Here is a 72,089-nt window from a genome sequence, read left to right as displayed (position 1 = left end):
AGAGGCATCCCGGGGAAAGCAGTAAAACGCCTCAGGCCAAGAAAGCCCGTACTGCAGGCCCTCCGGCAGACAGACCCTCAGCAAATGTAACACCACCTCCTTCTCCTCACGAGCACCAAACTCCCCCTGCTCCCGTCGGGTCGACCTTCTCCACCGACCCCAACCGACCAGACTCAGCAGGCTGCTCCTGCTTCCATGGGGGGCGACATATCGAGTCGCGCCTTGAGATCGGTCAAAGACAAGGTGGCCAAAATTTTGAAGCATGAACGTTGCCGAGAGGCGATGGCTTCGACGGATACGATGGACGTCGACCAGATCTTAACCCGCGCATTGAATGAGTTCGCCAGTATAAGTTATCTTTTTCTATAGAGACAGCCCATTTTATATTCTATAGTCAGTCTAACCTTTGCTCTGATCGCAGGCAACGCTAACTCTTACTGCCGGCTGGCTCCGCTCGGGTGCCGTCACCGAGTAGTCCAGGATTTTGGAGCAACGACACATTGAAAAAATCAAAGCTGCCGAAGCGAAATACGCTGAGCAGCTTGAGACTGTGCTTGGGGAGAAGAAAAAACTGGCTGAGGAGCTAAAGGAGAAGCAGACTGCTCTTGATAAGGCCATCGAGAAAAAAGAAAACTTCAAGGAGTCTAACCGTATCAACTATCGTGAGGCTAAAAAGCTCGAGCAGGAATTGGCTGCGAGTAGACAAGAGACTACAACCTTGGAGGGCCGGATCAAGAAGCTTGAACAAGCCAACGCCAGCAATTTGGAAAGGTATAAGAATGCCACGGTTAAGTGTTTCTATGACTTCTGGAAACACAACCAAGAGGATGACTTCAGCTTCCTTCCTGAGCGCGCTAGGCATGCTGAGATAGCCCGCTGCGTTGCTCAACTGGCGGAAGAAGAGAGAGCAAGGGTGCCTCGCCCGAAATCTCCTTGGCAACTAGCATGGACGGGGCGGAGAATGAAGCTACAAATGTTGTCGACCAGGGCACCCCTCAAGATCCTCCAGCCTCGTAGTCTATTATTTTTCTCTTTAATTTTTCAAGTACACGACCTACTAGTCGTGATGTAAAGACATTTATTTTCCAGTTGACTATTTATTGCTGCATGGGCAGCTTTTACTTTTAATTGAACAATTACATCCGAGCAGCAACTGCTCGTGGTGTAAAAGGATACATTTTGATATTATAATATATTTTCATCTTATTATAACATCTGTTCGCATGACTGAACTTAGCATAGTACTTTGGTTTGATTTAACAAAATACAAAATTTTGAAAAATACTCTAAGTACCCTAGCATGCTTTCACTTATTTTGCTCATGTGTTTACATACCTTTCGATATGCTTTGCTTACTAAATACCTTATATGCCCCCCAAGTGATCGAGGAGCTTTAGGTCCTTGGTCACTTGCCTTGACCAAAACCTGTTTGAACAATACTGCTCGTAGCAAAATAATTAAAATTGTAATACAGCAAAACAACACACGTAATGAGCAAATACTTGTATAAAATACAATAATTGGCAAGAATGACTGGCTGTGCATATTCCCTTATATTTCTCGTAAGAAATGGACAAAAGATGTATGTATGAGTGATCAAAAAGATCTTACACTTATAAGCAATTAGTCACATAAAATGACCAACCCTTTTTCATAACTTGTAAAAAGTAAAATTAATACAAGCCAATCCTTTAAGAAGGATTGTTCATTGATAGTACTTGAGCAGGTGTTCTCCATTCCAATAGCGAGGAACGAGATCTCTGTTTAAGCGAGCAAGTTTATAGGTGCCTGGGTGAAGGACTTCTTCAATCTAATATGGCCCTTCCCAATTAGGTCCGAGTACTCCAGTAGCTTGGTCGCAGGTGTTTAGGAAAAATCTTCGAAGTACTAGATCTCCGACATTGAATTTCCTTTCTCGCACTTTAGAATTGAAATACCGAGCAACTTTTTGCTGGTACGCAGCTACTCGAAGTTGGGCTTGCTCACGCTTCTCATCAACCAAATCTAGGGATTCCATCAGTAGTTGTCTGTTCGAGCCTTGATTGTACGTTATTCTGCGATGTGAAGGCGGTTCTAACTCAACAGGCAACATAGCTTCATATCCATAAGCTAATGAGAATGGAGTATGGCCTATTGTTGTTCGATGGGAAGTTCTGTACGACCAAAGGACTTCAGGCAATTGTTCTGGCCACACCCCCTTAGCTTCTTCTAGTCTTTTCTTCAATGTATCCTTTAGCATTTTGTTGACTGCTTCGACTTGTCCATTTGCTTGGGGATGAGCAACTGAAGAAAAGCTCTTGTTAATGCCATGTCGTTCGCAAAAATCTGTGAATAAATCACTATCGAACTGGGTGTCGTTATCCGAGACGATTTTCCTTGGCAATCCATAGCAACAAACGATGTTTTTGATCATGAAATCCAGAACCTTTTGGTCGTTATGGTTGCGAGCGGCTCGGTTTCGGCCCATTTAGTGAAGTAGTCGATGACAACCACAACATACTTGACGCCGCCCTTCCCTGTGGGCAAAGATCCGATTAGATCTATGCCTCAAACTGAAAACGGGTACAGACTTTGCATCTGTTTAAGCTCATTAGAGGTTGCTCATGGGATTTTGGAGAACCTCTGGCACTTGTCGCACCTCCGCACAAACTCCATCGAGTCTTCATTCATCGTGGGCCAGAAGTATCCTTACCTCAGGATCTTTTTTATAAGCTTTGCCCCCCAACGTGGTCTCCACAAAAGCCTTCGTGTACCTCTTTCATTAATTATTTGGCCTTTTCTTTTGGAATACATCTGAGGAGTGGCATTGAGTATCCCCTTCGATACAAGATTCCATCGACCAAGATATACCTAGCAGCTTGCCGCTGAAGGGTCCTGGCTTTGTTTCTGTCTATTGGTAACACGCCTTGCGTCAGATACTCTATATATGATGCCATCCATGTATCCGCCATCTGGATTACCATTGTGGTCTCCTCTGCTTGGATGCTTGGCATAGACAGTCGCTCAACTGGTACTATATTCAGAGTATCAGCATCCTTCGCACTTGCTAACTTGGCCAAAGAATCAGCATTGGAATTCTGGTCGCGAGGTACTTGCTGGAGGGTGTATTTGTCGAACTGAGCCAATAGATCTCTTGTTTTGTTTAAGTAGGCAACCATCTTTAAACCTCACACCTGGTATTCTCCCATGACTTGATTCACCACCAGCTGAGAATCACTGTAGATTTCGAGCACCTTTATATTCATGTCCCTGGCTAAACGCAACCCAACAAGTAATGCTTCATACTCGGCTTCGTTGTTAGAAGCAGTGAAGTCAAACCTGATTGCGCAGTGAAATCGATGCCCTTCTGACGTTATCAATATCACTCCTGCTCCAGTGTGGCACTCGTTAGAAGAACCATCTGTAAATAATTTCCATGAGGGAGCTTGGTTTTGACACTCAGGCTCATTAGGCTCTTCAATCTGCTCGCTATCTGTAAGTTCAGTGAACTCTGTAATGAAGTCAGCCAGGGCTTGCCCTTTTATCGCTGCTAGCGGCAAGTAAGATATATCGAACTACCCATTTTAACAATCTACCCGCAGCCTCTGGTTTTTGCAAGACTTGTCGTAGAGGCTGGTTGGTCAAAACCGTGAATGGGTGAGCTTGAAAGTAAGGCAGCAGCTTCCTGGAGGCCAAAATTAGGCAATAGACTAGCTTCTCGATGGGCGGGTACCGCTGTTGTGCTCCAATTAGCCTTTTGCTTACATAGTAAATAGCCTTCTGCACGCCTTCTTCCTCCTTTACTAAAACGACACTAGCAGCATACTCTGTGATTGCCAAGTAGATGAACAAAGTTTCCTTATCGACCAGCTTTGACAGGATGGGTGGTTGCGCCATGTGAGTTTTTAATGCTTGAAAAGCCTGCTCGCACTCCTCCGTCCATTCAAACTTTTTATTGCCTCTAAGTAGATTAAAAAATGGAACACACTTATCTGTCGACTTCGAAATGAATCTACTGAAAGCGGCAATTCTTCCGGTTAAACTTTGAACATCCTTAATCTTTGCCTGTGATTTCATATTGATCAGGGCTTTAATTTTCTCGGGATTTGATGGACCCAAAACGGGTATGTTTTAAATATTTATACTCACAAGCGCACGAATCGTATATGAAATATAGTGTTCGTGTAAGTATGAGATCGAACCCAAATGAGTTGTCTAAAATAAAAAAGAAAACTATTTTAAATCAAAATTAATAAATTCTAACCTATTTCCAAAGATTGATGGGATTTTTGTATAATAAAAATAAAATAAAAGATAATAATAAAGAAATTAAAGACAATATATAAACATAAATTAATAGAAATCAAGATGGCAAAAGAAAGATTATTAAGATAATAGAATCCACGAAATATAAGTTCAATAATATTTATAAGTACATTGAGTCCCAAGTTTTTGTAATAGTAGAAATTAATCAAACCATCACTTATTCAAAATAGATATTCTATTTAAGCACAAGTTTTTATAAAAATATAGGATCTATCTTCACTTTTAAAAATTATAATTTCAAAGCACTTAGTGTAAATCAATCTAATGAAATAACAAATAAATCAATGAACATTATTTATAAGGCAAAACATAATATTTTTGTTCTAAGAATTGGATGTGTACAATTTAATGACACATCTTACACAAAGAATATTATATTTTTGCACTAATGAAGAACAAAGTGTAAATATGAGCTAACAATAAAAAATACATGATATTTAAAATGAAAGAAAATATTTGAAGAAGAAAATCCATAAACTTTATTGCACAAAATGGGAAATCAACATACAAAATAAACACTATCTAGTTACATATTGTTTCATCATCACCTTAATAATCTTAAAAAGATTAGAAACTCATAACTAGAATAGAAATTACAAACATAAATAGGAAAATTTGGAGGATGAACCCCCAAATTTTTCCCCCAAAAACTCATAGAAAATTAACCAAAAAGAAGAAGAAGATGAAGAGAATAGAGAAGTTTTGAAAGTGTAAAACTTGTGGAGTGTAAAACACTATAAACTAGTACTTAATAAAACATTCACATTTCATTGGTTCATAAAAGAAAAACCACTTATTATAAAGATCTCAGTGGGGACTTTCTTAAAACAATGCAAGTTGGACCCAATAGTGGGGACTTTCTTGAAACAAGGTCTGTCAGTAAACACGACCGGGGTCGTAAAAATACTGGGAATCACAAGAGCCATCCCGACCTGCGCAATCACCTGAATCAGAGCAGGGGAAAGGGAGATCAGACAAACCCGGATCTTAGGAATCATCTGAATGGGCGTAGAGATCCCTCACGGAGACGCGAGCCTGGGATCGCGATTAATGACTATCAATTCCAAACACCGCCTAAGGACCCAGTACAAGAAAGGATCGATCAGCTCGAAAAAGCCTTTAGGCTTTTGAAGAATGAGCGAGGAAACGGTCGATATGAGGACTCTGATGAGGAGCTCGAGCCGTTTGCTCCCAATATTTCTAACACTCAGTTCCCCCAAGGGTTCCGGATTCCTCACGTCCCAGCGTTTGAAGGAAAAACCGACCCATGCAGCCATCTGAGTACATTCAACACTATTATGAGAGCTAGTAACGTGGGTTACGAGCTCAGATGTATGTTGTTTCCAACATCATTGGCCGGGCCTGCCAAGAGTTGGTTCGAGAAGTACAAGAGACATTCTATAACTTCGTGGGATCAATTGTCTAGAGACTTCAAGAAGCAGTTCCGGGCTATGGTGGGAGTCAGACCCGAAGCATCCACTTTGACTAACGTCCGACAACAACCAGGCGAAACACTAAAGAGCTACCTGACAAGATTTAATCTAGAGGTCGCCCGAGCTCGTGACGTGGATGACAGCGGGCACTTGATGGCCATCCGAGCTGGTGTTTTACCCGGGAGTGCACTTTGGGATGACATACAAGGGAAACCGATGAGGTCGATAACCGAGTTTAACAGACGGGCGCAGAAATTTGTTAATGTAGAGGAAGCGAGGTCAACACTCAAAGCGACCTCGCAGACCGAAACTACAACGATAAACATTAACTCCGCCTCAACCTCGGTTGACCCTCTAGTTACACAGCCTGCCTCGGAGAATCCTTCCAAGAGAAAAAAAAGCGAGGGAAATAATCCCGAGGCTGATGGAGGAAAGAAGAAAAAAGGAGAAAGATATTTCTCCGTATATAAAGTGCATACCGAGCTCAACGAGTCCCGAGAAAACATATACCTGGCTAATGAAAACCAGGTCCCCTTCAGGCGACCGGATCCTATGAGGAATCAAAAGTCCAAGAGGGACTCCAGCAAGTATTGTCGATTTCATAGGGACACCGGCCACACAACTGATGAGTGCCGACAGCTCAAGGACGAGATCGAAGGATTGATCTCGAGAGGTTATTTCCGGCAGTATGTCAAAAACCAGAATACTGGACAGGCTACTGCCAGCCAGAGAGTAGCCGCGCTTCCGGCAACACAGAATAATAACTCTCGATCTCGGGATGAGGATAGGCCTCCACCGATAGATGGAGAGGACGTAATAACCATCTCGGGAGGTCCTCATCTCGCAGGAGGGGGAAGAAATGCTCAAAAACGATATGTGAATGAGCTGAAGACAGGGGACGGGTCTCCATATGAACCCGAACCAAGGGCACCAAAAAGCCAAAGGGTTGAGACTCAGCCTATAACCTTCACCGAGGAGGATGCCTCTCACGTCCAGTTCCCTCATCATGATCCACTCGTCATCACCCTACAGCTTGCCAACAAAAGAGTGCGCCGAGTTCTCATAGACAATGGGAGCTCAGTTAACATTCTTTATAAAGCAACCCTAGAGAAAATGGGGCTCTCCCTTCGCGACCTGAGGGCTTGTGCAACCACTTTGTATGGCTTTTCTGGAGAAGGAACCGCCTGTATGGGGTCCATTGAACTCCCTGTGACCTTGGGAGACTATCCAGTCTCGGTGACCAAGATGATGGAGTTCGTGGTAGTAGAGTTACCATCCGCCTACAATGTATTGCTCGGGAGACCCGCCCTGGTCGGGCTGGGGGCAATTTCATCTGTAAGGCATCTAGCCCTTAAGTTCCCGACGCCAAGCGGGGTCGGAACATTGAAAGGAGATCAACTGGCAGGAAGGGAGTGCTACAGCATTTCCTTAAGGGGAAAGAAACAAACAAGCGCGCAAGCACTTGTTGTCATACAGTATAAAGACGAGACAGTTCTGAAAATTGACGAGGAGATCGATCCAAGGATTGAAGAGAAGATTGACCTCCAACCTTTGGAGGAGCTCGAAGAGGTTCAGCTCGATGAATCTAGTCCCTCGAAAAAGGTGAAGGTCGGGAAACACCTCCTAGACGAATCAAAATAGCAATTAATTTGCTTTCTGAAGAAAAACCAGGATGTCTTCGCGTGGTCCCACTCTGACATGGTGGGAATAAGTCCTAATGTAGCGAGCCACGCATTGAATATAGACAAAAGCTTTCCTCCGAAGCAGCAAAAGCGAAGGCAGCTGGATGAAGACAGAAAGAAAGCACTAAAGGAGGAGGTGGACAGGCTGAAAGCAAATAATTTTATAAGGGACGCTTTTTACCCTGATTGGGTGCCCAATCCAGTGTTGGTCCTGAAACCCAATGGGACATGGAGGACGTGCATTGACTACTCAGACCTCAACAAGGCCTGCCCGAAAGACTGTTTTCCCCTACCGAGAATTGATCAGCTCGTGGATGCCACGGCGGGGCATGGTCTGATGTCATTCATGGATGCCTATTCTGGATATAACCAGATTCCCATGCATGCCCCCGACCAAGAGCATACAAGCTTCATTACGGATAAAGGGCTCTACTGCTACAATGTCATGCCATTCGGACTCAAGAATGCCGGAGCCACGTACCAGCGGCTCGTAAACATGATGTTCTCAGAGCAAATAGGGAACAACATGGAAGTTTATGTTGACGACATGCTCGTAAAGTCTCAACTTAACAAGAACCATGTTGATGACCTCGAAGAGTGCTTTGGCGTGCTCAGAAAGTACAACATGAAGTTGAATCCTCAGAAGTGCACTTTTGGGGTGTCTTCGGGGAAATTTCTGGGTTTCATTGTCAACTCTCGTGGAATCGAGGCTAATCCCGATAAAATAAAGGCCCTGATCGATATGCCTTCACCTCGGAAGCATAAAGATGTTCAAAGCTTGACTGGCAGGATGGCAGCTCTGGGCAGGTTCATTTCGAAGTCAACGGACCGCGGTCTCCCGTTCTTCAACTTATTGAAAGGAAGTAAAAAGTTCGAATGGACAGACGAGTGCGAGCTAGCCTTTCAAGAGCTAAAAAGGCACTTAGCCGAACCACCTATCCTATCGAAACCTGAGACGGGAGAAGTACTGTTCTTATATCTCTCAACAACTGAACACGCGATAAGCGCGGTGCTCGTCCGAGAGGAAGAGAGAATACAGAAACCCGTCTACTACATCAGTAAAAGATTACTGGGGGCAGAGTCAAGGTATCCACTGATGGAGAAACTCGCCCTCAGTCTGATCCACTCATCTCGAAAGCTCCGCCCTTACTTTCAGGCACATCCTATCCATGTACTGACAGATCAACCATTAAGGCAAGTCTTGTCCAAACCAGAGGCATCTGGTCGACTCCTTAAGTGGGCTGTTGAGCTCGGACAATTCGAGATCACCTACCATCCGAGAACAACCATTAAGGCACAAGCGTTGGCAGATTTTATAGTAGAGTGCACCAGTACAGCCGACGACGAAGTAACAACCACGGCCCACGAGCTGTGGAAACTTTACGTCGACGGGTCGTCAAATGAAAATGGAGCGGGGGCAGGAGTTATTCTGATCACCCCTGCAGGGAGCAAATTTCACTCTGCATTAAGGTTCGGCTTTAAAGCATCTAATAATGAAGCTGAGTACGAGGCTTTACTGGCGGGACTACGAATAGCAAAGGAACTCAAGGCCAGAGCTATACATTGCTACAGCGACTCTCAGCTCGTAGTTAATCAAATCTTGGGAGAGTATCAGGCTCGTGGCACAAAAATGGCAGCTTATCTGGAGAAGGCAAAGTACGCATTGGAGTTTTTTGAGTTTTATGCAATCGAACAAGTTCCCCGAGAACAAAACTCAAATGCAGATTCCTTAGCTCGGCTTGCCACTTCCACTGAAAATGAGGAGCTGAATGTTGTACCCATAGAACATCTGTCAGCACCCAGCATTACTGAGTCAGACAAGGAAGATGTGTGCATGATCGAGACAGAACCGACCTGGATGAGCCCGATCGTTGAATACCTCGAAAATGGAATTCTTCCCAAAGATCGAAGTCAGGCTCGGAAACTAATGTATCAACTTCCTCGTTACACCATCCTGGATGGAAGGCTATACAGAAGAGGGTATTCCATGCCATTGCTCAGATGCGTGACCCCCCCCGAGGCAAAGAAGATTATTAGAGAAGTTCATGAAGGGTTTTGCGGAGATCATACCGGGGGGCATAGCCTATCCAAGAAAATTATATGCCAAGGATATTTCTGGCCAACCATTAAAACGGATTCTTTCGAGTTCGTGAAAAAATGCGACAAGTGCCAGAGATTCGCCACGATACCCCGAGCTCCACCTTCCGAACTAACCATGTTGACGTCCCCATGGCCTTTTGCGGTATGGGGCATCGACCTCATAGGCTCACTCCCAACTGGCAAAGGAGGAGTAAAGTATGCTGTGGTCGCGGTTGATTACTTCACAAAATGGACGGAGGCTGAACCATTGGCGACCATAACTTCGAAGAAGATCCTGGATTTCGTGGTAAAGAACATCTTATGCCGATATGGAGTGCCAAGAAAGATTGTGTCTGACAACGGAACCCAGTTTGATTGCGACTTATTTTCCAACTTTTGTAACAAGAACGGTATAATAAAGAGCTTTTCGTCAGTGGCTCACCCTCAGGCGAACGGTCAGGTCGAAGCCGTTAATAAAACTCTCAAGAGTTCCTTGAAGAAAAAGTTGGAAGAAGCAAAGGGACGATGGCCTGAGGAATTACCCCAAGTCCTTTGGGGATATAGAACTACAGCTCGGACATCAACTGGGCATACCCCGTTTTCTCTAGCATACGGCTGCGAGGTAATGTTGCCCATTGAGGTCGAAATTCCGACAATTCGAACTCAGATTTACGACCAAAGTTCCAATCATATTCAGCTCGAAGAAACCCTAGACTTGATCGAAGAAAAAAGGGAAGAGGCTCAATTGAAAAATGCTGCTTACCGGCAACGAACCACGAGATATTTCAATAAGAGGGTTCGAGACCGAAAGTTCGGAGTGGGAGACCTGATTTTGAGACGAGTATTCTTAGCAACCCGAGATCCAGCAGCAGGAGTACTCGGGCCAAACTGGGAAGGACCATACCAGATAGAATCAGTCATCCGCCCTGGCGTATACAAACTTGCAAGATTAGATGGGAGCCTCATACCACGAGCATGGAATGGCGAACACCTGAGACCATATTATCAATAGTGAAGGAAGTGTCGCCCGTAACCATGATTTTCTGTACTTAGTTTGTTTTTGAATTTCAAATAAAGGGTCTACTTTGTTTCACATGTAATTTATTTTTATTTTTGCAATCTCTCTTAATTTAATAACCTATGGTCACACTCATAGGATATTAAGGGGGCATCATTGGTATACATACCTCCAGCTTAAAAATTAAAAAAAAAAACAAAAAAGTATTTGGATATAACCAAATACGCGAGCTTAGATAGTTCGGACTTAACCGAGCGAGCTTAGATATTTCGGACTTAACCGAGTTATCAAAAACATAATATTTGGAAATAACCAAGTACACGGGCTTAGATAGTTCGGACATTACCGAACTACCAAAAACCAAAAACGTTTGGAGTTAACCAGATGTGCAAGCATAACAGGTTTGGAACAAACCAGCCAAATTATCGATCAATGATAAATGGGAGCCTAAACCCATCACGAAATATGTCGAGATCGAGGCTGGAACATCTTAAAATAGTTTCGAACTCATAACCTCGGAGCTAAGATACTAAGGATGAGGAAAAGTGACTAAAAGATTAACCAAATCATTCATATTACATGCCATATAAGTACTTTTTAGTTCATGGTTAAAGTAATGTACGACCTTGATAAATAATGAGGTCGGAAACGGATAATTCGAATAAACTATGCATGAATGCATCGAATTTCGAGCCTAAATCTAAACTATGTTTGTATGAATTAAATAAACATAACTCATCAATGCAAGAAAAATGTAAAATATTTCGAGCCAAGAAATGTAAAGCATATAAAGAAATTGTGTCAGCCCTGTGGGCACAAATTTAAATAGTTACAAGAATGAGGGGACGCAGCCCCGATAGCTGATCTCTCCGAGAACGGATTTAAGAAAGAAGAGTATCCTTGGCCTTCTCAGCATCAATATCACCAGACCCTCCAGGACGAATAGCATGACTATCCTGCTGGGTCGCCTCTCGAGCAGCTGTACTTTCCAAAAGACGGGCATTCCACCGCTCAACATATGTGGCTTCGAGAGGACCCAGGAAGCTGGTGTCAAGATCGGCATTGTCGGCCCAAAGTTTGTACATGGCCTGATCGACCGCTTTCTCCCTCAGCTCCTTAGCCTCATCCAGGAGGCGGGTCTTCTCGCTCTCCATGAAATCGAAGGTTGCAGACTTCTCCTCTTCGAGCTTGGCTTTGGCCTTCTCGAGCTCAGCGTTTGACTTTTCAAGCTCCTCGAGACGGGTCTTCAATCTTTCAATTTCAGACTTCTCCTCTTCGAGCTTGGCTTTGGCCTTCTCGAGCTCAGCGTTTGACTTTTCAAGCTCCTCGAGACGGGTCTTCAATCTTTCAATTTCAGACTTCGAGTCTTTGAGCTCGTCAATCATCTTCAGCTCGAGATCCTTCAACTTTTGAGCCAGATTTAAGCTCGTCTGCACCTCGTTGGTCAGCTTGTAGTTGAGTTGCGCTGAAACAACAAGGGCCTGAAACACAAAGAATGAATCAGAAATATAATCAGACATGAATACTCTAAGACATAAAGAGTGTTTGAGAAGGCTACCGCGGCGGAGAGCTCGATACTCTTCTCATAAAGAGTGTTGCAGTCCGAGGCCTTGCGCACGAGGTCCCAGTGGTCGGCACCAAAGCCAGAAAAGCTCTGACCTACCCGAGAAAGGACGTCCGAGCTGAGAAGCGCCCCTTCTACCCCAGCGGTGCCATCAAGTACATATTCCTCAGTATGACTTCGGGCCGTTGGCAGCTGAACCGTCGAGGTAGAAGGTTTCTTCGGAGGCCGAGCAACTATTAACCGGGTATCGGTGGGAAGCTGAGAGATGGATGCAGTTGAGCCTGACCCATCGACCTGGGCAGTCGGCTCCTTGGAGGTGTCCGCAGTGATCTGGGCCGTGGGAGTCGTCTCGTGACGTTTAGGTACCTTGGACTGTCGATCGGGCCTCTTTGGTATCCTCGGGCGTTTGCTTTTCTGGGCGCCAGCTCCCCCATCACTAAAGAGCACGGCGTCGAGGTCGGGATTCATGGCACCTGCATAATGACAGTGAGTTAAACAAAGATAATAACTTTGGAAAAAGGTGTAAACCAGTTGAAGAAAAAACCTAACTGGAACTTTCCCCCGAGCTTGAGCTTGGGGACCATGAAATTCCCCCGTCTTCAGAAGAGGCGGGGGGAGGGCCTTCCCTATAAGTTGGTGATAACCTCGAAAGGTCCCTATAATCATTGGTCCCATACTGCACAGCTATCCCATTCCACATCTCGTCCGTGGTATACATAGTGTCGTATTTCCCGAGCCCACTGTCAAACCTATGGACACAGTCATCTACCCAACTCCATATGTAGAAGTGGTATCTATCCTGTGGGCACGAGACTAGTCTATTGGGCCTGTGTTTTAATAAAGTGGGGGACCACATTCGCGAAGTAGGAAGGGTTTTACCTCCACCGGAGTCCGAGCTCGAGGCTTCATCATTGGCCTCGTTCCCCGACCGCGGACTTCTCGAGCGAATTGGGAGAGATGCTTTCCTTTCCCTCCTCGGGGGAAGGATGCCTGTGGGCAGAGGCACTTCCTCCCAGCGTTCGTATTTTTTACTGGACCAGTCAGAGGTTGACTGGCCCTGTCCCAACAAGCCACAAGCTCGAAGCTTGTCCTCATGTAACAGAAATGAAAGAGACCTCCTGCCATAAGGGAGTCGGAGCAGGCTCCCTCTGTGCTCCTTCATTGTCTCGTCGGGGGTGGGACGCTGAAAGTTAGCTGAAAGGCGAGATACACTTCAACTAAACATGGATACAAGGACTAAAGATTCGAGCTCAAAAATAGAAAGTAACGAGAATATTTACGAATTCGCCTAAACGAACGATGTCGAGACGGGAACAGACCGTCTGTCCAGAAAAAAGCCCTTTTGAAGTCAGGGGGATGGTTCGGAAGGTCTTCAAAGATTTTTGTCTCTTTGGGATAGCTCGAAAGATAGTAAAAACCATCTCCTCCCCGAGCTCGGGAGGGATTACTCTTCAAACAAAAGAGGTATAAAATCTCTTGGGGTGAAGGTCCTATCCACCCCAGCTCGTGGAATAAGGACCTCAGGGCAGACAGCACCCTGTATGAGTTGGTGTTGAGTTGGAATGGAGCCAACCCAACGAAATCGGTGAAATCTCTGAAAAAGGACTTCAGGGGCAGCAAAGCTCCTGCCTTTAGGTGTTCCTGGCTCCAGGCCGCGTACTTCACACTGGAATCACGGCCCCCAGGAGCGAAGCAGCTCCGTTCATGTCTTGTCGGAGCTCGGCAGTTCAGTGTGTCCAACGAGCTAAGGCCATGAAGGGCCAGGATGTCAATTATCTGGTCGGAGGTGGTAACCGAGCTCTGGTAGAACTCGGCTTCAAACATCTCCCTCCTAGGCTGCGAAGACGAAGGCTCCGCCATTAAGGAAAACTAAAGTTCCCCCGGATGGTATGCTACCGTGACTTTTAACGCGAGGTCGAGGGGAACTGGCCTAGGTCCGGGGTTCGGCTCCGGATAGATGGCTTCCCGAAGGACCCTTCTCTTCTTTTCGATGACCTCGTCAATCTGGCGGCGATAGTGGGCTCGAATGTCTTCTTGCTCGCGTGCGATCTCGTACTCTTTAATCCGACGCTGGTTCCGAACAAAGACCGATTCCGGGCTCGGAGATTTGGGCTCGTAAGGGATTGCTCGTAATGACCCCCACCGTCTTTCCAGATTCTGTGACATCTAACGAGAAAGAAAAAATGGTGAGGGCCATGCATGCAAGGATCACGAACTCAATAAGATAAGCTCGGATAACTAAGGGCAAGAAACTAAATATTAAGACCCTCACTAAAGAGTCAGAGCGTGTGTTCCACAGGGAAGAAAAAGAACGTGGATGGTTTTTTGAAAATCCCGAAGTTCAAGGGAAAGAAAGGTGGCGGTTAGCCAGGAAAGGGCTTTTTCGGGTTTCGTGTAATTGTCAAGAATAAGGGTTTTTACCCGAAAACTTGGTGTACAAGAAACATAGCCTAAAATCTTCAAAACCCAGAAAGTTGAAACCACATTCAAACGATTGAATCTGAATATAAACCAGAGACGAACTTCCAGAGTGAAAATCTAGAAAGCCTAAAAACCTATCGGTTCAAACCCTCCTATCGCATCATGCTAATAACGTAAACTAACATACACAGCAAGCACAATATAAAAGGAACAACAAAAATGGCGTACTTACACAGTAATGGGGAGTGCAGCGAAATCGTCGAGTGGAGAAGAGGTTGCAGGAAAGAACTCACTGAGTCGTACAAACCAGGATTCTTTTGTTTCTTCGGCCTGGAAAACATGCAATGAGCATAAACTGTGGTAAGAGGTTTAGGGAGTGTTTCCTTTTTCTGGTCTGTGATGAGAAAATGTGAAGAAGACGAAGAGGGAAAACTGAATTAATCAGGAACGTTGATTGAAATCCTCAACAGATCGAATGGAGGGGAGTCGATGATAAGATAGCGCCGAAAAGCTGTCAGACGAACGATCGTGGGCATGTTCCCAAGGTACTCAAGTACCTAAAGTGAGCAATACCCATCTGGCACGTGTCCGTTTTTAAGAGTGTGACGGTATGGTTCCCGAAAAGAGTAGTTCAAAAGTTTCCTTCTCTTAGGATTCGAACAAATACTTTTGAGGGGGCAAAATGTTATACCCAGATTTCGAGCCGTAGCAAATATGACCTCGAAAGCTGAGTTCGCATTAAATGGTCTCGTGAGGGTTAAGGGTATGCTCTACGATTGTAAATCGGAGCCTGCAAAGTATGGTATAGACCTCGAATATGGTGACCTCGAAATGATCTCGATCTCGAAGGATAGCTCTGTGAGCCCCTCATCTTCAGAAGCAACTTCGGAGCAGGGATCTCGAGCTCGATATGCCATCTCGAAAGAAATGTCAGCTCGGGAAGTGTCAGCGGCTCGCACAATGACGTGAAGCCTTGGAGATACGCAATGACTACCTTGAATATTTACAAGTGTTGTAGATATGGGATATGATCCTCATTTATTGATGTAAATCCCCAAAAATCGTGGGATATTATTTAGTCAGTTATGCGTTTCCTGATCTTTGGGGAACGTTTCCTTCTATATCTGATTATTGGCATTTAAGGCTATTTATTTTTATTCACAAAAGAGTAACTACCCAAAATATGTGGGATAGTATTCTGCATCATTCTCTATAAATAGAGAGGTCATGCACCATTGTAAATGACCGAAATTCTGAACCTTGAGAGAAAACTCTGGAGAATTCATGCTAAAGGATTGTTCAGAGATAATCTTGAGATTAATAACAGAGACTCGTGGACTAGGCAGATTTAACTGCTGAACCACGTAAAAACCGCGTGTCTGACTCGTTTGTTTGTTTTAGCCATTGTCTTTAATTGTTTACGTGCTCTCTTCTTTTATCTGTTGGCGAAAAACGGCGTCAACACTTAGTTTCATAAAATTACTATTTTGTCCTTTCATACAACTCATGTGTGCATGGGTCATGCACACATAATAAGAGTTACACACAACAAGCAAATATACTTAATTACACATAAGGGCATAAAAAGAGTAATGCTCATTTTACCTATTTTGCATGCATGATCCTTCTATAAAAACCACATGGTTGAATAATAGACATAATTTTGGACGTAAAAATGTATTTGCATGTAACATGCATACGTGGGAACGTTGCGTAATTGTGGCGTTTAAAAACGATAATTCTATACGTCTTACTTCTATCGTTTTAAAATTAAGAGACTTGTAACATGCTTTGCTTACCATTATTTATTTTCTTAAAATTTCTAGGTTGATTAAATCTCTCAAAACATTATTTTTATTTTATAAAATAATTTTATTTAGCTTAAAAAATATATGTGATAAATCCATTTATTAATTTCAAATTACAAAGAAATAACAAAAGCTTGGAATTTATTTAAAATACCTATGATTACCATGTCCCCTTAGAAAAATCAATTTTAATATTGGTTAATTGTGTTACATAAATAATATGAGAAAAATATATTTTAAGTGTGGAAAAATATATTTTATTTGAATTATTTTAAGGCTTAGTTTTTATATAACATAAATTCATAAGTGACAATTAAATAATCATTTTTAACATTTTAAACTAAACTTTCAGCCACCATTTAATTTCTTTAAAAATCGCAAATAAATTAAATTCAATATTTTTCTTAATCAAAATAAAGAAAAATCATAATTATCAAAATATACATTCATACCATATTAAAAATACCATTTTTAATATTACCATAATTTATGGTATTAATTTATTTCAAAATACTAATTAAATTCCTCTTATTAAAACACACTTCACATTTTTTTTTACAAAAATTCCAGCAATTGCATTTATTATTAAAAATCACCATATTGAATTTAAAACCTCATATTTTTTTCTAAAAATATATAAAAATTCTATAGGTATTTATTAGAGTAAAAATATCATTTTATTGTCTTAAAATACCCTTTTAATTTCATAAAATCAACATAGCATTAAGGACATTACTTATATATGCAAATCACTTTTTCACCAAACTTATTACCCAATTATTCACAAAAATCAACATGCATAATTACTCATGAAATTCATCTTTTATCTCATGCCTTTCAAAAATTCCATTACAAAATCATACATGTCCAATAAATACAATAAACCACAAATCCTACATGCTCTTATTATACAAATAATTCCAAGAACATCACTAACACATATTCATATACAACCTTATAAAACCCTACAATAATAACAACATGCATTATTACATAAACACCATTATTCATTTATGCCTTTATATTAAACCTAACATGTTTCTATCATCTTTCATGCATACCATAATTTATTTCTTCATAATATCATACACATCCTATCAAAATTTCATGGATCCAATTATCAAGATTCCAAATTATTATTATACCCAAATTACATAGGTCCTAAAACATGGATCTAACATATTGAAAATCACAAAACATAAAACAAAGTATAGAGGGGATCCTTAGATATGCTTAGGCCGAAATCTTCATGTATACAATCATAAATTATCACTAATCATCATACATAGAAAATCAACACCAAAACCCCTTTATGCATTAAACCCTAATACCCTTCATGCAAGATCAAATAACACATCACCAACAAGATAATAAGAACACTAAGTAACCTATTTTCCTACCCAAAACACAAATCCCCTTTCAACCATAGTCCCTCTAATAATATTAGTCATCAAAACCATTAACCACAAAATTGAGGGAGGGATTTTAATACCTCTCTTGATAGAAATCAAGAATCCAATCTAGAAGCACCTCCTTGCTCAAACCCATAGGGGTTGTATTTTTTTTAATATCAAAATGGAGAAGAAGATGAACAAAAGTTAGAGACAATCCAAATCAAAATACTAGATTTAACATAAGGAATCTTAAAACAAACAAGAGCCTTACCCTAGCTTGAGCCCTTCTTCTTCTTTTCTTTCTTCTCCCCCTTCTCTCTAGAAATGGCAGCCCTTTCTCTCTAGCACGCCACTCTCTCTCTCTCTCTATCTTCTCTCTAGGTCACGGCCAAATGGCCTCTTTTCCTTCATGTCTCCTTTTTAATTCCTATTTTCCTCATAAAGCCTCACCCAAAATAGATGGTAATTTCCCTAATCCACTCATCTAATTAAGCCTAAAAATCCTTTATAATAAAGAGTGATTTAATTGAATTAAAATTGTCAAATTTCCCTTACCCAATATTAGCTATAATTCCCCAAAATCATGTCTAATTGATTGAAAAAATAAATAAAGGAAATAAGCCATTTCCTTTTCCTATACCAAACCGTCCAACACCTTCCCTTTTTCCTCTTTTATTTTATTTTATTTTATTTTTTATTTAAATTAAATTACTCAATTATATCAAATAAATGGAAATTATAAAATGTGTAGAAAATCCACACATGTGCATCATATTACCATGCACTTGCACACACTAAATCACTAGGGTGCATCACTATCTATCATTCACCTTAGTGCATTCAACCAAATCTCACATAATCACATTTTTAAAATAAAATAAATACATATTATTTAACAAGTAATTTCATAAAAATATTCTACAAACAATTCTAACAATTAAATAAAATAACAAAAATCAAGTAAAACAAACAGCAACTAAATAAAATAAAATAAACAATATTTAAATAAAACAATTCATCACACTTAACACTTAAATAAAATAAATCACAAAATTTTAATAATCTAAAAAAAAAAAAAATTTGGTGTACTACATGTAGTAGTGTAACCTCTCCCAAAATTAAGCACCTCAAAATGGTCTTGAAAATTCCTTATTTATAGTCAAAATGAAAGTATTAAAATAATAAATTTAAATTAATTAAATTGATTAGATTAATTAAATTAGTAATAATATGGCAAATATGAGTAAATTATAGGGTGTAATGATAATTGTGAGGTAAAATGTGTAGAAAAATTTGGGTAAAAAATTGGCATTTTTGGCAAAAGGGACAAGGAGACAAAATGTATTTGTTGGGCTCAAAAAATGGTGGCTTTGGTGGGTGTTGGCAGCTGGTGGCAAGCTGCTGCTGGGAGTGTTGGGCTTGGCTTCAGGCTGGGCTGAATTGGGCTGTTGGAGGCAGGGATCTGTGGGCTGCTTAGGTGACATGGGGAAGGAAGCAAGTGGTATGCATGGGAACATTGGGAGCAGCTGGCGTGTGGGAGCTGGGTGCTTCGGTGGGCCTTGTGAGGTGCCAGGCGGCCCAATGGGGCGGTCTTGCTGTTGGGCCGAAGCTACATGGGAATCAAGGGCTTCAAAAATGTCATTTTTAGCTCTTTTTTTCAGTTTTGTCATATTCTTTTCTTTATTTTTCTTGGCTTTTCAAGCACCAACAATACACCAATTTCCTAAAAATTAAACATAAATTAAGTCATAATCAAATATTTTTAAGTATAAAATAAATCAAATTAATTCTTTTGAAAATATTAATTATAATTAAAAACTCAAGAACTAAGCAACAATTAGCACATAAAAAGTGGCAAAATAACTCTATTTTGTAGAGTTATCACACCCCAAACTTAATATTTTGCTAGTCCTCAAGCAAAAGAATAATTAAAAACACACACATTTTTTTTAATTGGTGATGTCAAATGTTTTCGTCAAAAATTACATAATGGAAATAGTTCAAAGAAAATCACAAATAAAAATAAAGCTTATGTAATTGATTGAAAAGTTAAAATTATTTTCAAAATAAACATTTAACATGCAAACACAAAAACATCAAATCATCATGTGAATATTAGACAAGCTTATGCAAACAAAAATAAATTAAATCTCAAGAGATAATCAAGAAAATTCTAGGATTTAAAAAAAAAATTTTAGAGATTTAAAAAATTTAATGTTTAAATAAACTTTGTCCAAATATCACAATAATTTAAATAGAATAGAAAAGTGGCATATAATAATAATAATAATAATAATAATAATAATAATAATAATAATAATAATAATAATAAATCTATAATTAAACAAAACTAACTCAAAAATTAAAACACAAAGCTTAAGATTTATTTATATTTTTCTAAGAACTAAGAAATTTTTTAATCATAATTCTTATCATCGGAAAATGAAAATCACCAATATTTTTTCAAACAAAACAAATAATTTTTTTTAACATTTTATAATAAATGAAAAACATGCATAAACACAAAGAAAAATACATACACATTACCCCCAAACTTAAATGAAACATTGTCCTCAATATTTAATCAAATGGAAAAAATTAAGAACTACTTCCTTTGATGAATGCTTCCTTGATTTGACTATTTTGTTTTCTTCTCTTATTTTCTTTTTGGGCAAGAAGTTTCCTTCAAGCTTTTTGGAATTTGAAAAATATGAAACAAAAACACACAACAAAAGTGAAATATAAAATTAAACATTAAAGTATGGGTTGCCTCCCACAAAGCGCTTTAGTTTATAGTTTTTAGCTCGACTATAATTTTTTTTTTCTTTTAACCTACACCCAATCGATGGTGTAGAATTTCATTAGTAGGGTGAGTTATGACTTTGATGCAAATACCATATATAATTGTTGATAACATCACACCTACAAGAAAGTTTGAAATATGCAATTTTAAGGGAGTATCAATAAAATAAGAAAATTGCATATCTATATTAGACTCCTTTTCATTTTGAGTAAATATACAAATTTGTTCAATTATGGGCTCGTGAGATACAATAATATCTATTTCATTTTCCTCATGAGCCTCAAAAATTATTTCATCCAACTCTTTTGTTTCATTAGGGGGTTGAATGCATATTACAAGTTCTTCAACAACTTCATTCTCCTTTTCATTTTCAATTTGACTATTTGGATTAGGAATGGGTTGGTTGGGATAAACTTGTTTTTCCGACTCTATAACAGTTGCAAGTTGTCCTACTATTGTCTAAATTTTTGAGATTGACTGAGATTGGGCTAGTAAGATTTGGTAGGTTGATTGCATGAACTGTTGTAGGGTATCCTCTAAATATGGGCTCGTTTCTTGTTGAATGGGATATGATAGGTCGGATTGGGCATGACTTAGATTAGGCATGTTGAATTCACGCCCTTGATTCATTTGAGATTGGGTATGACTCCATGAAAATTTTGGATTATAGGTGGGGGCAAATGAGATATCAAAGGATTCATGCATATCATACATATTATTAGTTTCTCTATAATTTAAATATGATTGCTCATAATAGTTGTACTCAGAATTCCAACTATAATTAAAATTATCTATTTCAAGAGATTTTTTTTAAAATTATAATAGAAATTAAGAAGAGTACTAAACACAAAAAAAAAAAAAAAAAAATTAAGATAACATAAACAATATTAAGAAATGATAACAAGAGCTAGGACAAGATTTAAGTTTTTTTTTTCAAGTATTTTTTTATCCACAATAATATGATAAAAGACAACGAAGAATAAGGTAAAATTAAATAAGACTATAAAAAAATTAGGCAAGAGTAGGGAGACATAGCATGCCATCAACCATAACAAAATTAAAGTAAAAATTAGGAGGCACAAGTGCCATCAACTAAAACATAAAATAAAAAACTAAGAGGAAAAATTGCCATCAACTAGCTAGGAGGCAAAATTTGCCATCAACTAGTAACTTGCAAAAATAAAATAAAATAAAAACTACAACAAGATAAATAAAGAAAATTACAACAAATATTAGGAGGCACAAGTGCCGTCAACTAACAAAGAAATACAAGGAATAAAACTATAACAAAATTAGGAGGCACAAGTGTCATCAACTATAAAAATTAAAAAGATAGATAGGAGACACAAGTATAGTCAACTAAAAAAAACAACAAATATAAAAATATAAGTAATTTTTTTATGGGTGGTAGAACCGTCCCAAATTTTCTTTTTATCTTTTTTTTTTGTTTTTATATAAATATATATTTTTATTTTTGTATATATAGTTTTTTTGTGCAAAAATTAAAATAACTAGTAGAAGAATTTACTAATCTTAAGATAAATTTCGTTTCCTTTCTTGCAACTCCCCGACAACGGCGCCAAAAACTTGATGGACCCAAAACGGGTATGTTTTAAATATTTATATCGCAAGCGCACGAATCGTTCATATATAATAGTGATCGTGTAAGCAAGGATGTCGAACCCAAATGAGTTGTCTAAAATCGAAAAGAAAACTATTTTAAATCAAAATTAATAAATTCTAACCTAGTTCCAAAGATTGATGAGATTTTTGTATAATAAAAATAAAATAAAAGATAATAATAAAGAAATTAAAGACAATATATAAACATAAGTTAATAGAAATCAATATGGTAAAAGAAAGATTATTAAGATAATAGAATCCACAAAATATAAGTTCAATAATATTTATAAGTACATTGATTCCCAAGTTTTAGTAATAGTAGAAATTAATCAAACCATCACTTATTCAAAATAGATATTCTATTTAAGCACAAGTTTTTATAAAATATATAGGATCTATTTTCACTTTTAAAAATTATAATTTCAAAGCACTTAGTGTAAATCAATCTAATGAAATAACAAATAAATCAATGAACATTATTTATAAGGCACAACATAATATTTTTGTTTTAAGCATTGGATGTGTACAATTTAATGACACATCTTACACAAAGAATATTATGTTTTTGCATTAATGAAGAACAAAGTGTAAATATGAGCTAACAATAAAAAATACACGATATTTAAAATGAAATAAAATATCTGAAGAAGAAAATCTATAAACTTTATTGCACAAAATGGGAAATCAACATACAAAATAAACAATATCTAGTTACATATTGTTTCATCATCACCTTAATAATCTTAAAAAGATTAGAAACTCATAACTAGAATAGAAATTACAAACATAAATAGGAAATTTTGGAGGATGAACCCCCAAATTTTTCCTCTAAAAACTCATAGAAAATTAACCAAAAAGAAGATGAAGATGAAGAGAATAGAGAAGTTTTGAAAGTGTAAAACTTGTGCAGTATAACCTCTCCCAAAATTAAGCACCCCAAAATGGTCTTGAAAATTCTCTATTTATAGCCAAAATGAGAGTATTAAAATAATCAATTTAAATTAATTAAATTGATTATATTAATTAAATTAGTAATAATATGGCAAATATGGGTAAATTATAGGGTGTAATGATGATTGTGGGGTAAAATGTGTAGAAAAATTTAGGTAAAAAATTGACATTTTTGGCAAAAGGGACAAGGAGACAAAATGTATTTGTTGGGCTCAAAAAATGGTGGCTTTGGTGGGTGTTTGCAGCTGGTGGGAAGCTGTTGTTGGGATGTTGGGAGTGTTGGGCTTGGCTTCAGGCTGGGCCGAATTGGGCTGTTGGAGGCAGGGATCCGTGGGCTACTTGGGTGACGTGGGGAAGGAAGCAAGTGGTAGGGAATGTTGGGAGTAACTGGCGTGTGGGAGCTGGGTGCTTCGGTGGGCCTTGTGAGGTGCCAGGCAACTCAATGGGGCTGTCTTGCTGTTGGGTCGAAGCTACATGGGAATCAAGGGCTTCAAAAATGTCATTTTTAGCTCTTTTTTTTTTTTTTCCAGTTTTGCCATATTCTTTTCTTTATTTTTCTTGGCTTTTCAAGCACCAACAATACACCAATTTCCTACAAAATAAATATAAATTAAGTCATAATCAAATATTTTTAAGTATAAAATAAATCAAATTAATTCTTTTGAAAATATTAATTATAACTTAATTTATATTTAACATTTAAGTTCAAAATTGCATCTTTTTACTTCTAACTTAACAACAATAATTCAAATAATTAAACTACAACAAAATAACTATAAAAACACACAAAAATATATAAAATTATTATAAACCCAATAAATTCAAAATTACTTTAAAACTTAATAAATCAATTAAAAACTCAAGAACTAAGCAACAATTAGCACATAAAAAGTGGTAAAATAACTCTATTTTGTAGAGTTATCAGGATTGGCTTCAATTCCTCTCGAGTTAACTATAAATCCCAAGAACTTCCTTGATCCTACTCCAAAGGAGCATTTAAGGAGATTCAACTTCATCTGAAATTTGTTCAAGTCGTTGAAGCATTCCTGCAAATCCTTTATATGCCCTTCTGCCTTTTTCGACTTGACCAGTATGTCGTCAACGTAGACCTCCATGTTCGTGCCGATCAGCTCTTTAAACATGTGGTTGACTAGTCGCTGGTAAGTCGCACCAACGTTTTTCAAACTGAAAGGCATTACTTTGTAACAGTAAAGCTCGATATTAGTCCGAAAGCTAGAGTGATCCTCATCAGGGGGATGCATACTAATCTGATTGTACCCGGAGTATGCATCTATGAATGAGAGAATCTCATGTCCTGCAGTGGCATCGACCAGCTGGTCGATTCTTGGGAGTGGGAAACAGTCTTTGGGGCAGGCTTTATTAAGATCTGTGAAATCCACGCACGTGTGCCACTTGCCATTCGACTTGAGAACTAACACAGGATTAGAGACCCATGATGGATAAAACGCCACCTTGATGAACCCATTCTCCTTCAACTTTTTGACTTCTTCTTTTAAGGCCTTTGATCTATCTTTGTCGAGCAGCCTTCTTTTTTGTTGCACCGTTGGAAAACTCTTGTCGATGTTCAGGACATGGTTGATGACTGTAGGATCTATCCCGACCATGTCTTTGTGCGACCAGGCAAAGACTTCCTGGTTCCTCCATAAAAATTCCACTAATGCTTGTTTTGTTGTTGTCTCTAAGTTTTTATCGACTTTCACAACCCTGGTCGGATTTTCTTCATCAAGTTGGACCTCTTCAAGGTCCTCGATGGGTCCAATTTCTTCCTCAAAATCCCCAAAGCGAGGATCCAAATCTCTATCCTCACTTTGGGCAACGCCCTATTTGGTGACATTATCACCTGAGTGGGCCTGAGCATCAGTCGCCACTTGCAACTCCTTTCCGGGAACATCTCTCGATACACCCTTCTTCGCCTTGGTGATAAAGGCGTTGTAGCACTCCCTTGCTTCCCTCTGATTCCCCAAGATGCATCCTACCCCTGCGTCTGTCGGGAATTTCATGGCAAGGTGCCATATTGAAGTGACGGCCCGTAGGTCGACCAGAATTGGTCTCCCAATTACAACATTGTATGTTGAAGGACAATCAACTACTATGAAAGTAGTGAGTAATGTCTTATTAGCAGGTACAGTATGTAACACCCCAAGTTGCTAATAAGGTTTAGGACTTTGATTAGCGTGCCTGGAGGGCAATAAGTGAATTAATATGATAGTATATGAATTTAAATGAATATGTGATTAGAATGCATGTTTAGGTGGTATAAATATGCATGTGGGCCCCGTTTGCATGATAGGGGTAAATTGTTAATTTTAGCCCGTTGAGGGCATAAATGTGATAATTATACTATGTGGTTTGTACCATGTGGGTGTGGTGATATTAATGTGATGCACGTGCCGAGACGGTCTTAGAGAGCTAGATAACTCGAAAGTCACAACGGGATTAAATACCCGGCTCGGGAGGAGCCTAGGGGTATTTTGGGAATGTTATAAATTGGGTTTGAAAATTAATGAGTTATGGTTAATGGTAATTGAGTAACTTGAGTGACCATTGGTAACTGTTGATAGTAACAATTTTAGATAAGAAAGATGGTAGATTTGTAAGAAAGGTGAATGGCAAGAATGCCCTTGAGGTTTAGTTAGGATGGGGTTTTGATGAGGGGTAGAATAGTCTTTTGGCAGGGGCTTAGATATCTTCAGCTGAGTAATAACTTTACAAAATAGAGTTATTTTACCATATTTTATATGATAATTGTTGCTTAGTTCTTGAGTTTTTAATTAACTTATTAAGTTTTTATGTAATTTTTAATTTATTAGTCTTATTGTAGTTTTCTAGATTTTTATATGTTTTTATAGATATTTTATTATAATATGTTGTAATTTAATTATATGAAATTTGTAGTGTTAAGATAGAAGTTAAAAATGTAATTCTTTTGAACTTAAATGCTATATTAAATTATGTTATAATCAATATTTTCAAATAATTAATATGATTTATTTATAATTGAAAATATTTGATTGTTATTTAATTTATTTTTATCTTGTAGGAATTATATTGTATTTTTGGAAAAAAAAAGTAAAGAAATCAAAAGTGGTATTTGTGAAGAAAGAAAAAAATGGCATTGGCATTTTCCCAATTGGGCCTGCCACCTTAGGCCCACGTGCATCTCCAAGCAGCTGCCTTCATCACATATCACATGAAGCTCAATTATGCTCACCATTTCCTTGCCTTCTCCACGCCCATCAATTCTTCTCAGCATCACCAATTGATGCCATCAAGTCTCTGCTGCCACGTGGCTTTCTCTCCAGCCTTCACTCCAAGCTTCCTTCAGCAAGCCAAGTCAAGCACTTCTCCACGCCTGCCTTCATTCGGCCAGCAACTTCAACCAGCCGCTTGCATGAAGCCAAGGACCAAGTCAAGGCCAGCCCATCGTGGGCCTGTACCAATCATTTCGGCCAATCACCAGGCCCAAGGCCGAATAGCCTCTTGCCCAGCCACCACATTGCTGCCATTTCCCTTCTTGAGCCCACAAATTACTCAAGTGTACCACTTGTCCCCTATGACAAAAAAATGCCAACTTTTTACCCTTTTGTCTACACATTTTCACCACAACATCATCATTACACCCTATATTTTACCTCTACATACCATATTTATTTTATTTAATTAATCTAATCAATTTAATTAATTTAAATTGATTATTTTAACAAATCTCATTTTGGCTATAAATATGGAATTTCAAGACCATTTTAGGGTGCTTAATGTTTTTGGTTACCATCTTTTTCTCCCATTTTCTCTCTACCATTCTCTCTTCCATTTGGGTTTTTCAAGAGCATTTTGCAAGTATGTATGTCATTTATTTTGTAATTTCTACTCTAGTTATGTGCTTCTAATCTTTTTCATAAGATTATTAAGATCATGATGAAGCAACTTGTAACTAGGTAATATTTATGTTGTATGTTGATTTCCCTTGTAATACAACAAAGTCTATGGATTTTTCTTCTTCATATATTTCTTTCATCTTAAATATCTTGTATTTTAGATTATTAGAACATATTTACACTTTGTTTTTCATTAGTGCATAAACATAATATTCTTTGTGTAATGTGTGTCATTAAATTGTACACATCTATGCTTAGAACAAAAATATTATGTTTTGCCTTATAAATAATGTTCATTGATTTATTTGTTATTTCATTAGTTTGATTTACACTAAATGCTTTGAAATTATAATTTTGAAAAGTGAAGAAAAATCCTATCTTTTTATAAGAAATTTGTGTTTAAAATTATAAATCTTTTTGGAAAATGATAGTTTAAATTATTTTAACTATCACTAAAACTTGGGAATCAATATACTAATAAATATTATTAAACTTACATTTTGTGGATTCTAGTATCTTAATAATCTTTTCTTTTAACACTTATTGTCAACTCATTATTGCTTTATTTTTATTCTCTTAAATAGCTTTATTTTTCAATATTTTATGTTATGTTCATAATATTAAAACTCATCAATCTTTGGAGCTAGGTTAGAATTTATTACTTTTGATTTAAAATAGTTTTCTTTTTTATTTTAGACAACTCCTTTGGGTTCGATCTCGTGCTTACACGAAAACTATTCTATAAATACGATTCGTGCGCTTGCGAGTATAAATTTTTAAACATACCCGTTTTGGGTCCAACAAGTTTTTGGCACCGTTGCCGGGGAGTTGCAAGAAAAAAGAAACGAAAATTATCTCAAGGTTAGTAAATTCTTCTACTAGTTATTTTAATTTTTGCACTTAAAATAAAAAACAAAAAAAAAATTATATCTATAAAAACTAAAAAAAAAAAAGATAAAAAGAAAATTTGGGACGGTTCAACCACCCATAAAAAATATATATACTTATATATTTATATTTATTGTTTTTTTTTTAGTTGACGGCACTTGTGCCTCCTATCTATCCTTTTAATTTTTATAGTCGATGGCACTTGTGCCTCATAATTTTGTTATAATATTGTTGTAAGTTCATTTCTTTTATATCTTTGTTAGTTGACGGCACTTGTGCCTCCTAACATTTGTTGTAATTTTCTTTATTTATATTGTTGTAATTTTTATCTTATTTAATTTCCGTAAATTACTAGTTGATGGCAATTTTGCCTCCTAGTCCTCTATCTTATGTTTGAGTTGATGGCACTTGTGCCTCCTAGTTTTTACTTTAATTTTGTTATGGTTGATGGCATTCTATGCCTCCCTACTCTTGCCTAAATTTTAGTCTTATTTAATTTTGCCTTATTTTTCTTTACCTTTTATCATATTATTCTATAATTGTGAAAAATACTTGAAAAAAAAAAAGAGAAATCTAAATCTTGTCCTTTCACCATAAGCAATTTTTGCTTAAAGGAAATTTGAACAAAATTCTCAATCCGCCTCTACTAATTAACCTCGGGGAGTTGTTAGTAGTGCGCGAGTAAGTGGAATCAAATAGGCCTGGGGACAAGTAAACCATAAGAATTATATTGTTGTGAAATCTCTAAAAATTCTAAGTATGCTCTGTGGTTGCGGTTTTAACTGATCTTCCACATCAGAAAATTGCTTGTTTGAGATTATCCTTGTTGCCTTGTTTGTGAAAATTGTATGCATTATTGGGAATGTAACTCTAAAAAACGATTAGTAAAAAGACGTTTATCTTTGTTTGAAATTGAAAGTGTTAGTAAAAATTTGAGCATCATGGAACCTGCTAATCCTGTTGATGAAAATGTTGTGCCTGAAAAAACTTTGCTTGAATATTTTGCACCTATTTCATCTAATGCTCCTTCATGCATTGTTTTACCTACTACTTCTGCTACTCATTTTGAGCTTAAACCCGCAATCATTCAATTATTGCCATCATTTTATGGGTTAGATAGAGAGGATCCTTACATGCATGTCAAAGATTTCTTAGAAATTTGCTCAACATTTAAATTTCAAAATTTTTCTGATGAGTCGGTCAAACTAAGATTGTTTCCTTTTTCATTAAAAGACAAATCAAAAGCTTGGTTAAATTCCCTTCCCACGGGGTCTATAACTACATGGGATCAACTTTATAATAAATTTTTACTGAAATTTTTTCCTATGTCTAAAACTGATAGTCTAAGGAGAGAAATCTCCGAGTTTTTTCAAAAAGATAATGAAGAGTTTTATGAATGTTGGGAAAGATTTAAAGATTTATTATTAAAATGTCCTCATCATGGTTTTGAAAAATAGAGACTTGTAAAATATTTTTATGATGGTTTGACTCCCTCTAATCGTCAAATGATTCAATCTATGCATACTGGAAAAATTTTAAAATTTCAAGGACAAGAGGCGTGGGACGCCCTTGAAGATTTATCTGTCAATTCACAACAATGGAATTATTTTGATCCTAGGTCTAGGTCAACTAATTCACCAAAAAGAGGAGGAAGGTATGAAGTAAAAGAAGAAGTAGACTTAAGAACATCTTTAGATAAATTAGCGAGAAAAGTAGAAGCTTTAGCCATAAGCCAAACTATAAACTCTCCAATACAACCAAGAAAAGATGTCTGTTCTATATGTTCTAGTCCGTGCCATAATGCCCAATCCTGTCCTTCCTACGAAGAAGCCTTTTATGAGGAGGCCAATGCTCTTCATTCTTATGGGAAACCAAATGATAGCCCATTTTCGTCCACCTACAATCCAAATTGGAGAAACCATCCGAACTTTTCATGGAGACAAAACCAACCCCAAATGAATCAAGGGCACCAATACAACACACAAAACCAAGCTCATGCCCCACAAAATCAACCATATCCGCAACAAAGAAAACCTTCCTTAGAAGATACTTTACAACAATTTATGCAATCCACCCAACAAATCCTACAAAATCAATCTCAATCTATTACCAAACTCGAGACACAAGTAGGACAACTCGCCACTGCTTTAGCTGATAGAGAAAAAGGAACATTCCCTAGTCAACCTATCCCTAACCCAAAAGGTCAATATGAGATAGGAAAGTCTAGTCATAATGGAGATGTCAAATCAATTTCAACTCTTAGGTCCGGAAAGAACATTGTCAAACCCGATTACATACCCGAGGTTGAAAACGAAAAAGAAAAAGAAAAGAGTCAACCTTCTAGTTCTAATCTCAATGACTCATCAAACAAAGAAATTCCAATCCATCCTTTCATTCCAAAAGCCCCATTCCCACAAAGATTACTTCCAATTAAAAAAGGCGGCCAATATAATGACATCTTAGAAGTTTTTAAACAAGTTAGTATCAATATCCCTTTCTTAGATGCCATTAAACAAATTCCTGCCTACTCCAAATTTTTAAAGGATCTTTGTACTGTTAAAAGAAACACTAATGTTCCTAAAAAGACGTTTTTAACTGAACAAGCTAGTTCCATTATCCAATATAAGAGTCTTGTTAAATATAAAGATCCTGGGTGTCCCACAATTTCATGCATTATTGGTGATCATTTTATTAACAAAGCTTTACTTGATTTGGGTGCTAGTGTAAATTTATTGCCTTATTCTGTTTATAAGCAACTTGGTCTTGGTGAGCTAAAACCTACCTCTATAACTCTTCAATTAGCCGATCGTTCTGTGAAAATTCCTAGAGGCATTATAGAGGATGTTTTGATAAAAGTTGATAAATTTTATTTTCCTGTTGACTTCATTGTTCTTGATACTCAACCTGTGGAAAATATGCATGCTCAAATTCCTATCATTTTAGGTAGACCATTCTTAGCTACATCTAATGCAATCATAAATTGTCGTAATGGTGTTTTGAAATTATCTTTTGGAAATATGACTGTTGAATTGAATGTATTTAATGTGGTTAAATCTGTTGAGTGTGAAGAAGTGCATGAAGTTAACATGATAGATAGTATTTGTGAAGATGATGGAAATGACTTATTTGATTTTTGTGAAAAATACTTTGGTATGAACTTGCATGTTAATGACTTTAATGATGATGTGAATACTTTGCTAGAGCCTATACCCTTAAATGAAACCAAAGTTGAACCATTTTCACCCTTAGATCATGTTCAATCAATTTCTGAGTCTCCAAAGTTAGACCTTAAACCTTTACCAGAAAATTTAAAATATGCTTTTCTAGGAGAGTCTGAAACTTTACCTGTTATCATAGCATCCGCTTTAGATAAAGAACAAGAAGGTAAATTGTTAGATGTCCTTAGAAAACATAAAGAAGCCATAGGTTGGACCATTGGAGACATTAAAGGAATTTGCCCATCCATATGTATGCATAGAATCCATCTAGAAGAGAATGCTAAAACCTCTCGGGAATGTCAAAGAAGATTAAATCCAAATATGAAAGAAGTAGTTAGAGAAGAGGTCATAAAATTGTTAGACGCAGGTATCATTTACCCTATTTCTGATAGTCAATGGGTTAGTCCAGTTCAAGTTGTGCCTAAGAAGTCTGGGATCACAGTTGTTGAAAATGAGAAAAATGAATTAATCCCTACTAGAGTACAAACGGGGTGGAGAGTGTGCATAGATTATAGAAAGTTGAATAATGTTACTAGAAAAGATCATTTTCCATTGCCTTTTATTGATCAAATGCTTGAACGATTAGCTGGCCATGCATATTATTGTTTTCTTGATGGGTATTCGGGGTATAACCAAATCCCCATCGCCCTAGAAGATCAAGAAAAGACTACTTTTACATGCCCTTTTGGAACTTTTGCATATCGTCGCATGCCCTTTGGATTATGTAATGCACCTGCGACTTTTCAAAGGTGTATGATTTCGATTTTTTCTGACATGGTTGAAAGATTTCTTGAAGTATTTATGGATGATTTTTCTGTGTTTGGTTCTTCCTTTGATGAATGTCTGCATCATCTTTCACTTGTTTTAATTCGTTGAAAAGAGAAAAACCTTGTGCTTAACTGGGAAAAATGTCATTTTATGGTTAAAAAAGGAATTGTTTTAGGTCATGTAATCTCATCTGATGGAATAGAAGTTGATAAAGCTAAAGTTGATCTTATTTCAAAACTTCCCCCACCTAAAACTGTGAAAGAAATTAGATCATTTTTAGGCCATGCCGGTTTTTATAGAAGATTTATAAAAGACTTTAGCAAAATTTCTCGGCCTTTATGCCATTTACTTGGAAAAGAAAATGCTTTTGTCTTTGATAATAATTGCCATGTTGCCTTTAAAAAATTAAAAAATTTGTTGACTACGGCACCCATTATTTGACCTCCTGATTGGAAAATACCTTTTGAAATAATGTGTGATGCTTCTGATTATGCTATAGGTGCTGTCTTAGGGCAAAGACTTGAAAAAATACCTCATGTAATTTACTATGCTAGCAAAACTTTGAATGATGCTCAATTAAATTACTCCACAACCGAAAAAGAATTACTTGCTGTTGTTTTTGCATTAGAGAAATTTAGATCTTATCTGTTAGGGTCTAAAATTATTGTCTACTCTGATCATGCTGCATTAAAATATCTCTTATCAAAAAAAGATGCTAAGTCTCGTTTGATCCGTTGGATCCTGCTTTTACAAGAATTCGACTTAGAAATACGTGATAAAAAATGATCTGAAAATGTTGTTGCTGATCATTTATCTAGACTAGTTGTTGAAACTATACATGATCCCACTCCTATCACTGAAACTTTTCCTGATGAACAATTGATGTATGTTTCTTCATTGCCTTGGTATGCTGATATTGTTAATTATTTGGTCACTAAAGAAATACCATCTCATTGGTCTAAGCATGATAAATCTAAATTTTATTCTGAGGTGAAAAACTTTATTTGGGATGATCCTTACTTGTTTAAATACTGCCCTGATCAAATAATTAGAAGATGCATTCCAAACTGTGATCAATCTAAAATCATATCTTTTTGTCATGATCATGCATGTGGAGGACATTTTAGTGGTAAGAAAACAGCTGCTAAAGTTTTACAATGTGGTTTTTATTGGCCTACTATCTTTCATGATACATATGTTTATTGTAAATCTTTTGAACGTTGCCAAAAGTTAGGAAGTTTAACTAAAAGAAACATGATGCCTTTAAATCCTATTCTTATTATTGACATATTTGATGTTTGGGGCATTGATTTTATGGGACCATTTCCTAACTCTTTTGGTAATCTTTATATTCTTATAGTGATTGTATATTATGCATATGTTATGTACTGTTTGAGTTTTCTTGCTGGGCTTCGGCTAACGGATGCTCTGTGTTGCAGGTAAGGGCAAAGAGAAATGATGAGTCCGTTTTTAGCATAGTTTTAACATGTGTTTAGGGTAAGTTTGAGTCATTTTGGTGGAGTGTTATGCGGTATTATGCTTGTTTTGGTATGTTTGCAGGAAATAGGAGAAGAAATCGTGAAGTTTGGGAAATGACTGAAAAATCAGCTGAAATTGGGAAATTTGTGCTAAAAGTCGACAAGAAGAAAATTGAAGACTCATTTGTGGAGATAATTGGTAGATTTGGAGTTTGGAATCAAGATTTTGGAAGAATTAGAGGGGTCGCGGCGCTTGAATGGAGAGCTGCGGCGCAAGGGCGAAATAGAGAAGGCAAATTCTGGAATTTTTGAAGGGCCGCGGCGCCTAACGGAAGCGCCGTCACACTTGATGAAGTCAGAGAAGGGGTGCGCTGGGCATAGATGCGCGCCGTGGCGCCCGGATGCTAGAGCCGCGGCGCGTGTGGCTGAGCGTGACTTTTAGAATTGTCGAATTTGTTAGATTTTTTTAGGGTTTTGATTTAAATACGTTTTGAGAGTTAATTATTCTAGGCTATTCATAATTAGAAGTGTCATTAGAGGCAGAAGAAAAACATTGAAGACCTAGAGTTTGAATTCTTCTTTTCTTCTGTAATTTCTTACTGGATTTCATGTTTATATTTAATTTGATTGATTTCATTATGTCTGCTTTGAACTAATCTTGTTATTAGGGTTTTAGTGGATTCTTCTTGAAACTTTTGATATCTTAATGAAATTTTCCTGAATTTCTTTCTTCTGCTGTGGATTATTTATCATATGCTTAATGCTTGTGAATGTTTGATCATCATTTACATGTTTATATGATTTTAACCTAACCTCTGAAAAGAGAAGGATAATTATGCTATAGATAAATAATCACAATTCTATATTAGACGAAAGTACTTTTATGAATTGTGTAGTTTAGGGATTATGTGTTTAAAGCCTACAATATATTGATTTACCACATAGACGTAGGAAATAGTATATTGTAGAGAATTATAGATCCTAACAAGACTATAATTTATAATTGTAATCTGCTACCACAATAGACTTAAGAAATCTTGAGAATTGGTTAGAAATCATAAGTGGATGGTTGATGAAACTAAAGCCCTAACTTTTGCATATATTGAATTAAATCAAATTTCATCTCTGCATTCCTTTTAGTGCTTGGTAGGTTTCTTAATTTTAGTAATAATTATTTTATTTATCAATCTGAAATTATTATTCAAATCAATTAGAGTTAGAGGTTAATTATTGGTAATTAATAGCAGTCTTCGTGGGATCGACACTTTACTTATCATATATTACTTGATTAGACCGCGTATACTTGCGTGTTACATTTTGGTGATCAAGAAAGTCAACCAGCCATGAGTACGGAGAGCGTGGGGGCGGCGCGTACATGTTTGGCCTGCCCGACTGCTTTGGTTGGGGATATTTTTGAGAAATGGCTGTACAAACCCTAGTTTTGATGGTTAACTACTTATAAACTTGTTTTGAGTTGTAAATATTTTATAAACCAAGTTTTGGGATCCCGAATGTTAAACTCTTGAACTTTTAATGAAATAGAGTACTTTTAAAGGTTACAGCCTTGTCTTTTTGTTTAAATCACACTTTTGTTCTAAAAACCTCGCTTAACGAGTTAATTGCACATTTTAAACTCACTTAGTAACGGCTCTAAGGTAGTAGGGCGTTACACAATACTTGCTGTAACTGGAAGCCTAATCGACCCTATTGGGGCGAGCCCTTCACTGGAAAAACCATAAATTGTTTGGTTGCATGGCTCCAGGTCCTTGACGGACAGCTTCATTCTTTCCAGCGAAGACTTGTACAGTATGTTGACCAAACTTCCTGTGTCGACCAACACCCTCTTTACCATCATGCTGGCAATTTGTACGTCTACGACAAGCGGATCAGAGTGTGGGAATCGCACATGCTGGGCATCATCTTCAGAGAAGGTTATCAATTCCTCCTCTTTTCGAGCCTTTTTCGGTGCTCAAAACTCCACACTCATCATCTCGATGTCCTGGTCGTGGCGTAGGGTTCAAGCGTATCGTTCCCTTGCCTTCCCACTGTCTCCTGCAAGATGTGGGCCTCCACAGATGGTGAGTAAAGTGCCTGCCACAGGAGCTGGCTGTAGAGGTGGCGAGCGTTGGCGTGCAGGCGCCTGCTCGTTGCCACCTTGAGCCTTTCGCTCCTGTGGCTCACACATATCTTCTTAAATGTCCTTGCCTGATCAGGAACTCAATCTCGTCTTTCAACTGGTTACATTCATTGGTGTCATGCTCGTAGTCGTTGTGAAAACGACAGAATTTTGTCGTATCTCTCTTGGAGATATCTTTCCTTATAGTTGTGGGTCATTTGTAAGGCACGCTTGAGCTGGTCGCCTGGTAGACTTCAGCTCAGCTTTCGACAAGGGCCGTGTAGTTGGTGAATCTTGGCTCGTATCGATTGCCTTTGGGGTGTTTACTCTCAGAAGTTGAGGGTTCATTGTTCGCCTGTTTTCCACCGTTCCCACCGTTTCCATTCCCGTTGCCATTGGGATTTTCCGACCCGTTGGCGGCTTTGGCGGGTTCTTCCTTGGGCCCCTTGTCTTTTGTTGGTGATTTCCCTTTGTTGGCAATTGCGTCTTCGAGCTTGATGTATTGATCAGCCCGATCCAAAAACTCTTGGGTACTTCTTACCCCATTCTTTCTGAGGCTACTCCAGAGGGGTGAATGGCGCCTAACCCCAGCAGTTGAGCCATCAACTTACCCTTATTGCCCACAGTCTTGGCTTCAGCTGCTGCTCGCATGAAGCGTTGGACATATTCTTTCAAGGGCTCTCCCTTTTTCTGGCATATCTCGACCAGCTAGTTGGTCTCTGTGGGGTGTACGCGACTCGCGTAGAACTGTCCGTAAAATTCCTTTACGAACATCTCCCAAGATACTATACTAGCAGGAGGGAATTTAAAAAACCACTTCTGGGTGGTGTCAGACAGTGTCGCAGGGAAGATCCGGCAGCGGGCATCTTCCGACAGTTTTTGTATGTCCATCTGTATCTTAAACTTATTAACGTGAGATACTGGGTCTCCGTACCCATCGAAGTTCGGCAATGTAGGCATCTTGAACTTCCTGGGGGTTTCGGCCGCAACAATCCTATGTACAAAGGGGGTGCCCCTCCTCCTATCGTACTCAATATGGGACGTTTGTCCCCCGACCAGTTGCTGTACCACCTGGTTTAGGGCATTAATCTGAGCCTGAACAACTTCTGGGACTGCTGGGGCCACCGGTGCCGGGGGAGCGTACTCGTCGTGCCTCTCATGACGGTTGTTAAGTACGTCCCTTAGATCATCGTCTCTACGTCTCTGCTCGCTAGCTCCTAGCCGACTGAAGACGTTCTGCTGCCTGGGTTGCCCCCCAACGTTGTGGCTAGCTGGCCTATTTTCTGTAGGTGGGGGGCTTCTGCCTCCACCTCTTTCTTCATTTCTTCGCCAGAATTTCCTCTGCTGGAATCAACTTCATTATAGCCATGACCATCTCTGAATTGTGGCTGACTACGACGTGACCAGCTGTTCACGCTATTTCCTCCTCGGGCTGGCATTTCCCGAGCGTCAGGGGGAGGCCTGCGCTGGTCGTTGGGTCCCCGTGCATTGTTATGCCGTGGGGGGCCCCTGACCGCATAGCCTGACTCGATGTTCCTCCTGTTGGCAGAAGGACGCTGCCCCCTGCTCGGTGGGTTTGGCTCTTCATCCCCTGGGCATCTAGGGCTACGGGGCGGCTGCCCTGCCCTATTCTGCCTCGGGCACTGGGGATTGCCTCGACCAGCCTGGGATGGAGGCTGTTGCTCAGGATCCCTAGGTGGGACATCATCCTGAGCCATAGGTGGCTGCTCCAGCCTTTGAGGGCTTGCTGGCTGGAGCGGAGGGCTTGGATTGGGACCTCTTTGAGGTGGTGCATTTGGTGGCTGATCTAGCTGGGAGGTTGGCACAACCTAACTCCTAGCCAGTTGAATGGCTGCTTCAAGGGCGGCCATGGCATCCCTCTGCTGACAATCCATTTTCGCCTGCCGCTCACTCAGCTCTTGGCCCTGGGGTTCTATTTCTCTTTGCTGCAGCGCCATTGTCTCCGCACATTCTCCTGATTGGCCCTCAAATTAGCCAACTCATCTTGCAACACTCCTAGCGTTGCTCTCAGTGTTTCGGAATCTAATTCCTCCTCATCGAACTCCAAATGTGGTTCATTCTCAGCCACATTTGGGGGAGGAGGTTGGGATGGTGTAGTGTCAGCAGCCTGTCCAGTCTTCTTGGATGTTTTCGCCATTAGATTTTTTCACAGTTTTTTTGTCAAACTCTCAATGAAAGCACCAGAATATTGACCCACGATTTGGCCAACGACACGGAGTCAAATATACGACAAAAGATAAAACGGCAAGTAAGAAAGATGATCTAATGGAAGAGAAGAAAACACCAAGGATTTATAGTGGTTCGGCCCCAAAAGATGGTAATGACCTACTTCCACTTAGTGCTATTATTATGATTGAATCTCAAAGTAGTGATCAAAGAACTAGGGTTCTTGAGTTTCACAAGCTTTGAAAGAAATATAATAAAACGATGGATAATTGCACTATAGCTCTTTTTTCTTCTATCTTAATAAAAAGATTTAGGAATCAAAAATCCATTCCTTGAGCTATTTCATGCATATTTATAGGCTCAAGGAGGGTTACATGGGCCAACGAGCCATATCTTTCCTTAATAACCGCGTATCAAGGTCATAATGAGGAAATATTCAACGTATTAATTGTAAGATTACAGTTTAAGAAGGAAATAAATCAGGTTATACGACCAGCCTGGTCGTATCTAAAAGTTAACCGCTGGCGAAGAGATGTGCCTCTGGTCGATTTTCGAGCAGTACTTCTGCCACGTGTCAACTACGTAGGAGAAATCCTTGCCACGTCATCAGTAGCCGTTTTTAGGGTAAACAGAAGGCATTGATCTTCTCCGAAGAATGAGTTAGACGAAACCACTAGACAAGGAGGAGGTTGACTGGAATGACAAGCTCGAAGTCTAAATCGTTCTCGAAAAGCGCATCAGCCTTACAATCGAGCTCAGTGACGCATTTTGCACGCAACAATTGTTAGGAAATTCCTACTTCTTAGGGATTTGTTGTTAACACTTATTAAATCCCAATTATTATGAGATATTATGTAATTAATGTATTTATTTGCATTTATTTCAAATTTGAATGATTGATTGTAACTTTCCAAAATAAGGGGAAGATACTCTGTCAACTAGGTCTATAAATAACCTGATGAATTTCATTTGTACTTATGCACAAATTGTATTAAGAATACTCTGCTAAATTGCCTTTTGAAAAAGTTTTGAGAGAGTATTAAGATCAATAATATTGACTCGAATACTAGACAGATTTTAACTGTGGAACTATGTAAGAAGTCTGTGATTTCTTCTGTTTTTTTTGTAACGTTGTTTAGTATTCTTCATAATTAAATTGACGAAAAATGACGTGAACAATTTGTTTTAATTTTAATTTTAATTTTAAGCTCAACTATTTCATTAATTGATTCTTTAAGGATTATAATCTTGTTGTAAATAGTTTGTGATCCTGACAAATTAATGTAATCATGTAAGGAAATCTAATATCTTATTTATGTCTATAAGGATAATAAGAATGATAGAAAACATACAAAAGCATGAAAACTTTATTTTAATCTTTTTAATACTACAAAGTAAGGATAATCGCTTTTTAGTTTCACAAAATGTATAATTGCGTTCTGCTCAGTCTAACCCTCATTTATTACCCAAACGATACCAACTTTTTTTATTATTATTATTATCTAGTTTTTAAGAAATGCTTGCTTTGTGATAGAATATACTGAATAATATATTTGTTAAAAGGATTCCACTTCACACCCTACTTTTTTAAATACCATTTTACATTAATAATCTATGGTCCAGCAATTAAAACGGTACAAGTTAGTATAAAAATAGCAGCATATCAAAGTATTTAACTTAATTATAAATCTGCGAGCAATAATTTGTAATAAAAACTTTGTCAAAATTTGAAGCTAAATTCTTAACAAAAAGAAAATTAAATTTGAGGCTAAATTATTATTAATTAGCAAAATTAATATGTAAATAAAACCAAGGTATTAATTTACTCGATTCGCTCAAATTACTAATTTTATTTAGTTTAGGCGGTCACTTCAACACTCCCTCTCTCTCTCACACTTAACCAGAAAAACATCCTTCTCAATCTTAATTCGATTCATTCTCGATAGCAAACATCACGCGTTCTTTCCGAGATTGAATCACACGCTCCATCAGCAATAACATCAATCCCGCAATCCAATGAAATTATCACCGGTATAGCGCATGTACTTTTGTCAAAGCGTAGACGGTACGCACGCTAGTCGTTACAACACATTTATTTCAAAAATAAAAAAGATAAAAAAACCTAAAGTGATCTGGTTGGGTATTGGAATTCAAAGTTTTCGTATATAGAAGAAAATCAGTTTCTCTTCTTCACCCTCGTTAACCTGTCATTTCCTTTTTCTGAGTTTTTCCTTTTATACATATGTATATTTTTGTTTAGTCCTTAAACTTATTTATATTAACAAAGTTTCACACTTGTAGACCAAAAACATTGAAAAAAACATAGAAAGAAAAACTAAAAACCTAATACCACCCTACCTTTCACTCCAATGGCGGCTCCGGCGGCGGCAATGCACGCCAAGTCGGACTCTGAAGTGACGAGTTTCGACCAGTCTACTCCGCCGAGGTCCCCACGGCGGCCGCTCTACTACGTCCAGAGCCCCTCTAACCACGACGTGGAGAAAATGTCGTACGGGTCAAGCCCAATAGGGTCACCTCACCACCACAACTACTACCACTGCTCCCCAATCCACCACTCCCGCGAGTCCTCCACCTCCAGATTCTCCGCCTCACTCAAAAACCCTAGGACTGTCTCCGCCTGGAAGAAGATTCAGCCCGGACAGGAGTCCGACGAAGACGACGACGACCAAAACAGCTTCGTTTCGCGAGACAAGGGCCGAAATGTCAGACTCTACTTCTGTTTCGCCTTGCTCTTTGTGGTTCTTTTTACTCTGTTTTCAGTGATCCTTTGGGGTGCTAGCAAATCTTACAAGCCCGAAGTTATCGTTGAGGTAACTTTTTTTTCTTTTCTTCTTTCTTTTGTGAAACTGAGTCAACTCGGTTGCGAGCTGAAGTGAGAATTTTGTTTAAATGAGTGAACTCGTTCGTATGAAAACTATTTTTTATTTTTACAGCATATTGTTATTAGGCGATTCGATATTCAGGCAGGAAATGATCGAACAGGGGTACCCACAGATATGTTGTCATTGAATTCGACGGTCAGGATCTTATACAGAAATCCAGCCACATTCTTCGGCGTCCACGTCACCTCTACTCCTCTCGAGCTTCACTACTACCAGCTCAAAGTGGCCTCTGGAGAGGTGTGTATGCTGTTGTCGTTTAAATAGCCTTAAATGTATAATTTTAATAGTTATTTGCAAAATGTCAGGCTAATCGAAAATTTAAAAAATTTAGATACGTGGCAGTCCAATTTTAGGCCGCTGCGGAAAATTTAGACAACTAACACAAGTCATTTTATAATAACAAACTGGTTACATACATGCGGGTAATATGGTCATTTAGGTCTCTCACGGTGGTGGTGTCTAGTGTAAGCGGCGATTCAACGTTATAAAGCATAAGTTTTTATTTTTTTTTATATTCGTTGTGAGTTCTTGGGGTGGGGTCAAATGTTTGTCGTTTTGGGAGTTAGGAATAATGCGACATATGCACGAGGAACAGTCCCATGTCTCTTTATTAATGGCTGCCTAAAAACTGAAAAGCCTGTTTTCTTTGCCTGCACCAACAATTATCTCAAGCTTCTTCTCATTGGGAAGCGTGATGGGCCTCTATTACAAATTAGTCTCTTTCATATTAGGACCCCTCCAGCCTTTAAGTTTTTGTGTTCCATTTCCAAACAAGGCCGAAGCATTTGTTGGGTAATTCCTCTGTTCTTTTAATTGAAAATGAAAACGTTACGAAATTGGGTCTCAAAAGACATTGACAAAACTTGGTTGGTAGCTCAAATTACAGTCAATAAGCAGTGACCAGTGTTTAAGGGAATTGGCATTGTACCATCATATTTTTTGAATTAATGCTATCGAGTTTTAGTCTCTTAATAAGGAACAATATGATGACTAGAGCCGTGGATAACTTTTTCAACAATAATACTAACTACTAACTTTTTGAGGATATGTACTTTGGCTATAATATTTATATTTGTTTTCGGTTTGTAGATTGTCACTTCGAAGTAATTTTTGCTTAGCAATAATAATAATAAAAAAAACCTTGAACTTGATTTGTACGCAAAATTTTTACTTTCGAGTTTTATCTTTCTGCATGTGATTGTTTGTCATTATGCTAAGGAGATGACTGTCAAGCGGGACCAAACACATCTTGATGAAAATCTAGACAGGTTGGCGAAATTAGTTTCTGAAAAGTAGTCCTTTGATGGCCATTGTGGGGTTTAAGGTTGTTTGTATGGGCTGGTTTGAAAAAAGAAAAAGTTGTGAAGTTATCTTATTGTACGTTCTTAGAAGAAAAGTTAAAAAAAAAATTGTGCATTATCTACCCTTTGGTTTATGGTTGATCTATATAGGAATGCTACTGAGTTCATTTAGTTTTCTAAAATTTTGTTAGCTTTTATAGTTTACTTGTGTTTTTTTTTTTAATTAAGAATGTATTTTAAACCCTTATCTTTTTGTCTTGTAATGCAATCAAATAATAGATGAAGAAGTTTCATCAAAGGAGGCAAAGTCATCGGAAAGTAGTGACTGTTGTGCTGGGACACCAAATTCCTCTTTACGGTGGAATCTCAGTCGTCGGAGGTGCTAAAGATAATATCGAAAACGTTGTCATTCCCCTGAAACTGACATTCAAGATGCGGTCGCGGGCCTACATTTTGGGCAAGCTGGTAAAGTCTAAGTTTTATACAAAAGTCCAATGCTCTGTTATGCTTAAGGGCAGCAAACTTGGCAAACCCTTAAAAATGACCAATTCATGTACCTATAAATGAATTATTTGTTCTCGTACCATTTTGGCTTTTGTAAAAACAATTTTGGTTGTCCAACCATTTTTGTTGAAATTTCATCTGTAAAAGTTATAACCTGGCTTTGTCCTCATGGATGGCAAGGCTTGAAAAAAAAATGTAATTATAGGTGCCAGTGATCTAGTTGACTTTCTAGGTTTTGTTTTGCTTGGAAAATCCGAAGATTTTTAATTTAAAATGCCTGAAACATCTGTTGTGACTGGTAAAATTGTCTTCTGACTTTTTACTCTGGTTTTACATTGCATGTTTAAGTATCTTGTTCAACATAGAATCTTGCCAAGAAACCAGTGGCAACCAGTAGTGCTGGATCTTAGAAAATGGCTTCATGAATAAAATGTGACCAATTAAATTAAACAACCAACAATAATAGCTGTTACAAATAACATTTTGTTGTTTTATCGAAACATATAAATGTTGATTAATCTGACTAACATGTATAAAGCAGAGTAGAAATACATTACCAGATTAGTAATGAGAAAAAAACTAACTTAGAGGTTTAATACAAGCACATGAAGCATTTTTCTTCCTAGAACATAAAATAGTTCTATGAACACAAAAGAAACATGCATCAGTAGCCTAGACAAAGATACTCATGGATGACATTAATCTAGTTTAGTAGTTTTCCTTGGTCTTCTCCTCTTCCTTGTGGCCAACAGGCACCTTCTCCTTAATCTTTTCAAATATTCCCTTTTATCCTTGGAGTCATCTTCATGGCACTTGTGGCCTTCTGCACCACAGTCAGCAGATGCGCCATGATTCTGGGCCTTCTTATGCTGTCCCGGAAGCTTATCCTTGATCTTCTCTAAAAATCCCTTCTCCTCCGAATTCGCTGCTTCTGTATTTGCAGTGTGATTGTCAGTTTTCTTCTCTGTAGCATGAACATCGTCAGTATGTTCCCCTTCCTTTTTGCCTGAAATCTTGTCCTTGATCTTATCCTTGAGCCCCTTCTTCTTTCTCTTCTCTCCATTCCCTTCTTCCTCGTCACTACTAGACAGCAAAAATCTCAAAACAGTCACATATTTGGCTGACTAGAAGAAAAACGTTATAATTAATCAGTGATGTTGTGGCTTACCGAGCTAGAGTCAGCATCGTGAGATTGGTGATGATGATCTTTCTTGGCAACATCCTCTTGAGGCTGCTGGGACTTGTCGTTTTCTTTCTTTTTCAAGAAATCAAACATCCCGCATCCGGTATCGGCAGTCTCACTTTCATGCTCTTTCTGGTGCTTCTCGGCCATTGTATAGTGCCAATTCTAGCGAATGAAAAATATAGAGAAAACCTACATAGTAACAAAAAGCTTTGAACAATATAAGTGATAGTGATTAGTACTTTCAGATTTGATCATGGATACGATTCAAGGGAGAGGTACGTTGGTATTTATAGGGAGAAATCAAGGTTGATCGAAATCAAATATGAGGGAGCACGTGCATCTGACATGGCATATGAGTTAGTAATATAGTGAAGGAAACCAAGATTGGTCGGTGGGGGACGGTAGTTGCACTAATCAAGAGGTAATTTATGGTTTGTTAATGTACTTAGTTTTCGAGATCGTGAGGAGTTTTGTTACTGTTAAATGTTATGACTGTACGACCTCATGTGCATACAAGGATTCTTCAGAATTGCCGTATTTATATTATTTCAGTAGCTTATATGTTCTTGATCAATAACTTGAAACCATGCACAGTTGTCTTGAAATGAGGTCGATGTCTAATAAGAAAACCAAAACACCAGATACTAGATTTAGGGACTAGACCAAATCTTAGATATGTGGGCTTTCTTCAGTTTGGACGGTGGTAGTAAGTGCATGAAAGATTAATAGTTTCATGTATAAATGCACTTGATTAGCTTCATCATTTCCACAACCATTTCTTACAATTGAGAATCCATCATCTTAATAATATTTTACCAAAAAGAACAAGTTTATTTATCAATGAACCTGTACAAACTTGCCAACTGAACACACTTGATGTATTATAAAGTAGTCCTAGTTAAACTTTGTGGCAAATAAAAATGTGACGTTAAGGTCTGAAAAAGTTTGCATTGAGGCCGTTGTCGACCAAGTTATATATTGCAGCAACAACTAAAACGACACTTAAGATCACTCCCAAGCAACCGAGTACCATATTGAGCAACCACATTGGGCGAATAGGGTGAGGTTTCTTGATAGATATCCACATGAAACATGGATAAGAATATGTCAAAGGCATTGTTAGGCCCCCAACCAGAGGTGCCAAGCTACCCAAGAATGGAAAAGCCACAGATATAAAGAACACAAGGCCTCCAAAACAGAGACGAAAAACTGTTCGGAGCAACCTCGAGCATCGTTGCTTCTTGATGGAGGTGTATCTAAATTCCAAATTGTCGAAAACTATCATGGAATAGACTTGGAAAGTGCATAAGCAGTTTATTATTATTAAGAGGTAGATTAGGCCCATCACAAACTTAGAGAAGTCTTGTCCATGGAATTGAGAGAGTGCCTTTACCATTCCACCATTCGCTGATATCTGCCATTTTGATTAGAAACATGTACTATTTCAATATGTGAATTTAATATGGTAGTCTACGAAATTTAATGGGATGAAAAGATTTCATAGTTAGAAATTGTTTTACTGACCATATTTCCATAAGCCCAAAATCCAGCTATGGCGATGGGAAACAAAATCATGGCTATTTGTATGTATGCGATTTTGATTCCTGTCCACATTATCTTACGGGATGGGTTTTTGGGACTTGATGGTAACGTCGCCTGCATCAATAGATGCAATAACAAAGTTAATAATTTTCTCTTGAATGTGAAAATTAAAACTGAATCCACACAAAAATATAAAGCGGAAATTAGACTCGGTACCTATTTTAAATGATTCACTTTAATTCTTACCTACTATTTTTAACTCTTATTTTAGTATCCAAATTTTTAATTAATGTACCCATTATACCCCTTCAATTACATTTTTTTTTCTCCTTACACACGCTACAATTAGAATGCATTTCCAATTTCACTATAATATGACACATATACTACACATTACAACAACAATTAGAACCATGTGTTCAAATAAGAATAATTTAGAAAGTCTCATGATAATAATGGGTAAAGTTCAACTAAATATATTTAATGTCTAATTTTAGTTAACTACTCCTAAAAATTGGTAATTGTCAACTTTTCTCAAAAATAAAATAAGAATACAATATTAAAATTTCCTTAATAAAAAATTGTTAATTTTTAATAAATGATAATGGTGCAATCTTTTATTATGCACCTTGCGCAAATAAGGTCCCTTTTTAAAAGTCATCATTAAATTTAATATTTCTTTGTTTCTTTAATATGCTGATATGTCTGATATATTAGTTAGAATAATAAGAAGAGTAATATAGTATCAATTTGCCTTTTTTTTCAGTATTATTTGATATAAAAGCAACACAACATAAACATATAAAAAAGTTAGTCATCATAAAATATAATTATGTGAGTGTTAATTCACTTTGACATGTAACATTAGATGATACATCAAGTGGTATTGAAAAGGTGTATGAAAGGTTTAAATCAAATATTATCCTACTTCCTGGAATCACTTGATATTCCAAAAGTCTAATACTGGTAACCTCATATGTCTATTTAATTAAGTTACATCCGTGACAATCTAGTATACAATTAAAAGAAAATAATATAGTTAAATCAAACGTCCACTAACAATAATATATATTGACAAAATAAATAAATAAATAAAAGAACAATGGTTGAGTTCTTATCTTACCTGTATTTCAAGGATAACGTTATGGCCTCTGAAAGCAAGAATGATAAGTCCGATACCATTAAGAAGATCACCATATTTGTCAAATTTCGAGTTTGTTGGGAGTGGATCATACGATACGTCTATGGGCCTATCCATACTGAGGGGAAGAGCCCAAAGAATAGTACAGTACACAATTGCCGCGACAGCACCGAGGAATGAAATAATGGTGACGGAATTCAAGTTGGGAAGTTGAGCCAGAAGAATAGCCATGCAAGTGAACACCAAGAACCATTCTACTCCACTCAGTGATTGGGCCTTGCACGAAAGCCCAGGCCCATCGCCACAAATGTTCTTGAAGAACAGTTGCATGGTCCCACCTCCTGTGATAATCATCATTGCACACGTTCCTCCCGATAGGTACATCACCGGAAATATGCTCATTATTTTCCCAAACTTTGGACCTACAAAATATGTTGGTAATAATATTTCATTATTTTTTTTTTCTTGTTACTCGTTATTCACAAATTTTATAACATTTCATTAAAAAAATATAAGAGTGATGAGAAGCACGCAAATATTAAGTTATTTAATTCGCATCTTTTTTTTAAACGGTATAATTCAATTATTTATCAATAAAAATAAATATCTTATATACATACAATATATTTAAAATATATCTCTATTTATCTTCTCATTTTTTATTTTATTTTTCTAATTTATAATTATTAATTACTTCTTAGGAAAAAAATATCTATAATAAATATTAATTAAAAATATCAAATTTATGGTTAATTAAAGAAAAATATCTATAATAAAACTGATTATAAATATTAACTAAAATATCTAGAATAATAATTATAACATGTAACAATTACTTAAATTATTATTATTTTGATCATTTACGATTTTTATAAGGAATTGCGCAAACCCAAACTATTTACAAGTTATATATTAATATATATATATATATATATCTCTCTTCTATATAAAATGTGTCTAGATAACAAATTTTTTTAGTTTTAACCGTTTTTTTTGCTATTAACTTTAACGAAATAATTTAAATATTTAACGGAATAAACTTTTAATATAAATTAAAAAAATATATTTATTAATTATATTAATATAAATTCATATATTATAAAATATCATTATTATAACTAGATATTTATTAATTATATTAATATAAATTCAAATATTATAAAAATATCATTATTATAATAATATATAAACAAAACTAGATATTTAATAATTATACTAATATAAATTTAAATATTATAAATATAATTATTATAATAATATATAATATTTAATATATTATCATAATTTTTATAAATTTTTGCTATAATAAATATCTAGTAATTATAATAATATAAATTCAAATATTATAAAATATCATTATTATAATAATATTTAATACAAAACTAGATATTTAATAATTATATTAATATAAATTCACATGTTATAAAATATTATTATTACAATAATATATAATATAAAATAAATATATTATATATAAGTGTCATATGTGTACAAATAATATGATGGTGTAACTAAATAAGAAATTATAATAATATTTATCTTCTATCAATAATAAACAAGTTTTTTCTCCACTCATCGAGGTGTGATGTGTATAATATCATGCATGTTTTATACCTTAGATAAGGTAGTTTGTGATATAAAATGTTATCGTATTATTTTAAAAAAATCCATAAACAATGTTTTGGTTTAATTTTTCTTTTAATATGTTTATGTCATTATTTTTGGATGTATGTGACAATCATAAAAACTTAATAAAAATAATTAGTAAATTTTTTAAATAAAACTAAACAAACGTGCATTGTTGCTTGCACCTAATAGTTAGAAAAATATGTTTATATTATTAAGTGTACTATTTGAAAGTTTTTTTTTGAGTTCATACATTAAATTCATTTTGTAATAACTGACTTTTTAGGAATTTAGTTTCAATTTGATTGTACATTAAAAATAATTGAATAAATTATAAAAATTGATAACATAGTTCGTTGAACTCAAAATTTTATAAGTAAAATTTACACAATAATATTAGAGATTTTTACTTAAATACATATATATTTTTTTAATGTTCCTAATTTAAAAAAAAACGCATACTCAAGTTTTTAAAAATACGATTTTCAATATTTCATAATTAAAAAAAGACAATAAGAAAAACAACTAAAAAAAACTTAAAAACAGCTAGATTCATCAATCCAAAATAAGCTATAAAAAAAAAAAAAAAAAAAATAATATATATCAAAACAACTAAATATCAAATAAAAAAAAAAACCTAAAAACAATTTGAAAACAACATAAAAAAAAACACACAAAACCTTAAAAATATAAAAATTTGCTTAAAGCCGTAAAATTGAAAAAAAAAAATATTTGACCATAAAAGTATAATTTTTTTAGCAAAATTAAGTAATTTCTGTAAAAATCTCATAGTATTATGTATTTGTTATAACACAATATTCATGATTAGTTGTAAGTATATGGCATCACTTCTTCATTTAAATTTCTCAAATTTTTAAATACATACATAAAATAGAACAAATAAGACTGGAATGGTGACGTGTACTAACCAAAGGCAGCGATTGAGAGATGGAGAAATCTACTGTAACGAAGTCCAGAGTCAGATTCGTGAAGATTGACCAGAAGCCATATTGTATAGAGTTGCCACGAAAAAGCCAACGACAAGCATATGATTCCCCATACCCTGCAAACCATTACAAATAAATGGCTATTATATTTAAATCAATATAAAGAACCATATCACGATAATAAAATTATTTCTTTTCCCATGTATGGAGACCCATTTTGAAAGATTTTTATTTTTTATTTTTAACTATTATATATATATATATATAAATATACGTACCAATCATATAATGGAGACAGGTAGATACTTATTGGATATTAATTTTTGAAAGACAATCACCAGTCGTTACGAGATTTTGGAAGATATAGGACCATGTGGATATGCCCTTGCGGCTCATACCATATATTTAATACAACTGAATAAATAAAGGTACACAATTCTTCAAGAATATTCCGCTGAATATTTATTTGATCTAATAGACTCCTACTCTCTCTACAATTATTTATAAACTTATAAAAGGTTTTTTTTTTTGTAGTTGAAATCATTGTCAGCCGGAAAATGAAATATAATTTACCCAGATTATCATTCATCAATGATTTTGACCAGTATTAATTAGTCATTTCGCCTTAAGAAGATTCCATTTCCTTTGCTTGAAAGAAAAAAAAAAACTCACTTCTCCTACCTAAAATAAGAGAGTTTGGCACTCGTTTCTTGACGAAAAATCGAAGATGGCTATGCAAATAATATTGTTGAGTATACGTTACAAAGGCTTAAATTGTTTTAGGTTTTCAAATTATGCACAAAAATATTAAACGGCTGTTTTTTTAGCCAATTATATTTATTTTAAAAACAATATTTAAGTACATAATTTAATTCCACATATTATTATTGTTTCACATGATGTACGTGGTGAGTTTCCTAGAAATTAAAGGAGGGAATCAAATATAAACGAAAAGAAAAAGAAAGAAGATTGACTCGTAAGTTACTTTTTTTTAACCAAAACTATTGATTAATAAGCTGTTCAAAACCTGGAAAAAAATAATAAAAGTATAGAGATGTCAACACTACCAAATTAAATATTACTTAAAAAGTTGGAAAAAAAAACTCACCATCCAAGAGATGCAAATGCGAGGGGTAATAGGATGGCTTGGAATCCAATCCCAGAGCACAACACATGAAAAACAGAAGAGTATATAGTCCCATTTCTGGACTCTGTGATGGGGAGCCATGCGTCCTGAGGGTTCAACTCCTTCGCTGGCCATTGCCCGGAGACGGCCGCCGCCGCCTCCGCCGCCGACGAAAAACTAATCCCGTCAATGACAGTTGGATTCTCCTCATCAAAACTGTGGACTCTAAAAGAATCAAAACTTTTCTTTGAAAAAGTTTTTAAGGAAGTGCTTCGATATGGTTGCTCTGTCATTGAATCAACCACAATTATACCATTGTTACTATTGCATTTCCCTACTATTTCTCCCATCTGCCTAGCTTTTTTCCAATCCCCTCGCTCGCTCTCTCTCTTCCTAATTTTAAGCCGCTCCACTCAGTCTATTTATATATAATATTAGATGGGAATCGAAGTAGTGAGCCAATTGCGTTGAAAGTTTATGGAGAATTTTGATGATTTTCTTTTCGAGTATATGCTAGTATTGACGGAAGCTACCACTCTTAAGAGTAGCACAAACACGTATTTATATTATTGAGAGAGAGAGAGAATGGTTGATGCTGAGGCGTGCGTGATTTGGATTAGCAAAACAAGTGACGTCATCCATGATTCCATGACATAACGTCATTACTATGGTGGATGATTACTTTTTAAGTAAAGGTTTGGCAGGTGTAGAAACAAGAAAGGTTGTCAACCTTTTCTTTGTTTCCGTGTATTTAAACTGTCTATAGCTCACCGCGTTCGTAATTCGTATGATATTAATACTTACCCAACAAAAAAATTGAGAAATACTAAATTTATATTTTCTGCTGTCCTAAATCAATGAATCATAAGTAGATTCTACTACTAATTTAAAAAAATATTAAAATATAAAATATTAAATAATATTTACACATGTGATACATCATGGATGAAAAAAAGTGTAAAATAGAGTGCAGTAAAAAAAAAATTTAGAACTCCTCAAAAAAATATTATTCCTATGGTTTCTAATTTGTGATTATTATTTAATTTTAATTTAGGTATAAATAAGAAATTGTATGAGTATTTCTAAAAATTAGTTATATATATTGTCACACTCAGACTCTCAAAGATGATGAGTCACTGAAAATAAGAAAAATTTTCCAGCTAGAATTAAATACTATTACAGTTCGACCATTACTATTTTAAAAAAACCATATATTCGTTAGGACCCTGAATTTAGCTTATAATCGGATAAAAATATCCTTTGGCCTGTTTTGGTTGTCATACTTTCTTTTTTGTTAAAAAACAAATTATCCTATGTTACCCATTTACTTTCATAATAATAATTAAGGGTTAATTGATTACTAAAAAATCAATTATTAAAAGGAAAAGACTAATTAACCGCTTCTCTGACCCAAAATGCCTTCGTCGAACGCTATAATCCAAGCCAAACACCCAGATTTTGCAACAAAATTAAAAGATTTCTTCAACACCCATTTGCTCAAAAGGCTTCAATTGTAGTCTTATTAGAGAGTTTTATGTTCTAATGGTCTAATTATGGAAAGGATCTTATATTGGCGACCTTTCAATTTATATAGCTAAATTTGATCTCTTTACAAAATATAAAGTTTTCCAATTTTTATTTATAGCTCTTCCAATTATATATATGGGATAAAAATCTTCATATTTTCAATTAATTTTAAATTATTTAGGGTATTTTTTAAAAAATTAATAATTTTTAAAACATATAATAAATTAATAAATATGATTTGGACTAATGAACTGGTGAGACAACAGAAATTCTTAACTTAGTTTTAAAGACAGAAATTAATAGCTACAACAAAATTAACTAGTTAGGTATAGTACTAGTACTAGTACTGTTGTCAAAGTTTTAACAAAAATATTTAAGTGTTACAAAAACAATAATTTAGAAAGTTTCAACGCAAATACTCGTACATTTAATAATAAAATTTAAAGAAAAATAAGATTTAGATGTAGAACATTTATAATGCGGTTCTTAATTAAAAAGTGTATATTCATAAGTTGAATTAAACAATTGAAAAAGGTATATTTTGTTCGTTTACTTGAACATAGACTGGTAATAATTTTTTTTTAAGGAAAAGTAGGTTTTGGGCCAGTTTGGTACAACTATGCTGTGGGAAAAAACAACTGTAGCTATTCTGTGAGGAAAAACAGCTGTAATTGTGCTGTGGGGAAAAATTGCTGAGTATTTGGTAAATTATAAATCTTAAAATGCTATGAGTTGGAAAAACTGTAGCAAGAGTGTTTGGTAAACTATATGATTAAAGTATTGTTAAATATTAAAAGAATAAAATAAAAGTTATATTTATTATATTTTATAAAAATAAATTCACACCTACTAAATAGATTTCAATATAAATATTGTATTTTTTTTTAAAACATATTACAATTAAAATATGTTTTGATTAGACACACTAACAAAGTTATCATCAATAAAAATGTTATATTATATAATATACACATATAATTGTACATATATATTATAATTAGTTGGTGTAGCTAAAATTCTAATTATGACGATCGTAGTATAATAATCTCGTCATAATATAATCACAAATATATAAAATTTAAATTATGAAAAACTCTCACTTTTTATGTTTTTAATTACATATTTGATAAATTGTAAATTAAAAATATTATGAGATGCAAAAATAATATTATAATGTATAATAAAATCTATATTAAATATTTTAAAAAAATATATCTATATTAATGTAATTTGTTAATATAAAATTACTAAAATAAAAAAATATTTAAAAATGAATAAAATAAAAATATTTAAATTTAAATATTGTTTATGTTATTATCATATTAATTTATTTTAAATATTTTAATTTGGATTAATATATAATAAATAAGTAAATATATTTAGATAAAAAACACATTTATTGTGAAGTATTTTCAAAATACATTTTTAGAAAAAACTAAAAGTTGGGTTGTGCGAGCTGTAGCTTCTGCATAAATTATTCACTAAACTATTTTATGACTGCTTACCAAATATTTTTATTACACAACTTTTTCAGAAAACAGTAACTAGTTTTTCTAAAAGTTGTACAAGTCAGGCCCATTACATAAATTGAGGTTATAAAATATATATATTATTAATTCAACTTCAAATACTTTATTTTAAATAAATGCAAGCTATTTTTCTTTAGAAGCACAAATAAAAATAATATTGAAGAATACTCTAAAAAATTGAAATATGAAAAGAAGATTGCATTGAAAATGCAAAAAAAAAATAGTTTTATCAAGTACATATATCAATTACAATGTCTCAAGGGCATACTTTGGTTATCTAAGAGCAATAATATTTACTTCACTATTGATGCAAGAGAAACGAGACCAGTGGTAGAAAAGGAATAAGAAGATTTACAAGACAAAGAGGTTAAAGTTTATGATGCATGGCTGAACCTACAGGATAACACATTTGTTATCTTTGGCATGAAGAAGTATTGACCATAAACGTCGTCTCTAATGAGTCGCCCCTAATAAAGTGTTTCTAATAGTGTACACATATCGCTCCTAAAATTTGACATGTTGCTCCAAAAATTTTCACATGTGGCAATTTTTTTTATCGATGTGTCATCCATAATACTATTTTATTTATAAAAAATAATTAATTAAATATTAAATTATTAAAAATAGATATATTTAAAAATAAAAATATTATATTAAATATTCAAATTAGTTCATTAAAATAGCAAATACCCATATTGTTAATATAATGTAACAATTAACTAATAATAATATAAATGTAATCTCCTAAATCAACTGCGTCGCCCTCCATATTATCTTCATGTTGCGGTTGTGGTGGCTGCGGCGACATTAGCCATGGATATTGGGGAGATAATGTGGAAGATCCTGCTCCATACATGTAGGGATATGATGGCTGCGGCGACGGTGGAATCGGTCACGAATAAGGTGATGGTGTTGCTCCGTACATGTAAGGTTGAGATGGCAATGCCTCGTACATGGAAGGATAGGCTGGAGCTAGAGGTTGAGAAGATGAAGCTCTAGAAATATTGTCGCTTTCAGGCATAGACGACATCTGAATGTTTGGTGCACGAAATGAAGGTGGAAGAAATTGGGACAAGAAATTGACTTAGTCAGTCAAATTCTTTACCTTATTCTCCAAATTTTCTATCTGTTTTGATGAATGTTGAGGAGGGGCTTTAGATTTGCTGAAGTGAGTGTGCTGGGTAGATGATGACCCCAACCTCTTCAATTTGCGACCCACTCCTCACTCGTGTCCACACCTTTGACCCAATACTTTTTGTAGCACCTCCACCTGATCAATAGTTGTCGAACCATCATCATTGGAAACGACACCAGATGCTTGCTGATTTTGTAACTCAAAATCAGCCTTCAGCTTTTCCTGTTTTCAAAAAACGTTAAAGATAGTAACAATAAATATAACTCTATGAATATTAAAAAACATAATTTAAACTTACATAATCTTGGCAAGCATCATTGTTGACAGAATCATTTATTGTTTTCTTCTAGTGGTATTCCTTCCATGACTCAATAAGGTCCAGGTTCACCTAAAAAATATAACCCAAATGTTAGAGAACATATAATTTAAAAGAAAATAATTTTGATAACATTTTAACTTTCACTTACTCTTTCGTGACAGATGGTCGCCAACGATTTTGTACACAGTGTTATAGAATATTTCTATTTCTTCTGATTTTCCTTGTTCTTTAGGGAGTGCGCAACAAATTTCGGACTTATAAATAACATAAAAATCTGCTTCGACTCCTCCTTGTTAACATCCTTGGTTGGGCTATCTAGAACCTTGTCCCAATTCTTTGGTCCTTTATAGTATTTCTCAAAGTGTTCGTGTCTTATTGTTTTCCTATGACAGTATCGATCTTTCATCTCTCGATCGATACCATCTATACACTTTAAGAAGTCATCACGACCATCTATTTGATAATGCCAATAAATTGAAAAATAATCGTATTAATAATATATACATACTATGTTAAAGACATTTTTTAAAAAATAATTTAATAATTTTTTTACCTTGACCATGCAAATGACTTGGTCCTTGTAAAGTTGAGGCAATGATTCCCATGAATCGTAATATCCGGGAACCTTCGTTTTAATTTGGGTGCCCACGAGGTGGGCAAAAGCAGCGTGTTCCGACCCAAAATCCTTGTACGTTCGCATGCAAAACATTATTTCTAGTGGTCTTCTAATTTTACGTCGTCTGTCATCTAGATCTTTTCAAATAGCAGCGCCATGACCCTTCCTCTTAGTTGGGATTGCTGTATTTATTTTGAATAACAATATAGAGAATATTAGTATATATAGGATAAGCATATTTAATGGAATAAAAGAAAAAAAAATAAATTGCTTGACTCGCATGAAGTCGGGATCCTAGTACGATCCGTTGGAGGATCACCGGCAGGGTCTCCATCGTGGGCTCTAGCCACATTCGTTGACATATGCTAACACTAAAGTAATTTAACTTATCTATTTTAAAATTTAATAATTATTTTATAGTGAGTATTATTTTAATTGATTAGTTACTTTGAAATATGCTATTTGGAAACAAACTTTTTGTAACCTACTTCCTTAGAGCCATTACTAAGTGAGTTTAAAACGTGCTAATCACTCGCTAATTGATGTTTTAGGTTAAAAGTGTAGCTAAACTGTGTTAAAGGTCGTTTTAAAGCATTAAATATAAAAATGTAGTCATTTATTGAAAACACTAACAGTTAAACATTTGGGATCTCAAAATACTGTTTAGAAAATATTTACAACTCAAATTACTTTTAGGGTCGACTAGGTGATAAAATTCAGGTTAATACATAACATTTCCCAAAAATACCCCTGGCCGTGGCAGCCAGATAGGCCGAATATGTACTCGTCACTTCACGCTCTCCGTACTCATGGTTGTTCGACCTTTCCTTTGCCCTTACCTGCACCATAGAGAACCCGTGAGCCAAAGCCCAGCAAGAAAACTCAACACAAAACAATTAACATATGCATATCTATCAGCAGCATATAACAACAGCCAACAAGATAAACATATAGCGACCATGCCCTCCCAGTGCTTTACCAGGCCTTGGGTTTGCAGTCTTCACCGTGAGGATGACTTCAGCATCCTAAGAGGGTCTCACCCTAACGACTCGCACTACGTGTGCTCAACGTCGTTCCTAGCCCCTTGCTGTACTCAGCTTTGCACTCCGCATGCTAGTGTCGCTCCTGGCCCCTTGCCGTACTCGGCTTTGCACTCCACGTGCTCAACGCCGTTCTCGGCCTTCGTCGTTCCCGACCTTCGCCGTTCCCAGCCTTTGTCGTTCATTCACACATATGCAATACATAGCATATAATCAACAAATACTTAAACATATACTAAACACAAACAATAGGGCTATGCCCTGCAATTCAATCACATAGGGCCGCACCTTGCATTACAACAATACAATCAATAGGGTTACGCCCTACTCTACGGGTACAACAATTTTCTTACCTGTGTCCCAAGCTTCCTGAGCACCGCAATCCTGAGCACAGTCATCTAACTCAAGCCTTGCTGAAAACCTAGTCACAACGCATTAACAATAACCATCAGTCAAGCTCTAATCCAATAAATAATTTTGGGATATAATTCTAGCCTCTGGGACCTTGGATTCTACCAAACTGGGTGGTAAAATCCTTCCTGAGCCAAAAACCTTCAAACATCCAACATTACGAACTTGAGCCACGACCCAACCCCTTAAGGGTCGTGGCACGCTCAAGTTAGAGGAAAAAGCCTCATTGGTTGAGGGACACAGGCCGCGGCGCTCCCATCCTTGGGCCGTGGCGCGCCTGGGCAGACAGAGGCCTCCAGCCTCTTCGACACACACGGGCCGCGACGCCTGAAGAACAGGGCCGCGGCTTGAGCCTCCAAACCCAGAAAACACCATTTTCCCTGCGTTTTCCTCAAGCCTAAACCCTCTGAAATCAACCCAATTCAAGGCCTATACCCAGAATCCTTGTTCCCACAGTCTAAAAACCCTAATCATCTCATAATCAACCCCAAACTTCTCCAAATAACCAAGGGTAAAACACAATTCAGCTCACATGCATAACAATTCCCAGCAAAAATCAACAGAGTAAGTTGAGTTAAAAAGCTTACCCTTGAACTTAACTAAGTCTCTGAATTAGGTCCTAGTGTTCCAAGCTGCTAGACTTCCAAACTCCAGCCTTAAATCCCTTGAACTTCTGGCCTAAACTCCTTCAAAAACTAAGCACCACAGAGAGAGTAGGTGATTCGAATGAGAGAGGGAAAGAGAGAGTTGTGTGTTCTGTTGATTCTTCCTTCCTTCTGTTTTCTTCCAGTGATTTCCCAAGACTACATTGAGCTATGTAATACCCCTGCCAAAAGACCAAACTGCCCCACAATCTTATCCTCAATCCTTAAGTAACCCAATGGAAATTTAGTCATTTGCCAAATCCCATTAAGTCCCCGAGTATTCCTATAAATCCCCATTTAATCCCGACATTCCAAATAACTACCAAACTACAACCCGTTACTCAATAAATTCCAAACACATATAATATCCCCAAAATACCCCTAGGCTCCTCCCGAGCTGGGTATTCGACCCTGTTGTGAGTTTCCAGCTAAAATTCTCCCTAGAACTGTCTCGGATCGTACATCACAAGCGTATCACCACTCACACGTGGTATCAATCACAATATACAAAAATATTGCATCTATGCCCTCAACGGGCTAAAATTACAAATATGCCCCTAACAACCAAATGGGGCCCACATGCATATTTAATTCACCTAAACATGCATTTCTAATCACATACTCATCAAATTCACATATTATCATAATTAAATCAATTATTGCCCTCCAGGAACACTAATCAAGGCCCTAAGCCCTATTAGCAAATTTGGGACGCTACAACTATCCCCTTCTTACAGAAATTTCATCCTCGAAATTACTTGAATGACTCGAGATACTGATCCCGCATATCTGACTCAAGTTCCCACGTCACCTCTTCTACCTTGCTGTTTCTCCACATAAATTTTACTAAGGTAATGGTCTTGCTCCGCAAGACTTTATCCTTTTGGTCGAGAATATGAATCGACTTCTCCTCATACGATAAATCCTGATCCAGCTCCAAGTTCTCATAACTCAGCATGTGCGTAGAATCTGATACATATTTACGGAGCATGGATACATGAAACACATTGTGAACCCCTGATAGAGCTGGAGGCATCGCCAATCTGTAAGCTACCTCTCCAACCCGTTCCAGAATCTCAAAGGGGCAAACAAAACTAGGGCTCAGCTTGCCCCGCACATCGAACCGTTTCACTCCTCTCAAGGGAGAAACTCTGAGAAACACGTGGTCACCGACTTGAAACTCTACGCTCTTGCGTTTCAAGTCTAAGTAACTCTTCTGGCGACTCTGGGAGGCGAGCATTCGAGCTCTAATATTTTCAATTGCCTCATTGGTTCTCTGAACAACCTCAGGACCCAAGTATCTCCTCTCATCCATCTCATACCAATGGATAGGCGATCTGCACTTCCTCCCATATAACGTCTCATACGGAGCTACTCCGATAGTCGCATGATAATAGTTGTTGTACGAAAACTCAATCAAAGGAAGATACTTACTCCAAGATCCCCCAAAATCTAGCACACACACTCGTAACATATCCTCCAGTATCTGAATCGTCCTCTCAGACTGTCCGTCTGCCCGAGGATGATAAGCGGTACTAAACCGCAACTGCGTGCCCATAGTCTTCTGCAGGCTCTCCCAAAACTTGGAGGTGGGGTCCCTGTCGGATACTATCGACCTCGGAGCCCCATGAAGTCAGACAATTTCCTTCACATACAACTCTGCATACTCCTCCACAGTCTAAGTTGTCCTAACAGACAAAAAGTGGGCGGACTTGGTATACCTATCCATAATCACCCACACGGGATCATGTTGTCCCATAGTCTTCGACAATCCAACCACGAAGTCCATGGTGATATCCTCCCATTTCCACTCTGGAATCCCTAGAGGCTGCAATAACCCTGCAGGCCTCTGATGTTCAGCCTTTACCTGCTGACAAGTTAATCACTTGGCCACATAATCCACCACATCTGTAACGCCCTCCTAATCCAGGACCGTTACACTGTGTACTTAAAATTTTGTCAGACCTGCTAATCAAGTCATTTAGCTTAAATCGTGTAACTAAGGTTAGTGACAAGGGTTAGAGTTAAAATTTTTGGTCAAGAACCATTGAATTTTATTCCAAAAGTGTTATATAACATGGGATCCCAAAATATTACAACTCAACGATTAAAAAGGGTAAATACATATCAAAAGTTACATCAGCTGGCCTAAACGGCAAAACAGGCCTATAACCCTAGTTCCTTTGAGATAACCTCGGTCATGATGGTTGAGCAGTCGCATATGTACACACCGCCACCGAAGCTCTCCAATTCATGGTTGGTCAAGCTTTCCCTTTCATTTTCCCTTACCTGCGCCACAAAGCACCCGTGAGCCAAGACTCAGCAAGAAAACATAACGTACAACAACAGAGAATAACTTTAAAATAACCATTCAACAATAATCAGCAACATTAATTCATAGCCAATGTAATTTAGTTCAATTACACGATCATTGGATCAACCTGGGGCCGTTGCCCGATTTAGTTGGCTTTTAAGCCAACTCTCGGACCTATGCCCAAGCTGGGGCCTCGCCCTTAGCTTTTTCTCACTAGCCGTAGAGCTATCCCAACCCCCGTGGTTCACCTTCGACCTTAGAGTCGATCAACGTAATATTACGTTGCTGGTTTAGGCCAATGCCTCTCGACCAGTGCACAACCCGCTATTGCTGTCCTTGACTCATAAATCAAGCCCTGATCCAGGATTACATACCTTACTTATAAGGAACATATGTGGATAGGCACATCCAGAAAAATTAAGCACATATTCATGCTAGTCATATAATCCCATTGGATAACTATTTTCATAATACTAAGCATATTCATATAACAGGGCCACATGCCCTAACCATAGAATTCACGTAATGAATATAAGTACTTAGGCATCTAACAACAAGCATTTAAAACAATAACCTAACATAACAAATCCTGGTCCCCAAGCCCTAATCATATTAATATACAACAGAAGCCCTAATCACATACAACACGTTCTGGGTGAATTTTTCTTACCTTAGGTCCAAGCGATCGTAAATAAGAGCGACCCTTAGGCATGATCTTGGTTCCGAGCCCCTAGCGATACCCTTAGTCACAACCACGATAAAGAATTCCATCAACCACGAGGGAATAAAGGCTTTCGGACCGAGTCTTAGCCTCCAGAACATCGAATTCCACTAAGCTCGGTAGTGGAATCGATCCCGAGCACATAAGGTTGAGTTCCCGCACTCAAAACCTCCTCGAAGACCAAAAATCCCTTAAGAGCCACGACCCACCTCCAACCAGAGGCTCAGCCTCCCCAAACATCAAACACGCACCACGACCCAACCATAGTGGTGCTGCGGCCCACCCTCATCCCTGGCTCTCATCTGTTCTAGAGGGCCGCGACACAACAAGAACAGAGTCGCGACCCGACCCCTTCGAACCAAGAAAAACTTCCATTTTAAGCAACCAAATCTCAACCAAATTAACCCAAAATCATCCCAGTAACATAATTCAACCAACACAACAACTCTAATATGTTCCCAGCAACAAAACCCAACAGAAAACCAAACTCAAAACTCATCAAAACTCCAACTCAATTCACAAACTTAAAGAGTTTGAGAACACTAGGAACCAGCCAAGAAAATACAGAATTAAATGGTCAAAACTCATAATTCATAGCTTACCTTAATAAAAGTTAAATCTCCCAAATTACTACTGAGTTAATCCCCAAGACTTTAGCTCAAATCCTTGTGTTTCTAACCCAATTCCTCTTTTTCGCTTCAATGGTTCACTTGGAAAGTGTCTAGAGAAAACAAGAGTGAGAGAGAAGGAAGATAGGGTAGGTTTTGGGCAGAGTTCTAAGTGTTTCTTCCCTTTTATCTTATCTAACTTAAGTTAATCCCAAGGCTCGAGGTAACAAAAACGTCCCCGAGGGAAAAATGGTAAATTTCCCCAATATTCCCTCCTAAACACTCTAACTCCAAATATATCTCCAAATATTTATTTTCATAACCCAAATAAATATCTAATACTCAAAATACCCCTTGACTCGCCCCGAGTCGGGTATCGGGTCCCGTTGTGACTTTCCTGCTAACTTGCTCCCTAGGATCGCCTCGTGCCGAATAATCCAAATAAACCCACATAATAATGTGGTCTCTCACATATATCACATATATGCACACAAATACACATTTATGCCCGCAACAGGCCAAATTACCAAATCGCCATTCTAATAAGAAGTGGGCCCACATGCATATTTAATATCCCTAATATGCGCATTTAATCATATTATCACATATTAATAATTACTATAGCAATTAAACACGTAATTCCATATATTTCCATCCCGGCCCCCTAACCAAGGCCTTAAGCCTTATTAGGTAATTTTTGGACGTTACAACATCCCTCATCATCCCCGGCCACCAATACAGAGTTCTCAAATCTTGGTACATCTTCGTCGTACCCAGATGTAAAGAATAGGGAGTGGTATGAGATTCATCCAAGATCTCTCGCCAGATATCATAATCCATTGGAATGCAAATCCGACCCTTGCACTTCAGTAGTCCCATCTCTGAAATAGAGAAGTTCTTAGCTGCTCCGGATAAGATGCTCTCTTTGTGCCCTCTGAACTAGGGATCCTCCCCCTCGTCTCCTTGATCCTCTCAAGGAGCGTAGACTGAAGAGTGATGTTGGCTAATTGACCAACCACCAACTCTATACCCGCTCTAGTCATCTCCTCAGCTAACTTATCGGATATCTGCCTCGAACTGAACAACTATCCTAGGCCCTTCCGACTCAGTGCGTCGACCACTACATTGGCCTTTACCAATCGTAATCCTTTACCAATTCTAGTCAACATCTCTGGCGCATATTCATATCCTTCCGAGTAAAGAAGTACTTCAAACTCTTATGGTCATTTTATATTTCGTACTTCTCTCCATATAAATAATTTCTCCAAACCTTAAGTGCAAATACCACCGCTACCAATTCTAGATCATGTGTGGGATATCTCTACTCATACTCCTTCAGCTGTCTCGATGCGTAGGCTATCACCTTTCCGGCTTGCATCAGTACACATCCCAAACCCTGTTTGGAAGCATCACAATAAACCACAAACTTCTCATTGTTTGATGGCAGACTCAATTCTGGAGCAGTGATCAGTCGCTGTTTCAATTCCTTGAAACTGTTCTCACACCTGTCTGTCCACACATACTTAGTCTTCTTCCTCGTCAATTCGGTCAATGGTGTGGCTATTCTGGATAACCCCTCGACGAACCGCTGGTAGTACCCTGCCAATCCCAAAAAGTTCCTAACTTTTGGTACACTTCTCGACCTCAATCTTGCTTGGGTCAACCAGAATCCCCTTCTTACTGACAATATGACCCAAAAATGTTACTTGCGGTAGCCAAAACTCACACTTGCTGAACATAGCATACAGCCTATGCTCTCTCAACCGTTATAATACCAGGCATAAATGCTGCTCGTGCTTTGTCTCTGACTGTGAGTACACCAGTATGTCATCAATAAACACAATCACAAACTTGTCCAAATAGTCCTTGAAGACCCTATTCATCAAATCCATAAAAGCTGCTGGGGCGTTGATAAACGAGTTTTAGGCTCGTTTATGGTCTAGTTTTTAGGGTGTTTTTCGTTAGTTTAGGATTATTTTATTTCGGAATTATGTTTGTTTTTTCATGTTTCAAGTTTTTAATGCCAAAATGGTAAAAATAGTGAAAAGGAGTGAAAGTGGAACAAAATCGGGATGGATATGTTCAATTTTGGGTGCTGTTAATATTGCTACCAAGGGAGCGTCGTAGCGCTATGAAGGACTTCGAAGCAAGAATGAATCTGACTTTAGCGCTACGACACTAGTGCACCAGATTTTGAAGCATTTTGCCACTGACAATAGCGCTACAGCGCTAAGAATGCATCGCTATTGCGCTGGTGACGCGATTTTCAGATTTCATACGACTTTTTGAAGGGTGTTTTGGTCTTTTCACTTGGGAACCTTGGAGGGCTATTTAAGGGACATTATTATGCGATTATAGGAGGACTGGAAGTTTTATAAACCCTAGATAAAAAGAGGCTGCTGTAATTATTTTCTCTGTTTTTCATCTGAATTCTTAGGTTAATTTTATGAACAATTATTTGTAGTTTATTTTCATCATGGAATTTATGAACTAATTTCTTTTATCTAGAAATTAATGTAGTCACTGAGATTCTATATAATTTTATTATGATATTCTATTGATACTTCTTTTCTATTCTAATCTATATGATGTGTGTTTAATGCTAGTAAATAATTGATCACTATTTGCTTGATTTAATGTTTTTGATTCAAAATTCAAAAGATGAGAATTGAATATGCTATAATTATATAGATATAGGGTGCATATTGGACGAAAGTACCTATATGACTTGTGTAGTAATTAGGTTTCCATGTTTAATGCCTTTTATATGTTCAAGTTTATCACAGAAATGTAGAAAACTTGCATATAGATTGAGATCTTATATCTTGAAAAAGAATAGGAATCGATTATATTAACCTGCTATTAGAATAGAAAGAAGAGATTTAGAATTGATTATTAAAATTAATAGAATGAACAGTTGATGAAATTAATTCCTAGGTTGTTTTTATTATTGATTCTTAAGTAGTGATTCATTGTTTTGTTTCCAGTTCTTTAATTTTGGTTCATAGTTAATAGGATTTCTTTTATTTTTAATCGTTCAATTAAATTTTAATTAACCAAATAGAATTTGAAAATCAATTAGTGGTACTTGGGAGATAGTCTCTGTGGGACGATACCCGTTCTTACGGAATTTACTACTTGACACGACTGCGTATAGAAAAATTCGCAACAGGCGTTGGTTAATCCAAAGGACATAACCAGGAATTCATAGTGTCCATATCTCGTGCGGAAAGTGGTCTTTGGTATATCATCCTTTTTAATCCTTAATTGGTGGTAGCTTGACCGAAGGTCAATCTTAGAGAACACTGTCTTCCATTGTAGCTGGTCAAACAAGTCATCAATCCTAGGTAGTGGGTATTTGTTCTTAATGGTCAACTTGTTCAAATCCCTATAGTCAATACCCATTCTTAAAGATCCATCTTCCTTCTTGACGAACAACACTGGAGCACCCCATGGCGAGAAGCTCAGTCTGATGAACCCCAAATCCAGTAACTCCTGCAACTGAATCTTTAGTTCCTTCAACTCTGCCAGAGCCATTCTATAAGGTATCCTAGATATTGGCTCCGCCCTTGATGCCAACTGCAATGCCCCAAATTTCCTAATAAGGTTTAGGACCTTGATTAGGAGGCCGGGAGGGCCATAATTGATTTATTATGGTATTTAATGATTATATGCATGTTTACGTGAATTATATTATTATATGATGGTGAATGCATGCATATGAAAGTATTTATTATTATGAGGGTAATTTGGTAATTTGGCCACTGTGGGCGTAATTGTATATTTTGGGTGCATGGTAGTGATTAATTAATATAGCCACATTATAGGGTGGATTGGTTCGAGCTTTTCGGCATGAGACGATCATGAGATGTAAGTGTTCGGTCTAGTCATAACGGGTTTAAGTTCGAGGCTCGAGGTGAGTCTCGGGGTGAATTTAATGATTAGAGCATTACCGTGAATTAAAGGGTAATGGGATAAGATTTATTGGTATTTGAGAATATTGAGAATAGCGGGAATTGGAGAGCGTTAATTATAATTAACGAGATAGGTGGGAAAGGACGGTTTTACCCTCGGAAGCTTTTAGAGGGATTTATTTGGCTTAAGGGCATCAAGGTCTTTTGACCTTAAGGATTTATATCAGCCTTAGGAATTTTAGAAGGCTGTGGATTGATATTAAAACAGAGCCTATCCTCTCTTTCTCCCTTCCTTCCCGTACAAGTCCTCCTTCACCCTCTTCTTTAAGTTTTGAGAGCCTATCTTGAGGAAGCAAGCTAGGGAGTCAAGCTTGGGGAGGTTTAGCTTGAGTTCAGCCATTGGGAAGGATTCAGATCGTGTTTGAGGTAAGTTTCAACCATTAGTTTCTGGTTCATACTCTGTTTTGAGTTTTATTTTTTAACTTGTGAATCTCTTGTAGAAAGTTTGAATCAATGGAAGTTTGAGTGATGTTTACTTTAGGTTTTGGTGGGGGTGAGTTGTAGAGGATGTTTGGTGGTTGAATTGGGTCTTATATTGAGGTTTGGGACAAGTTTGAGGGGCTGGTTCTAAGGGAAAACGCAGGGGAAATTCTGGTGTGCCCGCTGAGATTTCTGGGAAAAAACTGGGTATTGAGCCACGACATGGCTGTGGTGCGCCTTTGCTCAAGGCGTCTGGTAGGCGGAAAACCTCTCTGTTTCAGGGCGCGCCGCGGCGCAGCAGGGGAGGGCCGCGGCCCTTAGGGCCATTTTGACCAAAAACATGTTTTTAGCTTGGGGATTCAAGCCATAGGCCTCGGGGTTGAACCTAGTACCCGGTTAAGTGGGGATTGATGTTCCGGAGGCTAGATATTGATTTGAGAACTTGTGTTGGTCATTTTTATTAATGGTATCCTATATGTTTGGTTATGACTAGGTGACCGCTAAAGGACTAAAAGCTGATCATTCTCAAAGGTCGTTTCTTTTATTAATTCTCGCTCGAACCCAAGGTAAGAAAACTGCACCCCGTGTGTGACATGCATGGCTATGATTGATGCATGTTGGATGTTTAAATGTAAACAGTGATAGCATAGTGAATGCTTGGCGATCTTGCCCATTTGCATATGATTATTATTGAGGCATGCTGGATGATTAAGTGTGATGCACGAGAAACAAATGATTAGGGCATGCCATGAATAATGAATATGAGATTGGCCAGAGCTTGAGTCTCTGAGTTTGTGCATGATCATGATTATGCTAGCAACTGTTTAGTAAGCATGCTGAATGCCCTATTCTTGGATAACTGGCATATGATACATATTGATAGCATTGCTTACTTGTGCATGGTACTGACTAGTTAGTTAGATTTGGCAAAGGTGCTAGTATCAACTGTGAAGCTGTGACTCATTAGTCAGGTTCGGCAGTGGTACTGGGCATTGGTCACGTTGCACTGACTCGTCAGTCAGAATTGGCAAAGGTGTTAGAATCAGCTATGAAGCTGTGACTTATTAGTCAAGTTCGGCAGTGATACTGGACACTGGTCACATAGTGCTGACTTATTAGTCAGAACGGTCTTAGCGTGGATCACGCAAGCCAACAGAGATTAGATCTAATCGACCATCAGCATTGAATGACTCAAAGAGCATTAATGCCAGATCGACCTTGAGGGTCGATGAATGAAATAAGTGCTTTGAGGCTAGTGGCTTACCTAGCAGCCACTCTCCCTCTTGAATCATGTGATGTTCACTCATTGATTTGAAAGTTTTACGCTCAGTGTGATTATAATGATAATCATTTGATAGTGTTATGTTTTCTTGCTGGGCTTCGGCTCACGGGTGCTACGTGGTGCAGGTAAAGGCAAGAGGAAGCTGGACCATCCTTGAGTTGAAGAGCTTAGGTGATGACGTGTACATATGCAGCTGCTCGTTCGCCACGGCCGAGGTTTAAAGTGGAACTAGGGTTGAACCCTGTTTTGCCGCTTAGAACGGCCTGTTGTAAATATTTTCTGTAATAAACTCTGAAATTATATTTTCGGGATCCCAACGTATATATTAAACGTTCTAGTGAAACGTTACATCCTAACCAAAGTTTTTAATCCCTAAACCGCTAATCATACTTAGTTCATGTGTTTGGCCAAATGACTCGGTTAGCGAGTTTAGCACTATTTACAAGGCACACCGTAACGGTCCCAGGAGTTGGGGCGTTACACCAACTCTACAACAAACTCGATCTCTCGCTGTGGCGGAAACCCTGGCAAGTCTGTGGGGAAAAAATCTGGAAATTCACATACCAGTCTGGTCTCACTCGACCCAACCGCCACAACTCTAGAGGTATCCGCAATGTTTACTAGGTATCCTATGCAACCTTCCTGCATCAGGTCTCTAGCTTTCAGTGCTGAAATCATAGGTACTTGCGGTCCACTCACTGTCCCAACGAATACAAAGGGTACCTCCCCTTCCGGTTCAAAAGTCACCATCCTGCGCTTGCAGTCAATCGTCGCCCCGTACTTCGATAACCAATCCATCCCCAAGATCATATCGAACTCATCCATCGCTAACTCAATCAGATCAACAGACAACTCTCTACTGTCTATCTCATTGGCAATACTTTAACCCATCTCTTAGAGACTACTAGTTCCCCAGTCGGCAAAAAAGTCTGAAACCCCTAGCATACAAATCACTAGGTCTACACAGTTGATCTATCACTCTAGCAGACACAAATGAATGAGTATCCCCCGAATCAATCAATGCAGTAAAAGAAGAACCAGCACTAGAAATCTGACCTGTCACAACTGAGGGGCAAGCCTTAACCTCAGTCTGGGTCAAGGTGAATACTATGGCAGGAGCGAGACTGTCGCTCTGCTTCGACTCCTATTTCTTGGATTATGGGCAGTCCTTCTTCAAATGGTTGATACTCCCACAAATAAAGCAGGCCCTAATCCTGCACTCCCCCTGATGTCGTTGTCTACATCGAGGACACACTGAGAAACTCCTCCAGTTGTCTCCCCCACCCTGATGGCCACTAAAAGCACCCCGTGCCCTCCTATCCGAGCTAGGAGGAACGAAAGAGTCTGGGGCCTTGCTCTTCTGCTCACTGGGGCCATTACCCCAACTAGATCTAGTGAAATGAGGCACCATCCTCCGAGTATCGTGCCTAGCAGTGCCCTCTCTCCATATCTGATCCTCGGCCCCCTCAACTGTAAGGGCCTTGTCCACTACCTGTGCATACGTAGTAGTCCTCGGATCCAAGGTTATCTTTAAATCACGGGCGATCATAACATTCAATCCCCCACAAACCAATCTCTTCGTGCCATATTAGTCGGCACCAAATCCGGCTTGAACTTTGCCAACCGGTCAAATCTCAAGGCATACTCCGTAACTGTCATACAATTTTGAGTCAGGTTGGTAAACTCATCATCCTTCGCAGCTCGGACTGCGACAATGTAGTACTTCTCGTTGAAAATGTCTTTGAATTCTTCCCAAGTCATAGCTGCAACGTTCCTTCTTTGAGTCACCACATCCCACCAGATGTGGGCATCCTCTCTGAACATGTAGCTGGCACAAGCTACCCTTTCATTCCCTTCCACCCTCATGAAATCCAGGATGGAAGAAATCATGTTCATCCACTACTCTGCCCGTAGTGGGTCTGGTCCACCATCGAAGGTGGGAGGATGTTGCTTCCTGAACCTCTCATACAAAGGTTCCCACCTATTCTCCACAACATGCCGGATTGGCACTAGTGCCACAGCCTGTGGATTCTGCAACCCAATGCCCTGAGGAGGGGCCTGTTTCCTCAACTATTGAAGCTCTTCTTCTATTAGATGAAGTCTAGCTTCCATCTCGGCAATTAACTATTGCCAATTCTGTGGGGCAAGTGGAGGGTCCTAACCTTGGTTGTCATCCTCGACCCTATTGCCGTGGAGTCTGATTGATCGCCGATGAATCTCTACAATATGCCTACAATCAATGATGCCGCTCATCAGGCATGATAACAAGATCCAAAACCACATCCCAATTCGCATCAACCAAACACAACCAACAAATCCACATAACACAGATAACATACAACAATCAAGGGGCCATGCCCTAACATCATGCATATGTCAACTCATTCATCATGCTCTATATAAAATAATCAAGCAAACATGGCATTTAACACACAACCAAGCATATAATTCAATAATTACCAACCAACCCTGAGTCAATATTGTCACTGGTAGCGAGCGTATATGTTCGGTCGATCTCTAGGAACCATAAACCTTGGCTCGTTTTGATACCAAGTTGTAATGCCCTACTTCCTTAGAGTTATTACTAAGTGAGTTTAAAACATGCTAATCACTCACTAATCGTAGTTTTAGGTTAAAAGTGTAGCTAAACTGTGTCGAAGGCCGTTTTATGACATTAAATATAAAAATATAGTCATTCATTGAAAACACTAAAAGTTAAACATTTAGGATCCCAAAATTATGTTTAGAAAATATTTACAACTCAAATTACATTTAGGGTCGACTAGGCAACAAAATTCAAGTTAATACATAACATTTCCCAAAAATACCCCTGGCTGTGGCAGCCAGGTAGGCCGAACATGTACCCGTCGCTCCACGCTCTCCGTACTCATGGTTGGTCGACCTTTCCTTTGCCCTTACCTGCACCATAGAGCACCCGTGAGCCGAAGCCCAGCTAGAAAACTCAACCCAAAACAATTAACATATGTATATCTATTAGCAACATATAACAAAACAACCAACAAGCTAAACATATAGTGGACATTTCGTCCCAGGCGCTTTACCAAGCCCTGGGTTTGCGGTCTTCACCGTGAGGATGACTTCAGCATCCTAAGAGGGTCTCGCCCTAACGACTCACACTCCGTGTGCTCAACGTCATTTTTGTCCCCTTGCTGTACTCGGCTTTGCACTCCTCGTGCTAGCGCCGCTCTCGACCCCTTGCCGTACTAGACTTTGCACTTCGAGTGCTAGCGTCGCTCCCGGCCTTTTGCCGTACTTGGCTTTGCACTCCACGTAATCAATGCTGTTCCCGGCCCCTTTCCATACTCGGCTTCCCGCCATTCTCGGCCTTCGCCATTCCCATCCTTCGCCATTCCCGGCCTTTGCTGTTCCCGGCCTTCGTCCTTCCCGGCCTTCGCCGTTCCCGACCTTCGTCCTTCCTGGCCTTCGCCGTTCATTCACACATATGCAATACATAGCATATAATCAACAAATACCTAAACATATACTAAACACAAACAATAGGGCTACGCCCTGCAATTCAATCACATAGGGCCATGCCTTGCATTACAACAATACAATCAATAGGGCTATGCTATGCTCTATTGGTACAACAACTTTCTTACCTGTCTCCCAAGCTTTTTGAGCACCGCAATCCCGAGCACAGTCCTCTAACCCGAGCCTCGCTGAAAACCTAGTCACAATGCATTAACATTAGCCACCTGTCAAGCTCTAATTCAATAAATAACTTCAGGATATAATTCTAGCCTCCGGGATCTTGGATTCTACCAAACCGTGTGGTAAAATCCTTCCCGAGCCTTAACAATTAGGTTCCCGAGCCAAAAACCTTCAAACAGCCAACATTACGAACTTGAGCCGCGACCCAGCCCCTTAAGGGCTGCAACGCGCTCAAGTTATAGGAAAAAGCCTCACTAGTTGAGGGACATGGTCCGCGGTGCTCCCATCCTTGGGCTGCGGCGCACCTGGGCAGACAGAGGCCGACAACCTCTTCGACACACACGGGCCACGGCGCCTGAAGAACAAGGCCGCGACCCAAGCCTCCAAACCCAAAAAACACCATTTTGCCCTACGTTTTCCTCAAGCCTAAACCCTCTGAAATCAACCCAATTCAAGGCCTATACCCAGAATCCTTGTTCCCACAGTCTAAACATCCTAATCATCTCATAATCAACCCCAAACTTCTCCAAATAACCAAGGGTAAAACATAATTAAGCTCAAATGCATAACACTTCCCAGCAGAAATTAATAGAGTAAGTTGAATTAAAAAGCTTACCCTTAAACTTAACTAAGTCTCTAAATTAGTTCCTAGTGTTCCAAGCTGCTAGTCTTCCAAACTCCAACCTTAAATCCCCTGAACTTTTGGCCTAAACTCCTTCAAAAACTAAGCACCACAGAGAGAGGAGGTGAATTAAATGAGAGAGGGAAAGAGATAGCTGTGTGTTCTGTTGATTCTTCCTTCCTTCTATTTTCTTCCAGTGACTTCTCAAGACTATATTGAGCTATGTAATACCTTTGCCAAAAGACCAAACTACCCCACAAGCTTATCCTCAATCCTTAAGTAACCCAAGGGCAATTTATTCATTTGCCAAATCCCGTTAAGTCCCCGAGTATTCCTATATATCCCCATTTAATCCCGACATTCCAAATAACCACCAAAGTACTACCCGTTATTCAATAAATTCCAAACACATATAATATCCCCAAAATACCCATAGGCTCTTCCTGAGCCAGGTATTTGACCTCCTTTGTGACTTTCCAACTAAATGGCTCCCTAGAACTGTCTCGGATCGTGCATCACAAACATATCACCACTCACACGTGGTATCAATCACAATATACACAAATATTGCATCTATGCCCTCAACAGGCTAAAATTACAAATATGCCCTTAACAACCAAATGGTGCCCACATGCATATTTAATTCACCTAAACATGCATTTCTAATCACATACTCATCAAATTCATATATTACCATAATTAAATCAATTATTGCCCTCCAGGTACGCTAATCAAGGCCCTAAGCCCTATTAGTAAATTTGGGACGCTGCTTTTTGTATCTCAATATGTATAATACTTTTACAGAGATACAAAAACTAAGTAGAATAGTCACTATCATCACTAATTAAATTAACATCTATCGGGCACACATGATCAATATTATCATCACTAAGGTCGACAATAAATTCATCCTCTTCTTCTATGATGTCTGCCATATCATCTTCGTTGTCATTAATAAATCCATCAACATCCTGAACAACTGAAGAAATTCGATGGGCAGTGTTGACTTGTGTCGCTGGCGCATCAGATTGTTGAACAACCAACTCTCCGAGATCCATAACCAAAACAAAATTCGATGAGTTGGTGTCATATACTACATTAATATAGTAATCATCTCTGAAGTATCTGGAATGTCCCAAACTTGTAGATGATTCACTTCTTGTACAACTTTCCAATCTCATTCTCTAATGGGATCATCGATGTAGAAAACTTGTTTCACTTGGCTAGCTAGTATGAACAGTTCAACTTTATACAATTCACCGCTGATGTTGATACAAGTGATAGTATTTTCAGTAATTGTTTTCTTCTTTTTCAGATATATATTGAACCATTTACATTGAAATA

General features: G+C 37.5%; 3 protein-coding genes and 1 non-coding gene across 5 annotated transcripts; 1 reads left to right on the top strand and 3 right to left on the bottom strand.

Annotated features, from left to right (window-relative positions):
* Positions 1 to 29,205: 29,205 nt before the first annotated feature.
* Positions 29,206 to 29,312, bottom strand: LOC133813452 (small nucleolar RNA R71). Its single transcript, XR_009884463.1, has one exon. It is a non-coding gene; the product is annotated as a small nucleolar RNA R71 (small nucleolar RNA).
* A 10,449-nt stretch (positions 29,313 to 39,761) lies between these two features.
* Positions 39,762 to 42,673, top strand: LOC133793252 (uncharacterized). Its single transcript, XM_062230782.1, has 3 exons — positions 39,762 to 40,463; positions 40,587 to 40,772; positions 42,116 to 42,673. The coding sequence occupies exons 1-3, from the start codon at positions 40,002 to 40,004 to the stop codon at positions 42,401 to 42,403; spliced, it is 936 nt and encodes a 311-aa protein (XP_062086766.1). The 5' UTR covers positions 39,762 to 40,001; the 3' UTR covers positions 42,404 to 42,673.
* An 85-nt stretch (positions 42,674 to 42,758) lies between these two features.
* On the bottom strand, positions 42,759 to 44,195 carry LOC133793268 (dehydrin COR410-like). Of its 2 annotated transcripts, none has more exons than XM_062230783.1 (2): positions 43,509 to 44,195; positions 42,759 to 43,423 (listed from the first exon to the last, which is right to left on the bottom strand). In XM_062230783.1, the coding sequence occupies exons 1-2, from the start codon at positions 43,559 to 43,561 to the stop codon at positions 43,039 to 43,041; spliced, it is 438 nt and encodes a 145-aa protein (XP_062086767.1). In that variant the 5' UTR covers positions 43,562 to 44,195; the 3' UTR covers positions 42,759 to 43,038. The 2 variants fall into 2 exon arrangements, with proteins under 2 accessions (XP_062086767.1, XP_062086768.1); XM_062230784.1 differs by having other exon boundaries at positions 42,759 to 43,420.
* Positions 44,196 to 44,322: 127 nt separating this feature from the next.
* LOC133793236 (lysine histidine transporter-like 7) lies at positions 44,323 to 50,439 on the bottom strand. The gene is made up of 5 exons (XM_062230781.1): positions 49,891 to 50,439; positions 48,765 to 48,898; positions 46,192 to 46,631; positions 45,051 to 45,182; positions 44,323 to 44,940 (listed from the first exon to the last, which is right to left on the bottom strand). Exons 1-5 carry the CDS (start codon positions 50,256 to 50,258, stop codon positions 44,455 to 44,457), a joined length of 1,560 nt encoding a protein of 519 aa, XP_062086765.1. The 5' UTR covers positions 50,259 to 50,439; the 3' UTR covers positions 44,323 to 44,454.
* Positions 50,440 to 72,089: the final 21,650 nt, after the last annotated feature.

This window comes from Humulus lupulus, chromosome 1 (assembly GCF_963169125.1).
Source record: "Humulus lupulus chromosome 1, drHumLupu1.1, whole genome shotgun sequence".
Taxonomy (NCBI): domain Eukaryota; kingdom Viridiplantae; phylum Streptophyta; class Magnoliopsida; order Rosales; family Cannabaceae; genus Humulus; species Humulus lupulus.
This window is presented reverse-complemented; position numbering and strand designations above follow the sequence as displayed.

Bases quoted from the DNA above. Each gene is read 5' to 3' on its own strand.
- LOC133793252 (XM_062230782.1), top strand. From the start codon at position 40,002: ATGGCGGCTCCGGCGGCGGCAATGCACGCCAAGTCGGACTCTGAAGTG. The intron at 40,464-40,586 runs GTAACTTTTTTT...TTATTTTTACAG, and splicing joins AGCCCGAAGTTATCGTTGAG to CATATTGTTATTAGGCGATT. The intron at 40,773-42,115 runs GTGTGTATGCTG...ATCAAATAATAG, and splicing joins TCAAAGTGGCCTCTGGAGAG to ATGAAGAAGTTTCATCAAAG.
- LOC133793236 (XM_062230781.1), bottom strand. From the start codon at position 50,258: ATGGGAGAAATAGTAGGGAAATGCAATAGTAACAATGGTATAATTGTG. The intron at 46,632-48,764 runs GTTAGTACACGT...CATATTTTGTAG, and splicing joins TCTCTCAATCGCTGCCTTTG to GTCCAAAGTTTGGGAAAATA. The intron at 44,941-45,050 runs GTCAGTAAAACA...TCAAAATGGCAG, and splicing joins TTTGGGCTTATGGAAATATG to ATATCAGCGAATGGTGGAAT.
- LOC133793268 (XM_062230783.1), bottom strand. From the start codon at position 43,561: ATGTTGCCAAGAAAGATCATCATCACCAATCTCACGATGCTGACTCTA. The intron at 43,424-43,508 runs GTAAGCCACAAC...TTTGCTGTCTAG, and splicing joins ACGATGCTGACTCTAGCTCG to TAGTGACGAGGAAGAAGGGA.